This window comes from Dermacentor variabilis, chromosome 2 (assembly GCF_050947875.1).
Source record: "Dermacentor variabilis isolate Ectoservices chromosome 2, ASM5094787v1, whole genome shotgun sequence".
Taxonomy (NCBI): Eukaryota; Metazoa; Arthropoda; class Arachnida; order Ixodida; family Ixodidae; genus Dermacentor; species Dermacentor variabilis.
Genome location: NC_134569.1, coordinates 245,589,083 through 245,661,171, shown reverse-complemented (window position 1 = coordinate 245,661,171; position 72,089 = coordinate 245,589,083). Strand labels below are relative to the sequence as shown.

Here is a 72,089-nt window from a genome sequence, read left to right as displayed (position 1 = left end):
TCTTTCGCTACACAGGGTGTTATGGAGTCCTACGTCAAGTTAACGACCTCAATCACATCTCGCCGTTACAGTTTGATCCATCTTCAAGTCTGACGCCTGTTGACGACGTGCACGTTTCGCGGGTGAAGCCATACTTCGCTCGCAGTTCTTCGCCTAACATGCACCGAGACGGCGCTTCCGCACCCGGGGTCCTGTCACGGAAGGATAAAAGAAGCCAAGGGAAGAAGATCGCAAGACGCTGGCTGCTGCGTTTTGTTGCTGGTCAGCTATCTTAAACACATTGACTCTGCTTACATACAAATACAAACACAGTCTTTCTATACTCCCAACATCCCCGTAACAATATGTATAAATATGATACTGCCGCCGCTGGTTTGATCGTGTGGGAAAATGAAGTTGCTTGTCCTCGTTGGTAGGATTATAAGCTTGCTGGGTACGAAGACATGCAACTTAATTTTCCCACAATCTCCAACCAGAGGCGGCAGTACCATATTTGATGCGACTTCTGTTTCTACCTTTTAGTATTTCGATAGCTCAGTATCACGTTTTCCACGTACAAAGGGGCACAGAAAAACACCGGCCTGGCTGCATGGACCTCCTTCTTATTCGATTTCTGCGTTCTCCCGCGAGGTGCATGTAGGTGGACAGTTCACAATTCAGTGGTCAAACCTACGGTACTACACGATTTTGTAAGGGTTTGTGACGTCTAGTTGCTTGTAAAGGACAGCAAATTTTTTTGATATTTTGATTCCTCCTTGAATAAATGGCTACAGAAACCATTGCAATGTTTTAAACGAGGTTTATAGACGAGGAATTCAACGGTATGCTACATTCTGATTTCCTTGCGTGGTTCAAAGATTATAAATGAGCCTTAGACACAATCTTCATTTCGGACGACCTTCAGTCAGTAATGCCGATAAGGCTGTCGCAAGTGGTCGACAAAAACCAACGAGAGTGGTCGTTGCACAAGTGACAAAATTTCAGAAGTTCATGGCGTGACTTTTCTTGAGGCTCTCTAATTGTGCGGATTTTTAATGTGGATTTTGTCACGATGCGTATTGCAGCGAAGTTTCATATCCGTGTGCTCACAGCAGACAAAAAAGAAACAAACCAAGGACACATGTTTGATTTTCTGCCTCGATTTGAAACATCACACTCAACGAGGCCCACAATTTTTTGATGATTATCACAGGCTTCGAAAGCTGGTGCTATGGCTGTGACCCGGAAATAAGGCAAGTATAGACCAAAATCAATACTCTTTTTTTACATAGACCAAAAAAGCAATTTAACAGTGCACTCCTATGAAGACGATGACCTTCGTTTCTTTTCTGCATTTATAAAATTTTGCAGTATAATTTTGTTCTTTTGGACAGATAATCAGTGAGCAGTTTTACTTTGGGGATTTCGAGCGGTTAAGGAAGAATGATCGATGGAAACAAGAAAAATTGCGCAGAGCAGGAGAATGGTTTCTGCATAACGAAGCGCAACTCACACTGCTTTCGGTATAACGTGGAATTATGGGCCAGCATTACGAACGCAGGCTGTTCATCAGAGCGATCTCTATGTGATTCTTTAATTTTTACGCAGGTAAGGTCTACATAAGATGGAGATTTAACACTGTGCACGAGGTGAAGACAACTTCGCAAGGTCACTCAAAAGCAATAAGGTTGAGGAGCTCCAACTTTGCTTCACACAGTGTTATAAAGATTGGACAAGTGTATTTTCATCAAGGAAGATCGTTTTCAAGTGAGCTAAGTTATTTTTCTCCCAAACAAAAATCATTTGTTTTTTGACATCCGTTTTCACTGCGTTAGCGTGAGGAGTGTCAAGCGGTAAAAGTTCACCGACGATTACGATGCTCTGAATGTGAAATTTGAGCGCAACTCTACACGCGCTTTTATTTCGCGATATATTTGCTAGCGCGGACAATCTCTCGAGCGGCACGTTGCAAACAGAGCGAAGTTTGGCGCTACTGCCTCGCTGGAGATCGGAAGATCGAGGCTCGACGGGCGGGCACGATTCGCAGCCGCCGCCGCCGCCGCAGGCAGGCCTCCCCGACGGCGCGCGCCGGTCACCTCGGAGCATGGTCGCCGCGCTTCGTTTTTTCTTCTCACGCCAGATCCTCTTCCTCAGCTTTCTTCCGGGCGTCTTTCATCCTCCGCTGCGCTCCGTGTTCGCTCTTTCATCGTTCCATGTGTCGTTCGCTCTGATATTACGAGGACGACTATCTGCGCTCTAAAAAGTGCATCTGTAAAACGTTACAAGCTGACCGCAAGTTCACAAGGTCGAGAACTTAGAAGGGCGTGTATGTGCATTATATATTGACAAGTGCGCTTGTTTGTTTCTGCGGTGACGGCTTTTCTCCAGCTAACAAGTGTTAAACGTTATCGCTCGGCGCAGGCCGGGCCTGCAAATAGCGGGAGTTTCTCGAACGTTATCAATGACTCAATCTGTTTACGCTGTCACCGAGTACGTGCGACGCAAGTCGTGCTTCCTGGAAGGCACACGCGCAGCAGCCCTTGCGAGTCACGCGCGCGAGGGCCCCGCTTGCCTCGGCGATCGCCTGCGGTGCTCGCCGCTGTCCTGGCGCTTAACTCTGTTTACAGCGAAGCTGTGAGCCGCTCGTTGGTCGGGAGTTTTCGTGTCCGCGTGCTGGGTTTCAACCGGCATGCCGGGCATTCCTATCAGGACATGGCATCCCGAGGGCGGCGCACCAAATTCTCAAACAGATCCCGCAAAATACACCAACCATACCTCCCCGCATCCACTTACTCTGGACCCCTGGTCATACCTCGCTGCCGGGTAACGAAGGCGCACATACGGTTGCCCGAGAAATTTCCCTCCGGGCGACTCTGCGTGGTGAGGCGACTAGTTCAGAGTGGGGGGATCCCTTGCTCCGTTACAAAGATATACTCTGTGATTATACACGCATTCGTCGCACCCACGCCGCACCACCGCCGTCCTTCTCGCGGGAGGAAGCAGTGGCATTACGCCAGTTACAAACCGCAACTTTTCCAAATCTTGTCTCTCTCAATAAATTCTACCCACACTGTTATGCAGATCGTTGCCCTGGATGTGGCAGCTCGCCCACAATCTTCCACGTCACGACTGAGTGCACTGCAAACCTCTTTCCTCCCTTGCCAACTCTCCTTTACCCCCTACGCAACAAAGAGCTGTGGGACGATGCCCTCCGCGACGGACCTCCCGAGGTCCTCCGAGCTGTGATACAACGGGCTCGAAACATCGCCGGAATCATCTTAGGGACCCTGGACTGAGGGTTCCTCCCACATTGCTCTCGCCGTTCAAATATTAATAATAAAGATGTTTTACTCTCTCGCTCGCACAAAAACAAATGGCAGCTGGAAGGCGGTGCGTTTGAGTTTCCTCGTAACAGAATTACGCTTTTCGTATAATTGAATTACAATCCGATCTTATCAAGTCTACTGGTTGCCTGTGTGTCGTAAATTACACGTTTTCTCACGCATTTTGCTTTTAAACATTCATTTAGGTGAACAATGCACTTATGCTGGGCAAAGGGCCTAGAAGAATGACGATCCATGTTGCACGTCCGCACACTTGCGTGCGGGTGTGACGTACATTGCTTGAGGCGGAGGTGTGTAACGTCAGCAAAAGCTTCGCCCAGTAAAAAAAAATGTTTACTGATTCACAGTTTTCGCTACTGTGTTCTTTATCTTCACTACGTCGTCACAACATATATATTGTGAGAAACAGTTAGACCGCAGGCCTTTACGTTTTGGGGGCCAGCCCACCCACTATTACGGCCCCGAGCGGTGGTGGTGAGTATGCAGTGTCGGAACGGAATGAAAACAAAAACGAAAAGAAAAAGAAATTCACGGCCGATTACGATAGTCCCTAACACAAAATTTGAGCTCAGCTCTATACGTGTTTTCGTTTTCGTGGATGGCGCGGACAATTTGTCTCGTGCGGGAGATCGCGAGAGGCAGCCCGCCGGTGATGCGTGAGCGCGATGCAGAGCAGGTGCCAGACTCATCCCTGTCAAAAACGGTCGCGAGCCATGGCAATCGAAACAAGCGCGAACGAGACCAAACAAGGCAAAATGCACAAGCGCGGGCAAGAGCTGACGCGAGCAGAGGATAACAGGGTACGAGACCAAATGCGAGTACGCATCGAACGGCCGGGTGGGTCCCCATGCACCAGATTTCCGCGCGGCCGCTCTCATGGAGGAAGGAAAAATATAGGAGGGAGCATACCTCAACGCGACTAAAGCCAAACCTGGTGTCCTAACGTGCGATCGCACGTCAAAGTGCGCTGTTGGTTTTAAGTGTTCCTGCTCAGCAGACAGAGCCACGGTAGGGCAGCTGAACAAGCGCGCACTGAATAAAAGCTACTGGCACAGCTACTGGGAAAGAAACGTCTCATCAAATCTTGATTCTTGCTCCGTGATCTCAAAGCAAGAAGTCATGTGTTGGGCCAACACAGTGGCTTCGCGGAGCGTTCGCTTGCCAAGGCTGGCTGCGTGACGTAATGCTCCCTCCATGGCCGCTCTCATTGGTCCCCGCCGTTCGGAGCTCGCGTCCTCTTTAATCTCCCGCTCCGCGTTCGCGCTTTCATCTGTCGCTGTGTTCGTTCGCTCAGTTGCTGCGCCGACGCTCGCCGCGGTACTACCCAAAGCTGCGCTCTAAAACAATATTATTGACCGGAATGAAAATGTAACCGAAACGTTATTGATTATTTTCTTTCGGAGTGGAACCGAAACATTACTCATAGACTTTCGGTTCAAAGGCAAAGTAAGCAATCTGAAGCAACGGACGTCAGGCAACATCAGAATTAGAGCGTATCCCAGGCAGGGACATTGCGAGCGATAGCCGGTCCAGCGCTCCACCAAACTAAGCCTGCCGCTCGGTGCAGGTGGGCACCGCAGCAAAACCCAGGGCTTGCGCACTGAAGGACTTAGCGTTACGTTTTCTATGGGTAGAACGCCTTGCTAGCAAAGTTTTATGGTTCGTTTATGTTCCTTTAGGTTCCCTTTATCGGAACAGTGGTCTCTCATTTTGGCGACCACCATCAACGATGCGCTGGTTAATTAAAAAAATGAGATAACGTGAAAGTAGCTGCCCTCCCTAGTGGGAGGACAGCTACTTTTTACAAAACAAGGATGTATGCATATGGACATGTATGGCACCTATACTGAGCGATTTATTGTTATCGCACCTAAACAGAGCACTTGCCGCGGAACTACTAACAGAAAAGGTGCGCGAAGGTTTAGATCCGTCGACGATTTTTTACTCCTTTTAGAATGCATTATGCAACCCATCCTGTTTTAACCAAGAAGTCGCAAAAGTTCTGTTTATCGCACAAAAATGTCTAAGACACCTACAAATGACGCACGAATCACTCAGCCAGGAAATCATTCGATTCTTACACGTAAGCTTCATTTTCAATGATAATCATTTGTGATGGAGCTTGCATATAACTCCGAACATTTGAAACAAATTAGGAGGGAGACTATAAATCTGCCTCAAGAGTTCTTAGGGAAAAATCATGAACCCACTTAATGAATACCACTTTGAGCCAACAATGCAACCGTCTCTCAGAGGCACCCGAGACAGATGTTAATTTCTGTACCCGGAAACCTTCTCAATGCCATAAGTGCTACCGGTAGTATTGTATGCCCAGCCCACAAAGAAAAAAGGAAAGGCTAGGACAATTTCTTATATTCATAGGGCATCGAACAATTTAGAGATAGCTGAACGTGATGACGTAAAATTGTTGGTCTCTGCCCTCGATAAACTGGCAAAGTTATGAAAAATGACGGCCATAAGAAGCAGGGAAAATAAACTGTGCAACAAGCAACATCGCTTTTAAGTAGGCCAATCTGGACGTTGCAATAATGACAGGCTGCCCGAGCATGCGCATAATGCTAAATATGAGAGAGCTGGCTGGCTAGCCATTCACTGCAGAGATTTCGGATGCAAACCTCGGTTCGACCAGTGCACAATAATAGCAAGGAGCAAAAATGAATGACTGGTTTGGTAATATAAGGACATAACATCATTAAAATAGTAGATGGGTGCATCAGTGAGGCATCAATTGCGCTGCCAGCAAACGAGACTGCTTTCTTGAATGGATGCAGGCGTGCGTTACGATATTTCTCGAGACATTAGCGCTGTGTATTAGCTAATGAATAATAGGTTCGCGTTCTTCCCGAAATATATTTGTAAGTTTGCGCCTTGCTGTCCGATCGTCCTTTCTTGAGTGCGCGTCGCTAGTGCCCAACACTAAGAATTTCGGGTTCACCTCAAAGCATGTCGGCCGGACACAAAGAAACTGAATTTGCTGCTTGAAAAAATGGCTGGTTTATCCGTAGCACATAATATTTGGTTCATTTTTTTGGCACTATATTCTTGTGATATTATACGGTGTGATCATTTTTAATTTTTACAATATTTTTAAAAATCACCTGTGGTAGATAACAAAGTTCGTGTTCTCGAGCTGGATTATTTAAGGAGGTGGACATCACTAGCACGAGAAATCGAAACAAGTATTAAACTAATTAACGAAAATTGGCTGATTAACTTCTTAATTGGTTAAGTTAATGTACATATTGTAATATAGAAACCGTGTCCGGTGAGTCAGCAAGACATATCCACTTGAATTGAATTTCCAGGAAGCCACCAGTCTCGATATTTTAATTCACAAAATGTGAGACGAAATACCCGGGCGTTCCAGTTACGTTTGTGCTTCAATGCATAAAAGAACATTTTCTTAAAGAAAGAAAGTGAAACAGTAGAAAATTATTGCGGCCAATTTGATTGCAGATATCTCGAAACTAGAGTCATTGTTGAAATTCATTCCAAGGGAATACGCCTTCTAAACTCACCGATTACAGTTCTTGAAATATCCGAATGAACGAAAGAATATCTGAAAAAATAGAATATCTTTAAAGTGACTAATTAAGAAGCGACCCGCCGCCGTGGCTTAGCGGCTGTAGGCTAAGGACGCGGGACCAAATGTCGACCGCGGCGGCCTCACTTCGCGGGGTCGAAATTTAAAAAAAGAATGCCCCTGTCCCGTGCATTGGGGCCACGTCAAAGGTCCCCCGATGGCCAAAATGAATCCGGAGTCCCCCACTACGGCTTGCCTCATAATGGGCTCGTATTTGTGGCATGGAATACCCAAGAATTTATTCACAATTACGAAGCGTATCAGTGGACTGCGTGGTTTGACTATGTGTTCGGGGAAGGAATGTCCGCCTCTCTGACCAATCCCGCTCAAGCACTAGAATTATGTTATCTGCAGTATAACAGCCTATATTTAAAAAAACTCCGTAAAACATAAAAATGATCCCCCCGTTTACGAATGCCATAACAAACACAGTAAAAAATCTAACAATATGATTAACTTAAATAGCACAATTCCCCCAATAATAAACAGCTCTACTTATTGGTTTCTTCAGGAATGATACTACAAAGGCCCTGTGTAATCCTAGTCACGGCGGCCGCGCTTCGATGGGGGCAAAATGCGAAAACATCCGTGAACTGATATATATGTGCACGTTACCAGGTCTGGCCATTTTGAGCTGACAAGCCCAGAGCATATATTGCGCCATAACAATCGTCTCTGCAAACTGTTGCATGGCTACGCGCGGCTGTAAGATCTGAGGTTTCAAACCGAACGCTGATTTTCTTTCTCCTCGCGGCCACCGCACTCCAAGCCGGAGGATGACGTACACGTGCTAGTCCGCCTACGTACACGTGTTCGCGCTGTGACGTCGCTCGTGGCGGCACGTGACTTCGAGAATTATTCAAGGCAACACGTGTTATTTGTGTAATATGTTGCTAGAATAGACGAAGTAAAGCTTGCTAAAATTATATAGCACAAGAAACGAATGTCTGCGTGTTTTTGTTTTACTTCGCACTGCAGCAAGAGAGATGTGCTTCCGTTTCGTCTGCTTGTTCCCACGTCGTGAAGTTGTGCGCGCAGACACCGAAACTGTCATTTTCCACCGTGTTCCCGCGCAGGATCATGCTCTGTGATCCACTTGTGTCTGCCTCAGTATTCGTGTAGCACTGACTAATACCGCTAGCCAGGTGTCCTTGTGCACAGCGCAGAAAATCATGCGATGCGCGAAACAAGACAATAGAACAGCTCGCGCACTACGTCGTCAGCGGAAGTGCGCTGCGCCGCGAAAAAGGTAGGAAAAAAAAGTGAAGGCGGGGCCCGTTACGTAAGTGTCACGCGATCCTCGAGCTCCGGCATGAGAGAACGCAGGGAAGGAATTTAGCTTGCGAAGGCCAGACGGGGGCGAGTGGAGAGGGAGTCTCACTATGCAGTGGAGCCTGCCTGCTGAAATCGTGGGTTCGAGGCAGCGAAAATTTTTTATCTCACCTATTGATGAACCGACTTGAAAATTGTGGCAGACCGCTCCCTAGAGGTCGCGTAACAGCTTCTAGCGTATAACCAAAACTTGCTATGGGGCCTGGTGAGGTGCCGTTTAACGTTACGTCTAACATTCTCCGTTCCATCACTCTTTGCGCGGTCCTTGCTTTGGTGCTTCTTTCTCATCCTTAAGAAATTCTGGTGATTGCGGCTTTCGTTCCTCTCCGCACGCACCACCATCTGCACCAGCATGGTTTGTATTTCCCAACAATATGCTATTAGGTGAAGTCAAAGCGCGAACCAAAAATATTCCAATGGTGAGATTTATATTCTTCAAAATTTCTTCAATGACAAAACGCTGATTACTTCGATTAAATTTTTCGTGGCGAGAGTAGCTATGGTGCTTGCCAGTTACAATCGTTCTCCTGCGTATTTTTTCATGGACCATCTTTGTATGAACCAACGTCTAACCTTAGACCAAAATAAGATTTTATGCCAAATTCAGGCTTAAATTTTAGATTTTATGCGCAGCACAGAGGCGGAAGAAAAATTTAGGAGGTAGTACGCTTTTGTGATTTCCATGAAAATAATTGTACGTTTTCCTCTACGGTTATCTTTAGTGCAGATTTTCGCGAAACTCCATAATTTGCGCATCTTTACCTCTATCGTAAAGGTTAAACAGAAAAGCATTTTGTAAAACTGTCTTAGTATGAAACCAGAATGTTCAGACAACGACAGAATGCAAAGCTTAAGAAATGCACAAGACGATAGATTTTTGGCAAATGTTTGTTTCGCACCTGGTTTTCCACCGTTTAGAAAAAATTGAAACCCTCTCGGGCGCAAAAAAAATTGCGCTCGATATATTTTGAGAAAGTACTATGCACGTAGAGCATATATAAGTGAATTTTGAAATAACTTTTTGAAGGAAATCGATATTGGTTGAGTGTCAGGGTGAGGAGAGTTGGCGTGGGATGACACTATGTACAGATGATGAGTAAATGCACACTCAGCTCTCTCTCTCTCTCTCTCTCTCTCTCTCTCTATATATATATATATATATATATATATATATATATATATATATATATATATATATATATATATATATATATATATATATTTATATATATATATATTGTGAGCATTATTTCACCTCCATCTTCTTCATCTGTATATATTCATCATCATGTCTTTAGCGCGCTGCCTGCGAAATAAACCGTTGAAGCTTAACAGCTGTCTCGCAAGTGGTGGAGGCTGCTTTCGATCCCTTGGTTCTCTACGACTTCGAGTTTCCCTGGAGCTTCGTTCAGGCCGCCGCTTGCTCCGCCTTTCTGCCAGGATGCCCCAAGAAGGTCCTCCAGGAGCCTCCGGCGTCACCGTCTCTGCCCCACCGGCCGTTCCTTCATGGACCGTCAGCACGCGGCAGTGCGATCCCACCACGTTCGCTGGCCTTCGTAGTGACGACGTTGATAACTGGCTGTACAATTATGACCGCGTGAGTGAGTCTAACCGGTGGGATGATATGCACAAGCTTCCCAACGTCTCATTCTACCTCACTGACGTTGCCAGTACTTGGTTTCTCAAACACGATAGCACCTTGCCTGACTGGGCGGCATTCAAACACCAGCTTCGGCAGAGTTTTGGCGCTCCCAACGTCCACTCTGAAGTCGCTAAGAAAAGGCTTGATGGACGCACACAACTTCCCAGGGAAACATACACCTCTTATATTGAGGACGTCCTCGCCCTTTGTCGCCGTGTTGACGCCACCATGACGGAATCTGATCGCGTCCGTCATATGCTAAAGGGCATTGCCCAGGTCGCGTTCAATGCACTGGCGATGAAGAATCCAAATACCGTCACCGATGTGATCACGACTTGCCAACAGCTGGATGCACTGCAGGCGATCCGTTTACAATCAGTCACCGGTGACGCGCCTCCTTCGTCAGATGCCGACCTGCGTATGCTGATTCGGACTCTCATACGCGAAGAGCTCCAAGCATGCGGCCTGCTGAGTCCTCCCGTTCTCCAACCTCAGCCTTCAGTTCCTGGCCTGCGCGACATCATCAAAGAGGAGTTGTCCTCCATGACCTGCACTGCCGGCTGTGGCCTGCCTTCGCCATCCACCTCGTACGCTCAGGTTGCGGCTATGCAACCAGCGTTCGTTCAGCCAGCGCCTCCTGCTGCTGGTACTGCACCCAACAATCTGGCGACTCTACCACCCTGTCAGCCTGCCACAGCATTTTACACTACCCGGCCTACGTCCCGCCCCATTTGTTATTATTGTGGTATCCGTGGGCACATATCGCGTTTTTGCCGAACACGACAAGAGGACGAATGCCGTGGCTACGATATTTATGAGGGAGACCCGTTGATTCCTCCGAGTTCTTACCGGCGCCGGCTCTCCCCACGCTCACTTTCTGCACCTGCCGAAGCGCCTCGCAACTATCGTCCAGGGCGCCGCCACTCGCCCTCCCCTCTCCGACGCTCGACATCACCCCTGCAACCGGCCACCCGCACTCCTGACTACTGATCGGAAAACTAGATGTTGCAGTTTTTGGAGGGAAGGCTGCATGGCTCGCACAGACTAGAATTTCTCCAGCGTGCCCGGCCAATACTTTATTCGTGTGTGCAGAAGGTGCACCAGTCCTAGCATTGATTGATACGGGAGCAGCTATTTCTATTATTCACGCTGGCTTGTGCTCTCCTCTACGCAAAGTTACTACACCTTACACTGGAGCTCTTCTTCGTGGTGCAAATAATGTTCACTCAGCCATCGGCCCAATGCACCGTTAGAGTTTCGATCGACGGGATACGCCACTATATCCAGTTGTCAGTGTTGACTGCCAGTGCTCCCATGCTTATAATAGGGTGGGACTTTCTCTCTTCGGCGTCTGCTTTCATCTCGTGCCATCAACGCCTCGTTAACTTGACAGAGACTGACAATTCCGACGACGTGCACGATACGCGCCTTCGCTTACGAACTGCTGACGATTGTATGGTGCCCCCTAGTCGCGAACAACTCCTTGCAGTGAACTCTGACATCACCGATGGTGATGTTTCAGTTGTACCTTCTGCCCGTTGCTTATCCAAAGGGATCGCTCTGGCACCCAGCCTTGTTCGCTTCACCAACGGCACGGCCACTTTGGCTGTACTCAACACAACCAATGAGCCGGTCCTGCTTTCTAAAGGCGCCGTTCTCATGTGCGTCTTGGACACTCAGCCTGTCTCTGTGCTTACCTCAACTACTGCTGTTTCACAACCACCCACAGCTATGGATCCGGTCCCTGCTTCTGGTCTCGCTAGTGCCATCAGCTCCGATCTAACGCCACAGCAGACGGGGGAGTCACTGGCGTTGCTATCCAAGCATAAAGACTCCTTCGACGTCCACTCTCCTCTTCTGGGAGAGACTTCTGCGACGGCTCATCACATACACACAGATGGAACTTCCATCGTGCGCCGGCGGCCATATCGCGTTTCTTCCGCTGAACGCCAGATCATCGGTACCCACGTTGCCGACATGCTGAAACGTAGCATAATCCGCCCATCCTCAAGCCCTTGGTCGTCACCTGTCGTTTTGGTGCGTAAGAAAGACAGCTCAGTGCGATTTTGCGTAGACTACCGTGCCTTGAACAAAATAATCCGCAAAGATGTATATAAACTGCCCCGAATCGATGATGCGTTTGATTCATTACAAGGCGTGGAGTATTTCTACAGCCTTTATCTACGCTCCGGATACTGGCAGAACCCCATGCACGAAGCAGACAAAGAAAAAACTGCCTTTGCCCTTTCGGCCTGTGTAATGCTTCCGCCACGTTTGAGCGGATGATTGACACCGTACTACGGGGCCTTAACTGGAAGACTTGCTTATGCTACCGTGACGACATCATCATATTTTCGTCGATCTTCCATCAGCACTTGCGGCGCCTCGACGAAGTCCTGACATGCCTCCCAGCTACTGGCCTTCAGCTGAATAATACAAAAAAAAGTGCCACTTCGCCAGCAAAACCATCGAAGTGCTCGGACACCTTGTCAGCAAGGAGGGCCTATATATATATATATATATATATATATATATATATATATATATATATATATATATATATATATATATATATATATACAGGAATAACCGTCATTGTGGGAACATCCGTGTCGGGTATCTCCTGCAGAACGTCGTGTAATCAAAGAACAAGTCAACGGGGTACTTCGCCACAAGCTAATACGACATTGCAACTGTCCATGGGCATACGCTGTCGTCCTAGTTAGGAAGGTGGTTCTGTGCACTTTCCTGTGGACTACCGCGGCCTCACCAAGATCATTCGCAAGGACATTTAGCCTCGCCCGCGCCTAGACGACGCGATTGACAGTCTACAAGGGGCCGCGTTCTTTCCATCTCTAGATCAGCGGTCAGAGTAGTGGCAAGTACCCATTGCAGACGCCGATCGGCCGAAGACTGCTTTTGATGCACCCGACGGCTTATACGAATTTAACGTAATGCCTTTTAACTTTGTAAAGCGCCCGCAACGTTTGAGCGTAAGATGGACACAGTTCAGTGAGGCTTAAAGAGGCACACGTCCTTGTGCTATCTTGACGACGTTGCTGTTTTTGCTCCTGACCTCACCACGTGCTTTCAAAGGCTCTGGTCTGTTTTACGGTGTTCAACAAACGCAGGGCTACAACTAAACCTCAAGAAGTGCCGATTTGCTGGTCGGCAGCTGACAAGCCTAGGTTACGTCGTGTCCAAGGATGGAATTCTCCCCAATCCAGCCAAACTTTGGGCCGTCACCGAATTTCTTAAGCCAATGTACGGCAAGGCATTCCGCAGTTTCATCTGCTTGTGTTCCTACTTCAGACGCTTCGTTCGCAATTTCGGAGCAATCATATCGGCCCTGACGAAGCTACTTAGAAGCAACGGGCCCCTCACTTCGTGGTCGTCCGAGTGCGGCGAGGCCTTCACAAAGATCCGTCGTTTGCTAACGTCTCCGCCAATTTTGCGCCATTACGACCCGACAGCCCCAACCGAGGTGCACACAGATGCCAGCGGTATTGGCCTGGACGCTGTTCTTGCCCCAGTGCAAACAGGGCTTTCCTGAATATGCCGTGACTTATGCAAGTCGTACACTTACTGAAGCTGAGGTCAATTAAACTGCGACAGAAAAAGAACGCTTGGCGATCACTTGACCTCTCGTCCAGTGCAGGCCTTATTTGTGTGGCCGTCCATTTGATGTAGTCACGTACCACAATGAACTATGTTGACTGTTGTCCTTGAAAGATCCCTGAGGCCGTCTTGCCCGATGGGCACTTCGCCTGCAAGACTACGATATCCACGTGCTGTACCGCAGCGAACACCAGTGTTCTGACGCCGACGCCCTCCAGCGCCCTCCCTTGCCTGACGACAATGCCTGCTGCTCGCTATCCCGCTTCACCGTTTCTTCGGTCGACATTACCGCCATCGTGTCTGAACATCGCAGTACATGCCAATTGGATTACCTCTCTTAGAGACTTGCTTTCTTGTTCATCAGCACCACCAACCACTCGCACGCTGCGTTGCTAAGCTCACCCTCTGGCCATTTGCGACAACCTGCTTCACCGACTCAATTAAAACCCCGACGGGCGCCAGTGGTTATTAGCAGCACCTCACAGCCTCCGTTCCTACATATGCGCAGCTTTCCGCGCCTATCCACAGTGTGCACTCTCGGAAGCTTTCAAAGCTTATCTGCGCCTTCGACAGCGGTACAACCTACGAGGGATTACAGCGATGTTCAGAAGTTCATTTGCTCTTGTCCCAATTGTAAGCACTGCAAATCACCCCTCCTCTCGCCAGCCGGTGTTCAAACCTTCACCTTGCCCTACCCAGCAATTTGGGCGCGTTGGCGTCGATTTGTACGGGCCCTTTCCATTGACATCAGCTGGAAACCGCTGGGCTATTCTGAAGGTTGACCACCTCATGCGATACCCTGAAAGTGCCGCCCTCCCGGCTGCTACAGCATGCGATGTTGCCTTCTTCCCGCTTCATCGGTTTATCCTGTGTCATGGTCCACCGGAGGAACTTCTCAGCGATCAAGGACGTGTCTTCCTATCCGCAGTAGTTGAAGTCATTCTTAAAGAGTGTCACGCTGTTCATCGCACAACTACGGCATACCATCCTCAAACTATGGTCTCACAGAACGCCAGCCGTTTGCTCGGAAACATGCTTGCAATGCACGTCGCCTCCGACCACAAAAATTGGGACGTCAGTAGGCCATTCGTAACCTACGCGTACAACTCCACTGCTCGGACCATCGCCGGCTTTTCACCTTTTTTCTTACTGTACGGTAAGCGCCCGTGGAACACGATCGGCACGATTCTATCATACTGGCCGGATGCATCTGAATGCGCACCCATTTCTGCAACGGCAAGACATGCTGAAGAGTACCGCGATCTCGCACGGGCCTTTAACTCCAATGACCAAGAGCGCTAGACGAGCGCTCGTGGTGACATCACCTCTGCATCCACTTTCCTTCCTGGAGCACTTGTGTGGCTTTCCGTTCCTTCCGCTGCACCTGGGCTCTCTTCAAAAATACTGCCCAAGTATGAATGGCCATACCGTATCGGCGGGCGTACATCCCCCATTAACTACGCGATCAAACCCATTGAACCGTGTTTGCATATGGGCCGTCGTGGGCGAGGCATTGTCAACTTACTTCAAATGCCTCAAACCGTACTATAATCCACTCATAGTGAGGAGCTTTTAGGGCACCGGACGGCTCCCTTTTCGTTTCCGGGAAACGCCGTTTGTGCTGGGAGTCCGTGCCCTGCTCTAACGGTCAGTCCCACACGCTGGTGGCTAATGAACACCTTCAGAATATTGTATATATACAAATATATATATATATATATATGTATATATATATATATATATATATATATATATATATATATATATATATATATATATATATATATATATATATATATATAGTGAAGTAGACGCGCGTATTAAGCGGTTAATTGACGTTTCGGCCGCGGTCCGGCCTTCATCAGCTGATGAAGGTCAGTAAACGTCAATAAACTGCTTCATACGCGCGTCTACTTCACTGTGAATATGTACCCGGACCCAAAACTGGTATTTTTCTCATATATATATATATATATATATATATATATATATATATATATATATATATATATATATATATATATATATATATATATATATATATATATTGTATGACATTCTGTGTTTTTGCGCGATTTGATTAAGAGGCACGCCGTAGTGGGGAACTCTGGGATTATTTTTACCACCAGGCCATCTTTAACGTCCGCCATGTTGGCAGCGAAGCGTAACTTAGCCAGCAGGTTGACATGCTCCGTTATAGTCAGTCAGTCAGTCAGTCAGTCAGTCAGTTTTTATTTGCAGGAAAATCACATCATCCTGCGGGTGGCAGAGACTAAAGGCATGATTGCCTGACGAGGTCTCTGCCCCCGTAACAAAAGGAGCAGTCTACAGCAGTACAGCAGAGAGCTGGTAACAAAAGAGAGGCGGCGTTACAAATAGTACACGCACACAACCTACATCATACATTCTATACAATATGGGTGTACTTAAACACTACGGACAGTTTATTTTTTAAAAATCACATTGAAGATTCGCTCATATCACAAAAATACTTAAAAGGAAGTAAACAATTGAAACGGAAATTTACATTTGTCATTGTAACTTAACAATTTCAACCAAAAACAGAGTCGACGGAAAACAAAATGAGCCGCAGTTCACGTTTGAACGTTTTTCTGGGTAGGCAGAAATCAGAAGGAAATCAGTAGTCAGAAGGAAATAAAGAATTCACTAGAATTTTACTTTCACCACGCTACTGAATCTCGTTTAGATATTTTTGCCTAAAATTATAAATAATTCACAGGGCCCTAGCCCCAAAGCAACACTTTGGCTGTAGACAGGTGATAGTGGTGAGTTCTGGATCACTTTGTTCTTTATGTATTTCACATTGGGAATATAAATCAAGCAAACAGTCGTTCTCAGTTTTTATGGCGATGCAGCTACCTTGGTGTAGAATTCAACGAGCAAACTGTTGTATACATTATAAAGCAAATAAATTTAAATTTTCTACTATACCAGGCATAATAACGACAAATTAGACAACAGAGGAATTTCTTGGCATCAAGCGCCTGTCCACCATTGCGAAGTGTACTAGTTCTTTTTGTCATTAAAAAGTTGCACAGAAGCTTTCAATGAAGTCGCCTGTTGAATAGAAAAGCTTTGATTGGCGTGTTGGTACATGCTTGCCAATGAACGAGAATCTAGCAAACAGGCACTTACGCACAGGAGAAAAGAAGTAAACAGGATGATACGTGGCTTTACAACCTCTTTCGTCAAGAATCTGCCAATTTAAATGTAGCACGAGTGTTCCACCATTTGGGAGAGGAAAATATAGAAGACAGCATCAGACTGTTTTTATCTTGTCTGTTCACTGGTTCCGTATTCGGCCTTGGATCTGACCTAACACTTCATAAATTATTGTGAGCAAAAACATGCATGTAGTCAAAAGGCGTAAAGCAGTGGTAAGCACGTAAATTTTTGCGTGTGCTTGACAAGGGCTGCATAGGGCATATTTTGTTACGCCACAATTTTGAGCCCACCTTCCATCTCGGTGAAACCTTTGTTTCGTGGCTAGTGGCATCTTCACAGGTGTCAGCAGGCATGGCTTTCCTTGCTATCGGTGGTATCGCGGTCGCCGACTTCACGTCCAAAGCCTTCTTTTCCGGCATGGCAACGGCGGACAGTTGCTGTGACTGGTCCCCGGAGACGAAGCACCTGAGATCACCGCGGTTAAACATTAAATTCTGAGGTTTTACGTGCCATAACCGCGACCTGATATGAGGCACGCAGAAGCTTGGCACCGGGATTAGTTTTGTCCACCTGATGTTCTTTAACAGTTACCCAATGCACGGTACAAGAGTTCAGGGTACAAGAGCGCAAAGCAACAGCCGCTAAGTCACCTCGGCGGGCCATCAACAGTTGTACCATTAGGTTTAATTAAGAGCCACACAAGCTAGTGGGCCCTCTTCGTCACTGAAAGTAAAAAATGATGATGTGTGGTGTTTTATGGCGCAAGGGCCAAGTTTGGCCAAAGAGTGCAATGACAAGTGGTAATATTGACGATGTATTATGGAAGGTGTGACTTGGCTGTAAAGTGGCCCAAAAATAGTCGCTGCAAAGTGCGTAAAATCTACGTGCTATAAAATTATGGCGATGACTAATGAATACTATGAACATTAAAATCCATCGTAAAAGAATGATGCAAAATAGAAAATATATAAGATGGTAAAATTAATTGGAGCACTGCTGCCTCGCCAGAGCCCTTGAAACACAAGTGCCTAGAGGCATGTGCTATACCAAAGAGCTATCACAGCGGCATCCTCTGAAGAGAGGATCTGCTACGAACATGTGGGGCTAACAACATGCAGGACATCATCTTTCAGAAAACTTAGGACTGCGTTGGTGCTAAATAAAGGTTCTGGGCCGAGTAGCATTACGGGATGTAGGGGGATGTGCTGCCGGTATGCTAGAGAAAAGTGTTTCCTTCTCTCAGATTCGGCTGCCCGACACTCCAGGAGGACGTGGAGGACGGTCAGCCTCTCCCCGCATCTACCGCAGGTTGGAGGATCATTTTCAGTGAGTAAGAAGTTATGCGTGCCAAATGTGTGTCCTATTCTGAGGCGACAGAATAGGACATCTGTTCGCCGTGATTTGGTTACGGAGGGCCAAGAACATAAATGTGGCTTTATCACGTGCTGTTTGTTATTTACTCCTGCGTCCCACATACGTTGCCAGTGGTTTCGCTGTTTCCTTCTTAAGAAAGGCTTCAGGTCTGTGACAGGGACCGAAGCAGCAGGATTAACTGCATGCAATGAAATTGATGTGACCATCTGGTCCACTAGAACGTTACCCTCGGTGCCCCTATGTCCAGGCACCCAGCATATAATCACATGTTGGTTAGATATATATGCTTTACACAGGACGGAGTAGAGTTCATTAATTACCGGATTTTTGTGGTTACAGAAAGACATCAAGGCATTCACAACACTAAGGGAGTCCGTATATATAACTGATTTCTGGAGTTTTGATTTATTTATATGCTTTACGACCGACAGCAGTGCGTAGGCCTCAGCCGTATAGATACTAGTTTCCGGATGCAGTACATCGGCTTCCGAGAAGGATGGACCGACGGCTGCATAGGACACCCCGTCGTGTGATTTCGATGCGTCTGCGTAGAACTCCGTGCAGGAGTATTTGTGCTAGAGTTCCCGGAAATGCATTTGGATTTCAATCTCTCGAGCGTGCTTTGTAACTTGCATGAAAGATATATCGCATTCTATCAGCTGCCACTGCCAAGGAGGTAGCAGCTGGATGCATTGGGCGAAGCTCGAGGAGTGGAACATGCACTTCATGATTAAGCTCCCTTAAACGAGGCCGTGGGATCAAATCCGGACCGCGGCAGCTGCTTTCCGAGGCGGCCAAAATACGACACAATTCAGCACCACCCATCGCATGAATACCGTCGATGGTATTACGTCAGCAGCGAATCAATAGCACAGCGTATTGACCCCGTCGAAACGAATTATGTCTGAGGCGTGTACGTCAGCGGTACCTCTCTTTCGCGCTTCCATGATTTATTGGCATCGACAATGAAAGGACGCTGTGACAAATACAGTTCAATACAATACAATACAATCTTTATCGTGCATAAGGAAAACAAAGTACATATAGCAGGCCTACCAAAGCCTCAGAGGTCTTGACTGGCAGTGCCTGACAGTCAGGTCACAGAAAATTGAACAGGGTTAATAGCGGAGTTAGCTATTAGCGGGTCGGAGCAAAATGTTGAACAGTTATACAAAATGTTACATCAAACATCGACAATTCTAAGCTGTTTCTTAATCTCACGTCTTGTGTTTGCTTCTAACGAAGGCGTTGTCAGTTTATTAAATATGGCTGGAACATAGTATTCCCGCGTTCTCCTTCCGTACTTTCTCGCAGTCTTGGGGATGACGTAGGGTTCCTTCGGTCTTAAGGAGCGGACAGGCGTATATCGTGTTTTAAAATCATTATTCGAGAAGTGTTTAATTACAACACTTTCGATAATCAGAGAAGTGAAGTTTGGCAAATTCAACAACCTAAAGACGTCTGCATCTTGCTTTGGACACAAATCGTAAGCCACTGTTGACAGCAGTGAACGTAAAATTGAATTAATTCTTGAGCTCCACCTAAGAGTACAATGATTATACACAGTCTAGCCATAACGTAGTAAACAGTAGACTAAAGCATGCACAATAATTTTTTCGAACGAAGATTGGCATAAGACATCGCATATTGTATAATACACAGGAGACCGCGCGCAGCCTTTTTACAGATGTGGGATAATTGCGAGTTCCATAAAAGATCCCAGTCAAAAAGCAACCCAAGATACTTAACAGAAGATGCATTCTTAACAGGTTGACATGTACATCCAAAACAGTCTGATGTGTGTAAAAATAATGATGTCGTAGGCAGGATTTTTTTCATGGGGTTATGGAAACAGACAAGTCGCGTTTTAGAAGGGTTGATGCTTATTAAATTAGCCGCAAACCAGTCCATAGCTTTGGTTGCCTCATTCTGTAAGGAGCTGATTGCATCAGAGTAATTAGTTGCACAGGATACAAGCACAGTATCATCGGCATATTGATATATATATAATTACCTACTACATTGGACAAATCATTCACATAAATGTTAAAAAGCAGGGGGGCTTAATATTGAGCCCTGAGAGACTCCAGAATGAATACTGGTAAAAAACACTTAAACTATTTCCCACCTTTACACACTGTCGTCTGTCCTGCAGAAAGTTAGTTAATAAATTCAAGAAGGACCCACGAAGGCCTAGGAGAGACAGCTTCTGCAACAAAATCTTATGACAAACACTGTCAAATGCCTCCATAAAGAGGGCACATGCTACCCGGTTACGCTCTAGTGTCAAGTTTAAAAGATCAGAGATAGCTTCTAACAGTGTTTGTGTACCCTTCCCCTGTGCAAATCCATACTGATCTGATGATAATACACTATACTTACCTAGAAACTGTGTTACCGTAACAGCCACACGTTTTTCTAATATTTGAGCTATACAGGGAATTATCGAAATAGGTCTCTAATTTTCAATACTATTGCGTGCACCTTGCTTGTGAAGCGGAATTACAATTGCGGTTTTCATATCTGGAATCAACTGGAATCACACCACCATCCAAAACAAAGTTTAAAAGGGATAGCAATACATGTTTAATTGCGTCAAAATTTCTCTGAAGCTCACTGACAGAAATTTTGTCGAAGCCAGGTGATTTGTTCGTCTTAAGATTGAAGACAATGGATCTGAATTCTTCAAGCGATAGTATAGAAAGATATGCGGAATCTAGCAAGCTATCTGTTAAAGTACACACCGATGGTCGCCGTGTCCTCGATCCCGAGACACTTGAAAAGAACTGATTAAATAAGTTTGCCACAGTTTCGTCGTCTGCAGAAAAATAAGACGAAAGGCGCTGTTTAGGCGTTGAAATGTTGCCGCCTCTAAAGTTATTGATTAGGGACCATGTTTTCTTTATGTCAGATTGAGCTTCTTGAAATTTCTTTCTAAAATAAACACGCTTCGCAAGTCTGCTCATTGCATTCACCTTGTTTCTGGCACATTTATATCTTAAGCGCGTGTCGTTGCAGTTTGACGACCGCTTGGCCTTGGTCCACAACAAGCCTTTTTCCTTTATAGCAGCTAGGATTTCGCTGGTCATCCATTTCTGGCTCAGGTTACGTGGTCTGATTTTGACAACGCGTGTTGCCGCCTGCCTAAAAGCATCAAACGCAGCTACCAATTCGCGGTACATGTTTTCCGGTGACACAGTGCATAAAAATTATCCCAATCACTTTTCTGAACTAGTTTATCGAAAAGCCTTGGGTCAATTATACAAATTTGTTTGACAGAGTTAATAGCCTCCGATAACAAATGATTCACAGTCTGTTTCAGTGAACAGCAGACGAAGTAGTGGTCCGAAGCTTAACCTGTGCAATGGTAGATTTTACTTCCAGATTATGGGCTCTAACATTTACATGATCAATGCAGGATGAAACAAGACGTTGAGATAGGAATTCTTCGCGAGTTGCTGCATGGATTGTCATTTCAATTCCCCATTTAGATAGTGTATCTAAATAATCAGCAACTATTCCTACTGTTGGACGTAACGTATCTATATTAATGTCACCTGTGAGGCAAATACATTCATCGGTTCCTAAACGTGATAACGCGGAGTCGAGCTCAGCCAAAAAAAGACGCCGGTTACCACATGGGGGACGATATACAAAAAGCAAGGTCAATGAAAATCGAGGATTAGATAAGCGGAGAGTAACAGTTTCGGCATGGTCGAAAGGCAAGTGTAGTTCGGAGACTCACCAAGTGTTTTTTTACGAAGACAGCCACGCCTCCACCCTTCCGGACCGGACGAAAAAAGGAGAATGACTGAAAGTCCGGTAACGCGAACCTAGAAAACAGACCTGGCGAGATATTTATCCCGGTGAGTACGATGACATCAAAAAGCAGTGTAACAGAAGATAGAATGGCTACTAAATGGTCCCAGTGCCTACGAATGCTTCTGGTGTCTACGCGAGTAGCATAAAAAGCGTCGTTACCCGGATAACAAAAAAAAACCGCGAAACTTCTAAAAGGTCATTGCAAACGTTGAAAGTGCTACCCATGACTACATAAGCCTCTCAATGTCCAATTTTCTATTATTTCGAACGAGTGGAGCGCCGTCTGCTTTCCTTGCAAACAACTTGCCATTTGCCCTACAGTCCACCTTGCCACCTGCCCACCTTGCCATAGTCACCTTGACTGCCCACCTCGCCATAGTCACCTAGGGTGTTTGATTTATTCAAATATGCTATACGTACTTTTTTAATTATAGCAATTTGTATACACCTCCTTAATCTTTTTCTCTTGCTCAGTACTTCTTTATCTAGCTTGTTGCACTACGTATCGCGATAAGGTATGCAGTAGTATCAATCCCTTGCCTGCTTATTTCTACCAGTACTCTAAACGTCTTTTGCTTATCACTACTGCTGACCGGTTGATGCTTCCGTCGACTTTACTCCAAGCGCTTCTGTAAGCTTGCCGTTGCCTACGGATCTCACTAGGTGAATACCTTTGCCTTCCATTAGGATGTGTGGAGTGGTCTCCAGATTTTTGCTGCACCGTACACATTAACATGAACAGCCGGTTGCCATTATCCCTCAAGAGAAAAGTATATAATAGCTGTGTCTTACCAGTACTCACCTACGGGGCAGAAACCTGGAGGCTTACGAAAAGGGTTCTACTGAAATTGAGGACGACGCAACGAGCTATGGAAAGAAGAATGATAGGTGTAACGTTAAGGGATAAGAAAAGAGCAGATTGGGTGAGGGAACAAACGCGAGTTAATGACATCTTAGTTGAAATCAAGAAAAAGAAATGGGCATGGGCAGGACATGTAATGAGGAGGGAAGATAACCGATGGTCATTAAGGGTTACGGATTGGATCCCAAGGGAAGGGAAGCGTAGCAGGGGGCGGCAGAAAGTTAGGTGGCCGGATGAGATTAAGAAGTTTGCAGGCATGGCATGGCCACAATTAGTACATGACCGGGGTTGTTGGAGAAATATGGGAGAGGCCTTTGCCCTGCAGTGGGCGTAACCAGGCTGATGATGATGATGACACATGGCTCATCTTGTTGGGAATACTTGCTCCTGTATGCTTTTGTCCTTAGGCAATCAGCTCGATCCTCAAATAGCAAGGCACTGCCGTTTGTGTTATCGAACAGGTGTTCCCTTCTAATTTCTTTCTTTCAATTCTTATAAATTTCAGAGGTCTTTTTGTTTCCATTCTTGCCATCCAATTCAATGACTCTGTTTCTGTGACTTTCTCCTTTATTGCTGCTGGTTGTCAATTTTCTTCACCTCCTTCTCCACTCTGTGTCCCCGGTTTTCAGGATATGGCTTTAGCCGACTATTTCATTTTCATCATGTTCCTAAGACTTTTTTCAAAACTAATTTTGCTCTTCGCTCTCTGACTTCACGAGAGACCAACCCACATCAGCCTACACTGCCTTATTTGTGGTTTTTGCCATCGGTTTTCAAAGCCAACCCGCCTAGAGATCTCCAAATGAACGATCATATGCGCGAAATCCTCATTTGTTTTACTTTACGGGACATATTGTGTACATGAAGAGAATATGAAGAATGATAAGTAGGCAGCATTACAACGCTCCTGTACTACGTACGGCTCCCGCTCGCTGTTTTCGAAGGTGTGTGGTCGCTCATATCATCTCAATTCAGAGTGATGCAACTGTGCTTACATGCACAAAGTCAGCCTGTATTGATATTGTCACAATCCGCAAGCAGCAGGGGCTGATAAAACAGGGCAGGACACTTTAATTATATACAAGAAAAATTATATTATATACAATATACAAGAAAAACGTTTGGATACAGCAGTGACTGGGCTAAACGTATTATACAACTTTGACGCGCGTAAACACAAACTTAACTTTCTTTCTTTTTTACTTTATGCAGCCTTGATTCCACCTGCTACAAGCGAATAAGCCTCAGCGGGCGTTGCTTCGTGAATGTGTGAGGTGGCATCACAGCCGAAGCCTTGGGTCCCCTTATATGGCTAGATGAACGCTTCACTGCAGCAGAATACTGCACTGTATTTGGGCAGGTTGTCCTGGCCTTTGCTTTGGAAGGGCCTTTCAAGGATGGGCTGTTTCATTATCAGCATGACCTTTCTCCAATCAATACTTCACAATCCGTGGAGTCTTTGCTAGAGAACCTTGCCATCGTAAACTTTCGTGGTCAGCAAATGGAGAGGACATAAATTCATTTGAGAATGTCTGGCGAATTATGAAATCACGCTTGTCACGTCTGCAGCTCCATAAAATGAACAAGGACTCCATTCGGGCTGCTGTTCACACCGAGTGGGACAGGCTTCGCGGCACTGAGCTAGCCACAGACCTGTTTGCCTCTATGCCAAGGCGCATGGAATCCGTCATCCTGGCCGAAGAAGACTTCACCACATATTAATTAAGGCAAAGTACGTTTTTGTCGAGCAAATCTGCTTCGTGATTTCCTCAGACTTTGTGCCAGGCTAAGCTTTTGTTTCAGTTGATCTTTATATCTTTATTTTACCAATAAATTTGCTATGGTCTGGAATTCACGCTTCAGTTGTGATAAGCACACAAGCATCGCGACAGCGTGAAAGTGTTCCGCATTGTACTTGCCGGGCATATTGGCAAGGAAAGCTTATCATCTGCCAGTCATGTCTGGCACTCGGAACGCACACGTGCTGCGATAGCGCCAGCCGCAACCAGACTGGCGCCGACTGAAAGCAAAGATCCGCTAGCGACAGCCAAAGCATATGAGAGTTGGACAGGTATCCTCGCACTAGCGCTGACTGTGCCAAAAGCCATGCTTTCCGCGGTTCGCGTTTCTTTTCATCGCTATAGTACATTTTTGCGCTGTTATCATTACTGTACCGTCACCTTTCCTCGTTTTCAAATAAAACAGAAGCAGCACAGGAACAAAAATATAGCAGGATAGGGGGCACACCATCGCACAGCGCGATCAAACCGGATGTGCCCGCCTGCCAATGGTGATGACTGGACGGCGCGCACTAAACCTTCAGTTATGCTTTGGCCATGCGCTCCGCTGTCCGCGTTTCTTTCCATCGCCATAGTACGTGTGCAAGCACATTCATTCCTGTATTAAGAGCAAATGCCGATAAATAACTTGTCACACACCTGGCCCATTGCAACCTTTGCCGTGTCAAGCTTTCCCGTTTGATAGAATCGGCACAGATATATACAGGCGCCTTCCTTCGACCTGTGCAGGCAATCGGTGCATTATTCTGGCCGTCGAACATCTCACTCGATATGCTGAAACCGCCACTCATCCAACAGCTTCAGCTCGTGATGCTGCCTTGTTCATGTAGCGCAGCTTCGTTCTTTGCCACGGCGCGCCACGTGAGCAACTTAGCGCCCGATGCCGAGCTCGTGGATGACTGTCGCAAGTCATCCATGAGCTTCTCTGTGAGTGAAATAGTATTCATCGCACCGCCACAGGCTGTCATCCGCAAACTAGTGGTTTGACCGAGCACTTAAACGAACACTCGGTAATATGCTCTACATGTACACAGCCTCCGACTATTCTAGTTGGGACTTGGATCTTCCTTTCGTGACATATGCCTATAACACAGCCACAAAAAGCCTCCACTGAATTTCCGCCCTTCCTTTCTATTATACGGACGTGAGCCCTCTTCCACACTGGATGCTATACTTCGGTACCGCCCGAATGCAACCGAATGCAACCGAATACCGCCCGGCCTCAGCACTAGCTCAATGTACCGGAGAGTGCCGCCAACTAGCCTGCTAATTTACATTCGAGACACAAGGTCTTCAAAAGAACACCTTGACATGGCTAAACCTGCTCCTGCCTTGCCTGTTGGTTGGTTTGTGTCGCTTTCTAACAGCGAGATATCACGGTCCGTACCACATCGCTCATGCACGCCAACCGTGAACTACATCGTCGAGCCTGTGACAGCTCCAACCGACAGACGCTGCCGCGGTCGTGAAGCAGTGCACGTGAGCAGCTTAAATAATTAATGCGACCCTCTTTTGCTCGCATCGCATTTATTCACCAGCATGGCTCCTCTTTCCCGCCGGCGCCAAACAAGTGTGGAAGAGAGTCAGGAACTACTGAGAGAAGAGGAAGTCCGGCAGCCCAGAGAGCGAGAGATGGAGATCGACGCTCTTGAGTCAAGGCCGTTTTTGCGTAGCCCTGCTTGTAAATAAACCCCCTTACAATATACTTATATATATTGACACGTGTACTTGTCTTTACCGGGCGACACGTTTCACCGTCTAACAAATGTTATCGCACAGCGCAGGACGCGCTTGCATCTGTCGGAAGTTTCTGGAATGTTATCGATGGTTCCATTCGCTGTCTGTTGTCTATGAAACTTGTATAGTCTGGTTGCATGTATGCGCGACGCGAATGGCGTAGAACTTTGTGGAAGGCATGCGGTTCCCAGCGATTACTCTGGAACATTCGACGACTGATCTGTATAAGCCGACGCGCTTCACCCGCTGCTCAGATTTCGACGACCGCCGATCGTGTTCGCCGCTACCGTTGTTCTTTGAGTGTAGCCTGTTTGTAAGGGCACAACTTCGCCCAATAAAACGCTTGTTTCGTTAATCACAGTTCTGCTGCCTTATTAACCGTCACTACCACGTGACATCTGGTGGAGGTGCTAGTGCGCTCATGTACCGAACGGCCTCGCAAAGCCGCGAACCAAGCCCGAAGCCCGGGGAGAAAACCAACATCGCCCAAGACAAGTGTGCTAGCCGCAGACTGCAAGGACTGCCCCCAGAGCACGGATTTCTACCTGAGACGACAAAGAAGGTTGTGGTCAAAACAACCCCAATGGCTGTCCCAGCGTACCCCGTTATCCTACAACAACCTCGGGACCCACCGACCTTCCACGGAGCAGCACCTGAAGACCCGGAATCCTGGCTGGAGACCTACGAACGAATCGCGACTTTCAACAACTGGGACTCTGACGACAAGCTGCGGCATGTATACTTCGCCTTAGAAGACGCCCCCAGAACGTGGTTTGAGAACCGGGAGTCGGCTTTGACAACATAGGAGGTGTTCTGGAGCGGCTTCCTGCGCACCTTTACGAGCATCGTGCGCAAGGAAAGGGCAGAAGCCATGCTGGATGCCTGAGTGCTGCTACCTACCGAGAACGTTGCCATATTCACGGAAGAAATGAACCGTCTGTTCCGTCACGCCGACCCTGTTATGCTCGAGGAGAAGAAAGTCCGCCTTCTCATGCGGGGTGTAAAGGAAAAATTTTCGGCGCAATGATACGAAGCCCACTGAAGAGCGTAGGAGAGTTCCTTCGCGAAGCCACCAGCATCGAGAAGACACTCGAAATGCGGAACCGGCAATTCAACCACCGCACGGCCTCTACCAATTACGCAGGAATTCAATCGCTGACCACCGACGATCTGCGTGAGACTATCAGAGCGGTACTACGGGAAAAGCTGCAGAGGTTGTACCCCAGGTCGCAGCCTCAAGTAGCCTCAATCGCCGAAATCGTCAAAGATGAGCTTGAGCGATCGCTTAGAGTTCCTGAGCTGCAGCCAGAATCACCGCAGCCCCAGCCGGAAGCGATGACCTAGGCCGCCGTCGCCCGCCGTCAAGGCCCCCCTCCACAACCACGCCAGGGCACTATACCGCCGCAATTCGGTAGTCCATCGCCGCCACCGCCAGCCCGCCCGCCCGTCGCCCAGCGCCGCTGCGCGAGGAACACGGACATTTGGCGTGCTCCTGACCACCGCCCGCTCTGTTAGCAATGCACAGAAGCGGGTCACGTCTACCGCCGATGCCCATACCGGGAGGTGCGACTGCGAGGGTTCGCCGTGAACGCGCCGAGACCACAGCTTGGTGAACGACTTCGCGATTTTGCCGACTACCTCGCCACCACTCAGCGGAGCCCTCGAAGACCGTCCCGTTCGCCGACACCAGGCCGCTACCTGTCGCCGCAGCGCCGACCATTCACTGGCCCAGCCCGGGGCCGGTCTGCGAGCCCATATCCGGAAAACTAAAAGCAGCAACCGATGGAGGTGCGGTTGCTGTTCGTCGAACTAACGAAGATCCTCCGTCGCCGACGAAGACGCCAAATACCTCGACGACATAACGACACGCCGCCGTCGCGATGAAGACTCGAAGCAGAGAATACGCCGACGAAAGATGACCTGACGATGCCACGTATCAGCCACAGGCCAAAACAACAGCCGCAGCCGTGATCCGGCGCCAAGACCTAACTGTAACGCAAGACAAAGAACCGCCGACCTCGACGTGCTTCTCGACGGCCACGCAGGCACCGCCTTAATACACTCAGGAGCCGATTACTCCGTCACGAGTGGACCCATCGCCGCCTAGTTGAAGAATGTTATGACTGCATGGGAAGGCCCTCAAATTCGGACCGCTGGAGGACACCTTATCACGCCGACTGGAATCTGCACATCAAGAATTACCGTTCATGACCGGACTTATCCTACCACCTTCGTTATCCTCCAACAGTGTTCACGAGACGTCATTCTCTGCATGGACTTCCTGAACCAACATGGTGCAATCATCGACCTGAAGTCGAAGTCGATAACACTGTCGGAAGAACGAGCGATACCGCCGGAGAGCTCTCGTAGTCACAATGGCTTAAGCGTGCTCGAAGTCAAGTCAGCATCCCGTCTCGCTCCAGCATTGTCATTTTCGTCGGCGCCAAAATACCTACAGACGTAGAAGGCATCATCGACAGTGAACAACGTCGACTATTAGACCGTGAAATTTGCGTCGCAAGAGGGATCGCTCGACTGCACCGAGGGAAAACTGAAGTGTTGCTGACAAACTTCAGCCAGGAGTTCAAGCACATCAACAAGTGTACGACGATGGCGTACATCGAGGAAATTCTGGAAACCAGTAAAGCGTTTGCCCTCTCGGATTCCACCGCATCTACAACGACGACAATTGTTCCCGAACCAGGCTAAGACATTAATCCAAGTCTCCTCATAATTAAGCAGCAACAGCTCAGAAGTCTGCTCCGACGATACAAAGGCTGCCTTTCGACGTCATCAAGGATTCGACCAACACCAGTCGGAAAGCATCGCATAATCGCAGAGGAGTACGCTCGACCACTCCGCTAGAGCCCTTATCGAGTTTCACCGCCAGAACGTGAAGCTAATATGAGAACAAGTCGACGAAATGCTGCGCGACGACAGCATCCTGCCGTCGAAAATCCCGTGGGCTTCCCCTGTTGTCTTGGTGAAGAAAAAGGACGAAACCTAACGTTGCTGCGTCGATTATCGTCGACTGAACAAGATCACAAAGAAAAATGTATACTCCCTTCCACGGATACACGACTCAATTGGTTGGCTCTACAACGCAAAATACTTCTCGTCGATGGACCTCAAGTCTGGCTACTGGCAAATAGAAGTTGACGAGAGGGATCGCGAAAAGACCGCCTTCATCACGCCAGACGGCCTCTACGAATTCAAGGTCATGCCATTTGGACTGTGCTCGGCGCTTGCAGCGTTACAGCGTGTCATGTACACGTTGTTAGCAGGATTTAAGTGGCAGACCTGTCTTGTTTACTTGGATGTCGTCGTCGTCTTCGTCGGAAATTTCGACGATCACCTTAAGCGGCTTGCGACAGTACTAGAGGCCATCAACTCATCAAGGCGCACTCTGAAGCCAGAAGAGCGCCGCTTCGCTTACGATGACCTTCTGTTCATGGGCCATGTCATCAACAAATCTAGAGTCCGCCCAGACCCACAAAAGCCAGGCGCCATCGCAAAGTTCCAACAACCCATCGACAAGAAGACAGTGCGTAGATTCCTTTGCATGTGTGCCTACTACAAGCGCTTTGTCAAGGACTTTTCACGCATCGCTGAGCTGCTGACACAGCTAACTAAATCAGACGTCGAGTACAAGTGGGAAACGCCGCAGGCCGACGCATTTCAAGAACTCAAACGACGCATGCAGTCGCCGCCCGTACTTGCGCACTTCGAGGAGGACGCCGATACTGCAATCCACACTGACGTCAGTAGCCTAGGCCTCGGTGCTGTCCTAGTCCAGAGAAAAGGTGGATATGAACACGTAATAGCTTACGCTAGACGGTCGTTGTCAAAAGCGGAAGGCAATTATTCTATAACCGAAAAGGAAAGCCTCGCCATCGTTTGGGCTACAGCGAAATGTCGCCCTTACCTATATGGCAGGCCATTCAAAGTCGTCAGCGACCGTCATGTGTTGTGTTAGCCAATTTAAAGGATCCTTCAGGACAGCTGGCGCGGCAAAGCCTAAGACTGCAAGAATATGATATCACTGTAACCTATAAGTCCGGACGAAAACACTCTGATGCCGGTTGCCTATCACGCGCCCCCATTGACTCGCCGGCGCAAGATGACGAAGATGACGGCGCCTTTCTTGGCATTTTAAGCGCGGAAGACTTCGCTGAACAGCAGCGAGCAGACCCGGAGTTGCAAAACCTCGTCGAGTATTTGGAACGGCACACCCACGTTGTCCCTAGGGCATTTAGCGAGGATTGTCTTCGTTCTCACTTCAAAGCAACCTACTCGTCAAGAACTTCTCACCAGTGCGCGCCAACTACTTTGTTGCCGCGTCAGGACTCCGTCCAGAGGCATTGCACGCCCTCCAAGACGATCCGACCACTGGATACCTCGGAATTTCCTGGACACTATCGAGGATACAGGAAAGGTATTATTGGCCGCGTCTGACCGCCGACGTCGCCCGTTATGTCAGAACAGGCCGAGACTGTCAGCGACGCAACACACCACCGACAAGGCCAGCGCGATCACTACAGCCAATCGACCCTCCTTGCCGACCATTCCAGCAGATCGGCATGGACTTGTTGGGACCCTTTCCGACGTCAACAACCGGAAATAGCGGATCGTTGTGGCGACGGACTACCTCACCCGCTTCGCTGAAACTAAAGCACTGCCGAAAGGTAGCGCAGCAGAGGTGGCGAATTTCTTTGTCGAAAACATCCTGCTGCGACACGGCGACCCAGAAGTCCTCATCACCGACAGAGGAACGGCCTTTATAGCGGAGGTCACCCAAGCCATTCTGCCATACAGTCAGACAAGGCACAGGAGGAGAACGGCCTACCACCCACAGACGAATGGTCTTACGGAGCGCCTGTATAAGACACTCGCCGACATGCTAGCAATAGAAGACCACAAGAACACAAGACCTGGGATGCCGTCCTGCCGTACGTAACATTCGCTTACAACATGGCGATGTAACAAGCCACATATCACGCCGTTTAAGCTGGTTTACGGCAGAAGGCCGACGACGACGCTCGACGCCATGCTGCCGCATGTCAGTGACGAGAAAAATCTTGACGTCGCTACCTATCTCCAGCGCGCCGAAGAAGCTCGACAGCTCGACGGATCAAGAACCAGCAACGTGCCGACAGCCGACACTACAGCCTCCGACGACGCTTAGACGAGTACCAGACCGGCGACCGTGTTTGGGTATGGACCCCGATACGCCGACGAGGACTGAGTGAGAAACTATTGCGGCGCTATTTCGGACCCTACAAGGCCATCCGACGTATTGGCGCGCTGGACTATGAGGTCGTGCCAGACGGCATTTCGAATTCACAGCGGCGGCGCGCACTATCGGAACTGCTCCACGCGGTGCGTCTTAAACCCTTTTACGGACGCTGACAAACTTCCTTATTTTGTTTTCTTTGCTACGAGTGCTTTTCTTTATTACTTTCGTTTGTTTGCAGCATCGGTGTGATGCTTTTTAAAAGGTGGGTATTGACACGTGTACTCAGTGTCTTTATAGGGCGACACGTTTCACCGCCGAACAAATGTTATCGCACAGGGCAGGACGCGCTTGCATGTGTCGGAAGTTTCTGGAATGTTATCGATGGTTACATCCGCTGTCTGTTGTCGCCGAACCTTGTGTAGTTTGATTGCATGTAAGCGCGACCCGAATGGCGTAGAACATTGTGGAAGGCATGGGGGTCCCAGCGATTACTCTGGAATATTCAATGACTGATCTATAAAAGCCGACGCACTGACCAGATTTCGATGACCGCCGATGGTGTTCGCCGTTACCGCTGTTCTTTGAGTGCAGCCTGTTTTTGAAGGCACAAGTTCGCCCATTAAAACACTCGTTTCGTTAATCACAGTTTTGCTGCCTTCCTAATTGTCACTATCACTTGACTATATATATATATATATATATATATATATATATATTCCCAGCAGACAATGAAACCAATGAAAGCATCACGAAAATCAGCTGTGGTTGAAATTTTCATGTGGAATATTGCAAAGAAGAGGGAACTAGAAGTGCACCAGAAGAGAACTTGCGCCGATGGGAGTCGAACCCACAACCTCCGTATTATTAGAGTTAGAGTAAACTCTGTATTTTCATTCATTCGTACCTCAAAACCGTGACATGACGCCAACGCCGTGAGTGCTTCTCGAGTGTCTCTGGAATTCCTATTGCAACAAAACGTACACGACAAAACTTACATCCAGAAAATATAAGAGCTACAACAATGTTTGTTGATAAATGCGAGCACGGAAATTTTGAACATTCAGCTGCCTGGTCCATTTCGATGGATGAAGAGTGGAAAAAGTATATGATCATTCAGACGCCACTTTAGCAGGCGGGAGGTTTATGTAAAACATGCCGCAGTTTGGCCCGAAAGACGAAGCACCGACTGCGATAGCAAATTATTACACATGTGCGTGAAGTAAGGATAGTAGTTTCATGGGTCATCAACTTCTAAGCATTCGCTTGCTAATTAAAGTAAGAAGCGTCGTGTCATGCGCGCACAAGCGAAAATGAACACAGTTCACTTGATGACCGCAGCGAACGAATTGCTCTATGTGCTGCATGAATCTCGCTTCAATGCGAACTGAGCGGCGAGAACACAGAGCACACGAAGCCATCAGCCCTTGGCGCGCCCAGACTCTGTACCACTGTACCTACAGCAGACCGTTTTCAATATTCGGTTGTTGCTAGCCACGCTATACGCAGGTGTGGACGGAGTAGAACGGCCTGCCTCCCTGCTCCTAGTGCATTGAGCGCGGGGCAAGCTGGGGCGCTTACATCAAGATGGCGCAAAATCGAGCCACCATCATCGGCTCCTCCTCGCACGCATTCGCTCTCACCCACAGCACATGGTGCGCGGCGGTGATGTTAATGCACCTTGGACTTTATACGGATCATCGCAGCGACGGCGACGCCTACGAAAGATGGAGACCCGCAGTGTTCATATAATTGATGTCGCAGTAACAATTATCCAGCCCCTGGCGCTTACCTGCAGCAGTCGAGAGACTTGGGCATGATGCCACACGCGAAGAGTTTCTCCCAGAGGGCGGAGCTGGCGACGGTAGTGAGCAGATTCAAGGACATGCAGAGTGTCCGGTGCGGAAATTTCTGCATGCCCAGCTGCTCGTCATACAACGGGAGCTTCACCACCACCGGCACGGTCATGGACGGCTCGCCGCACAGCGCCCTTGACACAACGCCTACCACTACGCCTGCGAGCAATGGTCGGATGTTCAAGTAACGGTCATGTGCATTTACGTTAAGCGATAAACATAGCATAGCTCATGTTTTATGTGTAGACGGTATCAAATAGAATATCAGTGAGATATTTTATATATTTACCACTTCCGTGGTTGCTGTTGATTTCTCTAGCTTAAACGAAGAGCCTTCATATTCTTGCAGTGCTGGTGTTCGACTCATTCGTTTTGTTTCCATTCCATGTCTTCTGGCAGAGAGCACATAATTTAAAATGTATGCTGGTCTCGGCGAGCTTCACAAGAACTACCAGAATTACAAGTTTTAATGTAACCAGTAGTTGTAACCACGATGACCCATGTCATCGTGGTTACAACTAGTCATCGTGACTCATAGGGTATTGCATAGACGTCTGAGGTTTCTGCGTGGAGCATCACGCCGCGCTGAAGATCTCATAACCGATGATGACGACTGCTTTACGAATGCACCATTTAGAAAATTTCTAGCGACATCTACCGCCAGAATAGGGAAACTGACGTGTCACCAAGTTGTTGGACAACAATTGTTTTAGGCAGTACCTGCGCTAACTGAGATCGAGAAAGCTTTGTGAGCTTAAAGGTTACCTTTTGCGTTTTGCTTTGCTAAAGTTACGCGAATTCAGTCATCGATGATTGAGGAAGGATGCAGTCATCCCGTTTTTAAAAAGAAGTCTGCGCACATTTAACGGTGCCGTAAGTTGAGCTAGAACCACTGCCATAAATCGGTAAGTCAGCTGCCCTGCTAACCTCTTTTCAACCAGATATCCTTCGCACAGACTACATTTTTCCGTGTAAGTAGTTGTGGACTTCATAAAACCACGAGAAAGCCGCCACTTTATCGGCTTCATAGAGCTGGATTGAAAAACAATAAACTGTTCTCAGGGAAATGTATATGTTACTTACATAGAAATTACAACCACGGTCCTTCAATGCTATTGAAGGACCCCGATACAAATCTCGAATGCATATCACATTTATTCATTCAATATATTTGTATGGCCCAGCAGAAAAGCAGCAAGAATGGTGGTAAGCACATCGTTTATTATCGCTATAGTTGCAGATGTAGTATCGAGTATGCTCACTGCTCCCGTATTTTTACGCAGACTAAGTACTAAGGCTTATGTGATGTAGCTCATCAATACTAAAATCAGAAAAACAGAGTAATTGGGGGTGAGGAGTTATGGAGTCGCCATCTGTCAGAACCGGCTCCCTTGCGTAGTATGAGTGATCACGCGGCGCGCTCCTCTTTGGTTTCGCTTACGGCGCTCAATAATAACACCACGCGGTAGCCCTCCTGGAGATTCATGCAGGTACTCTCAAAGCGAGGGAAGTTTTTGACTGTCGGTATAATAATCTCGGGAAAAGTTAAAGCACAGAATCGTTTACAGACTCGTTCACCGAACACGTGCAGCGAACGATCCTACGCGCGGTGGCCACGATGAAGTCTCCCGAACCGGCTTCTTGCGTGAACGGTAGACAAACGCTGAAAGTAAACTCTGTGAAATATGTTCTTATAGTAGGCTGTCTGTATAACCAAATCGGGCATAACAGAATGAAGCCTCAATCGCACGGGTTAGCAGCAACCGACGGCGCGTCTGCGTGCATGTCCGCGCACAATGTTTTGCTTTCTCTGTGAGCGCGTCTTCGCACCGTCCGTGAGCTTTATGCCGCAGCATATGAGCATTTCACACTACACTAGCAACTATTGCTGCGGGTACGCTATCAGAACTGTTCAAAAATAATTTCGTTATAGAGATTTCGACCGCTACGGGTACTGTGATGTGCCGTCGCGAGGATTCAATCTTTTTTTGTCTTCTATATTCTTGGACATTTCAATATTATTTCTCAAGTTGCGTCGCACTGTATGTTTATCAGTCTTCGCAGCGCGCGATTTCCCTCTGCTTCTTTCTTGTAATCCAATGCATTATTTCTTAACACAAACATGACCATATGCCATGCCTATCTTTAATGTGCGTCTTACCGCTCCCTTTCCGTTCCAGTGAACTTGCCAGTATCTAGCACCAATAAATTCATCGACCAAACCGTCCTGTCATTAGCCGGGCAGTGGGCGCGGGCGAGCGTCTCAGTGCGCGTTTTCTGCTACTCACCTAACATCGCGCAGTCCCGGCGCCGTAGCAGAATTCTTTCTCGCGTGCGTGCTTACTGCATACCCGAGTTGTAGCCGATGGCTGTCTGCCAGTTCTAAGTTTCGCCAGCCAAGCTTCACGCAGCTCCTTGCCCTTCGGCTACATGTGAATGAGGCTGACACCGGGCTCCGTTGCGTACGTTCGGCACTGCGGCACCGAGCAGTAGCCTACCACACTGCACGCCTCGAAAGGCAACCACTACCTATTATAGTAATTTCAGATGTCAAGTTGGCACCCAAGGCGGTAAAGCCTCGCCACTTAATCAGAACCACGGCGCAGGTGGAACTTTAAACTTTCGTTTTCAGCTCGCTTCGGCGCTTCCGAAGCAGTCGACGCGGCCGCTGTGTCCACGTGATCCCTCATGCCACGTCACGCCGACGGCGGCGCCAGCTTTTCCAGTGGTGGAGCTCGCCGCCAATAGGGTAGGCAATGTTGCGAAATCTGGCAATTTTTTTTATTCATGCGAATGCCTGCAGCTCCACAAGGGCATTGTAGCAGGGGCAGTGGCGTAGCTAGGTCGTCTGGCACCCGGGGCCCATAGGTCTTCTGTCACCCCCCCTCCCCGGGTGTAGCCGGCGGAAAGAGGGGTGTCTTCAGACGTATATGACACCCCCCCCCCACTCACTGGCCCCTTGCACCCGGGGCCCACGGCCCCCCGGCCCCCCCTGTTGCTACGCCACTGAGCAGGGGGCACTACAGGTATACATTGGTACAGAAAGAACTGACTCCGGAAAGAGAATATACATACACAGAAAGCTAGTACCTGGCTAGACCTGTGTTTTACGCATTCTAGTGGGACGTTCTACAAGCGGTGACAGAATTTGAGCCGACATTTTAGAAGAGAAATGGATTCATTACATGCCAATTAAAATCCGCTGATGGTAACACTGAAACGCCTGGAAACTTCACAAATCGTTTACTGCAACAAACAAGGTTTTTCAAAAAAATTGCTGCTTTACTTAAACAGATGATAAGTCAAGCAAGCATATTTCTTAATAGAAGATGTACACAACATCTTTTAAATGCAAAGTCATAGTTGAATTGAATTCTGAGGTTTTATATGCCACAACTACGATTTGGTTATGACGTACGCCATTGTGGGGGACAACTGATTGATTTTGACAACTTGAGTATGTTTAACGTGCCCTCAATGCAGAGGACACGGTTGTTTTGCAATGCGCCACCATCAAAATGCGGCCGTCGCGGTCACAATTTGTCCCGCGAACTCGTGCGCTTAGCAGTGCAATAACATAGCCGCTAAGCCACCGCGGAGGTTACGAAGTTGTGGGAGAGGATAAATAACATCGCTGTACCAATTATTTTTTGGTTGCGAGGCACTGAAACAATCTTTTGGCCTTGTGTAAAGAGTGGTTGTTCAGATGTTGGAGCTATAGTCGCACAACCCTTTGTTCCGGTAAGCTTTATTAGTCAATGTAAGAATGCTTTGTTTGTGAACCCCATGCTATTTATCTAAATAACGACAAAAGCCGCTAAGCACGGGGACCGGACACAGTACGGCAAGTTACTTCCAAACTGTGTTCTTTTTTTTGTGTGTGTGTCTGTGAAAACCGTACCTGCTTCGTTTATTTGTACTGCGTCTTCACGTTTTATATTGAGCCTTTCAGCGCCTCCCCGTTTGGTCCACGTACACGTGACTGCATATCAGCGCGATGCTGGAGACTAGCGCTGGTCTCAATGTTTGCCTTAAGCGGACAGGGTTTGTTACGTCTCAATTCGGCGATGAGCATTCCCCAGACGTTTTCCATGAGGCAGTCCTTTCATCAGCGCGCGCCTAGGCGACGCCGAGGCCTGAAACAGACTGCGACGCACAAACAAAGGAGCTCACTTAGTGGCGATGATTACAGCGACGATTACTCTACCTGACCCTGACAAGCTGAAGTAATTGATGAAAAGGGCCAAGGTCGAAGGCTACCGCGGGAACAGCGTTGACCTAGGATTTACAGCTTGCTGCACGCTTGCGCCATATGCCGTGGTGAAGATGCAACATAGGAGGCGCAACAATATCCCTACCATTATGGGAGGGATATAGCGACCGATTCGGCAATTGCGATTTGTCGAGATACACTCATCAGAATCCCTAGTTTTGTCTCCTAGGGAAGATGAAGATATTAAAAGCAGATACCTTTGGTGCAGTGAGCTGTGCTGACGTGTCCTGGTGTGAACTCAGACGTTTAGTGTGCTCTTATATGTAGTGGGCTTCCGTATATGGAGCCAGTGTGAATGATGTAAAACACTTTCTCCTTCATTCCTACTATTGGACGTACGAAGGGATTAGGAAAGTATTTGCCAGTATTTCTTAGCCAAATTACGGCTGTAAATGCGAAGTCAACATATCCATTCCCATAGGCCTTCCTTGGACAAGCTCGGCCTTATCTGCCGTTAGCTCCGCGGCACGGCGCTTCTGTAAGTTGTTGAAGATGGCCGTTATGCTTCAAACGTCCACGGAGTACCAGCAACGACGTGTGATTTATTTTCTACGGAGCAAGGGACGAACGCCCATCGAAGTCGACATGGAAATACAGCCCACGTGTGGGCAAAGGTGTCTCCTTTTGAGAAGTGTGAGGTGGTGTGTTGTGAGTGCGCAAAAAGGAGCCATGGAGACTTGTCTGACAATGAGCATTTGGGGAGACCGCGTGCGTCGCTGACTAACGGAAAGGGCATCTGAACTTTAGTGCTGCGATGGGACATATCTACGCAACGGTGTGGGGAATATATAGAAAAACAGTGTAAGGTAGATAGTATAGCACGTATATTGGTAACAAGCTGCATATACTTTATTTTGGCTTTGTGATTTCTGGTCCTTTATGATTATGAATTTCTGATTCTTTCTGATTATTTTGACTTTCTGATTCTTCCTCGTACTCACCTATGCGCCTAAAGATGAGTGTGAGGCTGCTTCTGACAGTATCAGTCAAAGCAGAGTGGATGCGAAAGCATAGCCGGGTTTGCTTCATGCTGCCTATGTGAAGGTATCGCCGACATGGCGTGAAACCAGGCTGCTATCTTGTACGCGTTCAAAAAGCCGACGTTCACTCGCCGTGGTTGCTCAGTGGCTATGGTGTTGGGCTGCTGAGCACAAAGTCGCGGGATCGAATCCCGGCCACGGCGGCCGCATTTCGATCGGGGCGAAATGCGAAAACACCCGTGTACTTAGATTTAGGTGCACGTTTAAGAACCCCAGGTGGTCAAAATTTGCGGAGTCCCCCACTACGTCGTGCCTCATAATCAGTAAGTGGTTTTGGTGCGTAAAACCCCACAATTTAAAAGCCGACATTTGATTTCGCCTCGCGCGATTGTCCAGGCTGTACCGATATCGTGGCCTAGGGCAATCTAGCCCAATCGCGTGAGGCGAAATCGAGCGTCGGCTTTTCGAACGTTTACAAGATAGCGGCCATATCTTTGGTCAGCGATTCTCAAAATGAAAAAAAAATAATCTTATTCAAATTAGCTTTTTTCCGATTGCGGCACCTTTCGTGTGAGCACTATCCATTGGCGAATGCAATTATATACTAAAGGGTAGAATTTGATTACAACAAAGTGCTAATTTCATTCGCTTTGTTATGGCGATGTTTAACTGTACGTACCTCCCGTGAAAGGAGACTCGCCTGCTCACACTGCGCCACGCCCGCCCATGTAGGAATAAACTTAATTTTGGTTAGCTGCAATTCTTATCGTTGTAGTAGCCGTCATATGTCCACCCATATATATTTTTTCGGCTGCCCAAAAACCTCAAAGAAAAGCTGTATTTTGTTTGTGTGCGTTCAGTTCTCAAATAACCATGTGTTTGCTAGGATCCCCATACAAATGAGTTAGCTGACATGCTTGAAAAGGCTCACAATATGGCAGTTTGATTTGTATTAGGAATCGTAGTAAGAGGATTTGTATTACTGAAAGTAAGGGCGAACTGCAGTGGCAGAATTTAAAAGACTGTAGAAAATGACTTGAACTTATTTCACAGCATATACTATTCCAAACTTGTAAAGATAGAGGCATTGACACGTGTACTTGTTTAGACCTCAAGGCCACAGCGACACGTCTCTGTGGGCCACCGCTCGACCCTTCCCCGAGAGTGGTCGGCGTTGTGTCTTTCGACGGTCCTTCAGGCAGCAGGCTCCTCTCCCAAGCTCATCACCCCTGAGGAAGCCAAGTGCCAGGCCGGGGCACGCTTGTTCCCAGTGCGGTGAACCGGTGGGTGACCGGCGACAGCGAGATTCGAACCCGCGACTTCCCGCAGTCGAGGCGGGCACTTTACGACTGGGTCAAGAGCTCCAGGAGTTGTACTCAGCATCTCCACCAGCTGTCACGTGGTAGTGACGGTGAAGAAAACAGCAAAACCACCACGTGACATCTGGTGGAAGTGCTGGGTACAACTACTGCAGCTCTGCCCGCACGACCACTCTGATATACGCAGCCGCGTCATGCGCTGTGCGATAACACTTTTTAGGCGCTGACAAGCGGTCCCCCGGAAAAGATAAACAAGTACACGTGTCAATATTAGGCTATCATCATACCTCACAAGAAAGAGATAACAGTAAGAAAATTTATTAATTTAAACTGATAGGTGGTGCCTAACGTTGAGTTTTTTCGTTGGACCATGAGAAACTCGATGAGTTATTCAGCCTGCAAATTTTTGCATGGTGTCCAATGATAATTCCCTCTCCGCTTCGTGTGCTTGATTTCAGTGTAAGTTACATCACGCAGAATGTATACTCCCGACTAGAATGCCAGTACAGGCGAAAAATAATTAATCGCAAAGGAAATATTTTGGAGGGAGAAAAATGGCAGGTGCAATAAAATATGCATAAATGTTGCGTCGGTGTCACTGTCAAACCAGAAATTTTTTATATCGAGTGAGTGAGTAAAGTAACTAAACGTGCGTGCATGCCAAACTATGACTTTCTTGTGCATTTTGATTCTGACATAGCTACCAAAATAATTTTTGTCTTTCTTTCGTCTTGTTCTTTTTCTGCTAAGATGTGCTTTCTCCTTGGTTTACTTTCCTTCGGGTTTTCATAGCTATGAGATGTGCACATCTCGCCAAGAATGTCATCTGGAAGTTAGTGATTGCTCGTATTTCTAGTTCCCTTTCATTTGTTCAATTTGTGTGCTAAAGTCAATAGAGCACTGATCAGCATAACAGATTATCAAAACAAATTTAATCAGAACATGACATTCCTTTTTCTTATAGTTACCCTATTTCAACTGCAGAACCGACATTTTTTGGCATGTAGGCTTAAATAGAAATGATCTTCTTGTGATTTTTAGTTTAGAACGGGTTAGTAGCACTAAGGAAACAAAGCGAGTCCACATAGAAAAATGGCTTGACGCACCGTGCACTGACTGATAACTGATCGGATTTTACAGTAGACAAACAATTAAATATGCAGGGACCCTTTGTCAATGGCATGAAACAACATAAACTGGCAGGGGGTAGTCAAACACAAATGTGGCCTGGTCGTAGGCTTCCAAACAATCATGCCATTTTCTCGGTAACTTCAGAAAACAGATGCTGCACTGACACAGTTCTCTTTTATTTTTGTTATTTGGTGGGATTCGATTACCTTCTGGTTTACTGGTTGCTTTTTTTGCTAACACATGGCACTTGTGAAATTCAGGCCGGCATCTGCGCTGCTTATGATGCATGTGCCTTAATGGTCACGTTATAGGGGTGGTCGATTGTGAAGGCTCTCATTCAAATATAGACTTGTCTAGTCTATATATGCTTTTCTTCATGCCAAGGGAATAAAATATACCATGTCTGTGCTAGAATGAACCAACTGAGAGTGCCGTTTCTTACTGTATAGAAATCTATGCTTAGTTGCGTCAGCATTTCTTCATAATCTCAACAACTTATTCGGCGCAGTTATATCAACTGCAACATTCATACACTGGCTTATCCACTTAAGTATAAAGAAAGAAGGTGAAAAAAAATGTGCAACCTGCACTAGTGGGGCGAAGCTGAAGTCAACAGTAGAGCTTGTGATCACGTAGCTTTCACTTGGCTTGCCTATGGTGTTTGTAGGTTCTGCGAGGTTATGCTAGGTTTTGCTCAGTTGTTGGTTGGTTTGTTTAAGTTGTTTCTAGGTTTCGCGAGGTTATGGTAGGCTTGTTAACTTGTTTCTAGGTTTTGCGACCTTGCGATAGGTTTTGCTAAGTTGTTGTCTCGGCAGGCTTGACGCTGGAAGTTTTCGAGCAATCGCAGGCCGGTATCGCTTTCCCGGTGACTCCAAGCGTTCAGACGCCGACTCTCGATCCTCTACTTGTAGTCGCCTCTTCTCAGACGCCGCTTCGGCGCGGTGTTCCGGATCAGCCCGGTGGCGACGCATCGCTTCTCGCTGGGCAGTATACAGCGCTCTTCCTGGTAAGCCACTTCTTGGGCGTGCGGATTTTCTTCAGTCTTCATGGCAGCATCACATACGCACTGAGTAGAGGAGGTGAGAGGTGTGTCGTCGCGCTGGCTGTGACGTCACGACTCTGCCCTACGCGCGTGGGGTGAGGAAGTTACGTGGCTCTGTGCTTTCGCAGGTGGTTGCTAGGCGACGTGAGGCTGAATTTTCTGGTAACCCTTCACGGTGGAACTAAAAGCTTAAACAGCTCCGCTGTTCAAAGTGAAGCATTGCAGTGGGTTCAACTTATAACTCTTCATTCTTGCTACCTTCTTGGCCTGGCAGCTATTCTGCGCTTTTGGAAAATCATATGCACAAAAGCCCCTTTGACGAAACAGGTAGATGTCTGCGAGGCTTTGCGAGCACCACTATAACGTGACTAAAGCAGTGGTTGGCCATTTGGTAACACCGATTATGGTGTTGTGACGCCAACAAGTAAACAAAGAAAGATATATACACATATGACATAATAACCGGCTCTCTCCTCAACCTTTAAACACGCGTGGAGACATGATGTGATGTTCGCTGTTAAAATAAAGTTTCGTGCAGTGCAACTGATGGATGACTGACGCATTTGTCAATCATTTTAAATGTCGAAAGCCACAATTATCTCGCATTTTGTCTGGTCATGATGCCTGGCTACAAGGAGAGTTTTGTGGAACTCAGGACTGCAGCAACATTTATTGCCGTGTTTCACTACGTGTGAGGCAAGATTGTTTCACACAGATGACTGATGCTTCCAGCAATCGCGCATTAATACAGTTTTTAATCACGACATTATGAGGATGGCAGACTGCACACAACACTTGTTGCCTTGTTCCCCGGATGCATATTATGCGTCAAGCCACAACCAACCTTTCTTTCATTTTTTGGCTAATGCCTTTTGTTGTCACAGCACAAAACCCTCCTAACACAGGTCTGTGAAAATATTATTTTCTTAACTAAATTAGGCATGAAAATGGAATATAATAAATGAGCTGACTGAAGTAAAACGATGGTCGCAGTTGTTTCATACACTTTTGTGATTTTCAACGGTAATAGTTCAGCTGCTCCCTACGGGTTCAAAAACGTTTTTCTTGTATGAAGCATTAGATAGATTTGTTCGGATGTGAGAAAAAAGGCCAAAGCCCGCTGAACAAATCGGTTCGGTTGTGGCGTGTGCCACAATTCGCAGGCGGTGCACTGTGCAACGGAGGTTGTATACAGTCAGCCATTGCCATCTCGTCGTGCTGACATTGCGCAGAGAGAATTTTTGTTTTTTCTGCGCCATGCAAGTTGGCACAACTGTACGAACACGTAACAAATAATTAAGTAAGGAAATACGGTACGAAGATACATGAGTATCACTGTATCCCATGGGCTACTACTGTCGTGTAAAGAATTATTTAGGCTGCTGTTGTGTTTACTTGGGATGGCCTGGCCAGTGCCTGAGTAACAGGCTGACTTTAGTTCTTTTAAATCAGGAGAAGCGTCAGAAGGTAGAAGAATGCGGTAGTTCTAGGCCGTGGAAAAAACAAAATTAGAACGTGAGCTTCTGGAAGTGATGTTAATTGAAAGTTATGGATATGATATGTGCGTTAGCGCGGCCTGGTGACACTTATAAGTAAATCTCGATTCAAGTGTAGCCACGGCCAAGTTGGTTCTTCTACATCTGTTATGTATTTATGACTCTTGTGCTGGTCGTTCGCAGTTAACACCTTACCCAAGCATCCCAAGTAATAGGCTTCATGAAGATGTTGTGCACGCATTGTTATCAATTTTTGCCGTAACCTTCTTTTTTGCACCTGCTCTGTTTGTCGCTTGTTCCTAATGTCTTGGGCGCATGCGCGCATTGTCCTCCTGGAACGAAATTTTCCAATGAACGTTTATAGTTGCCAGTAGTGCATGTCCTGTCTGTCTCGCCTCACCTTGTCCCGTCTATTGTACTTCACCGTACTCTCATAGGAGTAATAACAGCAATAAACTGACCCGAGCAATAATCGAAGCCCACAAAATTATCGAATTGAAGGAGAAATGTTTCAGTGTAGCGCCTGCTTCGTTAACTGATAAGGAAATGGCAGGCTTGTCTGCAAACTGATGACCAGGGGCATTTTACATGCACATACTTTAATGTGTATAATTGCTTCTTGCCTCTTAGGATTTCTGTCGCTTTTAGGAGGCGTTCCAGAGTATTAATTGTTCGTATGTTGTAAATTTAAATCAATTTTCGGCCAGCACTACGTGTCGTTATTCTATAAGCCCTTAGTTTGTCAGCTACTTGGCTCTCTTCCATGCAGGTATAAATCAACATGTAGCCATTTCTTTATTTTAAGAGTATGAGGAGAATACTCTTAATTTGTAGTGCATTAGAAAAAGCTTCCCATGTTTACGAAGAAGTCCTGCTGAACAAAAGCAATGTGTTAAATCAAGAAATGGCACTCCACATCTATACGGAGCTTGGTTCCCCTGTTACATGCTTATCTGCTAGTCTGTAGTCTACATGCTAGTCTGTAGGCTGAATTTCTGTTTCTTCCCTATTGAATTCTCAAGAAAGGCACTTGCCATTCGCTGAAAACAAATCTTTGTACTACGATACACAGCCATGCACAAAGCACTAGAGCTCAATAATATAGCTTTAAGGAAATACAGCTTCCGTGTGCAGCAATAGGCTGCATACGACGAAGGTAAACAGAAAGATGGAAACATTAGTCATCAAGGGTTGTACGACAAAGCACGCCTCAAGTTGGAGCCATCTTTACAAGCGAACTAAATGGCTCCAGCATGATACATGCCTTGTTCAACCTGACAAGTCCCCTTGCCAAAACATATGCTTTTGACTGAGACATACATCCTCCGTTCGACCACTCTCCACCAACAATACACCAATACAAGTGGCAACCCATGGCGAGGTAAAGGATTCACATTCGAAAAAAGGCAATGTGATGTGTACCCTGCAAGGCAGTGTGAACAGTATTTTGTTCACTTGAATGAAATGCAGATTTGCTTTCCAGTTATATGTATTTTGATCCCCATATTATAACGGGAAAACGTTGTTCCTCAGACCGAATATTGTCACGTAGTGATGATTGAAGTGCAAGTGAAGTGGAATTAAAGACAATCTCAAATGCCCTCAGCGACGGTGTGTAATACAGCAACAAAACTGTGAATGACGAAGCTAACTCTTTATTGGACGAACTTCTGCGCACAGAAGCAAGTTACATTGAAAGCACAGCGATAGCGGCGAACACGGTCGGTTATCGTCGAAATCTGATCTGCGGGTCAAGCACGTCGGCTTTTATGCATGAGTCATCGAATGTACCAGAGTAATCGCTGGTGCCCGCGTGTCCTCCAGAAAGTGCTACACAGTTCGCGTCGCTCATATAGTCAGATTACACAAGCTTCGGTGACAACGGACAACGGATTGAAGAATCGATAACATTGGTGAAACGATACATGCAGGCGCGTCCTGCACTGAGCGATATCGTTTAACATTTGTTAGCCTGCGAAAAGCGGTCACCAGAAAAAGATAAACAAGTACACTTGTAAACACTAATTTGAAGCTCACGCAGTATCGCTCCTTTATGCCGGTTCAAACTGCCTTGCTTGCTACACTACCAATCCTTTATGCAACTGCGTTGTAGTGTTTTCAGTATGCATTCCGTTTCAAAAACTAGGCTTTCTGCTCAGAAAGTGTGCTGCTGATTCGCAGGTGAGCGAAAACAAGTATTCTATATATGGATGGTGACTGCAAAAGTGATGGTATTCTTAAATAAGAGCGATATGCTGCTTGAAGTGCAAAAATAGAATCTCAAAGGATCTCAGCTCGAGGATGGGAGGCCAATGAGAGGTGGTCTAGAAGTTTATCTCTGAGAGCAAGGCACTATAGAACACGAGAAAGCGTTACTTATTTCGTCTAAAGTTGCTGCTATTTGATATGCTCAGGGAAGGTACGCATCCGTGGCTTCTTTTGTAGCATTTTACATCGGTGGCTTAATACTTTGCACTGGCTACAATGGAAAATCACTGCTTGCACGTTAAGTAACTGAACAAAGCAGCCATGCTAAAGTGGCTGTGCAAAACGCAATTCATCTTCTATTACAAGCTAAATATATATGGGGCACCCTGTTTGTAACTTTCACAACTCTAGTCATAAAACGGCCAATGATCAAATCCCTGCCTCAACGGCCGTATTTCCGTGCGAGTGAAACGCAAAAACACCCGTCTACTTTTATTTAGGCGCACATAAAACAACCCCCGGTTGTCCAAAATAATCCGGCGCAGTTTTGCAGAGTTACGAGTCCGGAATTGCCATGAATCCGGAATCATTCGACATTTGCACGACCCCGGAATAGAATCGGCATGGAATGGCGACAACTCTTGAAAAAGTGGAGTGGTAAAAGAATTAAGCACCTTTTGCCCAGAATGTAATGCGAACAGAATTACGTTTTTTTTTTCGAAAACTGAGCGCTTTTTCGTCTATGCGCTGCTTTTTGTCAAAATATGCCGAAGAACCAACCAGCTCACGTTCAAACATTAGTAAGTCAGCGATTCGAATTTTGGAATAAAGCAGTGTTTTTAAAACGGTTTGGCTGATTACAAGGACGGTACATTTATAAGCAACGCGCATGCTACAATTCTGTCCTATAGACTGAGTTGCTCCGAAGTTTGCCTCGATCCTTCGCGTTACCGTGGCTACGTGCTGTCTGGGTATCCGTCGTGCGGAACTACTGCGGTGTCATACTCGCACTGGTTAGCCACCTGGTTAGCTCAGATGGTAGAGCGGTTGCCCCGGAAAGGCGCTGGTCCCGGGTTCGAGTCCCGGACCAAGACGAATTTTTATTCAACTGCGAGTCTTTTCTTTCGAGGAACCCGTATGGGTTTCACGTGTGACAATTGCTACGAACGGGTGGATGTCTGAATTTCTCTTTATTGATACTGAAATATCACCAGCCATTTGAACATGCTGACCATGCAAATACTATAGGTAGCGGGAAAACTGCCCCTATGGGAATTAGTAGGCTGGCTTTACTGCACGAGTTATATCATCAAGCTGCTATTTATTGACCTTGGTAACGTGTTTTCCGTATTTTTGGAGTTCTTAACATATCTGATGACACCAGCATTATGGTGCTTTCATCGGTAACTCGCTAAAACTACCAGATACCTTTCCTACTTTGAGGAATCACAGGCATGGGATGGAACTGCCCGGGCATTCCCGGAATGGGAATGGGCTGAGATTTTTCATTCCGAGGAACTGAAAGGAATTGAATTGTGGCAAGTTCTCATTCCCCTGAATGGAATTGGAATGGAATTCCAATTCCGCAACACTAAATTCCAGGTTCGCTCAGTACGGCGTGCCCCATAATCAGATAGTGAGTTTGACTCGTAAAGTACTATAATTTATTTTTAATAGCTTGCTCGGGAATGCACCGCAATAACTAGGTCGAATTATTTAGCTCGTTTGTGTTATGAGTCCCAGTTTCATATATTTTTTCATTTAGCACTTCGGCATTTATCATCATATGTTTGTGCAAGTCTATGGAAAATACCACTGATCGGGCTCATGAAAGCCAGTGTTAATTTTACGTGACTTAGTCTCGCAGGCTCATATAAAGTGTGTGCAAAAATGTTGATTGTCTGTACAAAGTAACAGTTCAAGCACCTGGTTCTATATTTACACTTCAATATGAAACAAGATAAGATTTCTTAAATTTGCATTTCTTTCTTGCGAAAATTTCATTGGGTTAGGACCTGTAGAATAGTACTGACCAGCATGTTTACAATGTACTGTTTTTTTTTTCATCCAGATAGTTCTTTACTGATGCAATTTTTTTTGCCAGAAAGTGAACATATTTAATGAATTTGTTATATTTGTGTCTATAATAAATTTTCTTCCCTTCCAGGATGTGTGTCTCTTGTAATTTTCTTTCAGCTAATAGCAGCTGCGCTCCAAGGAATCTGCTGGCCTCGAAGGCACTGCCGATAGCTAGTATTTTCGCGTGGACGACTGCATGACAGCACAAGGTTTGCAAAGAGGGGCTCTGTGATCTGTGAAAAGAAAATATGTTGAGGAAGTGCGGCGACAAGTTCATTCGCTATTGGACCATGTGTGCTCGTGGCTATGTCAATTCTGCGATGGCCCTGCGCCGTCAAACGGGCCACGTGTGGCGAGCACGAGGCGAAATGCTTCGTGGCGGGACGCCACGCCTAAGCAGTGGCCGACGGAACACCGCCGGCCAAAGTGTGGGACGCCGGCGTTCGCTCCGAGCAGGCGCAACGCCTGCTCGGGTGGGAGCTCCAAGGACGGCCGAGGTCAGTTTAGTCTTGAGCGCCGGCGTCCGACATTCCGACCTGCGGTGTTCCGCCTGTTTTACCAGCGCCACCAAATGTTTTGCTTTGTGCTTGCGCATATAAACTAAAATGCGTTTATTCCTTCATTAACTCGTTCATTAATACCAAAGGACTCCCTAAATAGCGCCTGAATTTCTTCGCAATTGCTCCCATTTCGAAATAATACAACTCCCATTGTGGCCTGCATAACCTCCCCGTCAAATGGCGGTAACGTGGCCATATTACGGAACTCCCGTTGTATGCCGAAGGAATGCCCACCTAAATGGGAAGTTTTATCGTATGGTCAATCAATGGGACCAAAAGCATGTACAGATGAGAATGCACTAGAGGGCAAGCGAAAAACGCCCATCTGGGTGTTTTTCTGTTTCGTGTGTAGTGTCACGACAGCAACCGTGGTCAAGGTATCGTGCTTGCCAAACTTAACGAGAGCGGTGAAGAACACCCCGTGCAGTACCTCAAAGGAAAAATGACACCGCGAGAACAGGCGTTCAGCACCTCTGAGAAAGGGTGTTGCTGCACAGTATGGGCCATTCAAAAGCTCGGATGCTGTATACAAGGTACGAAATTTACTGCGGAGAGCGACCGTTGCCGTCTTGCCTGGCTGAAGCAAGTGTCGGAAAAAAGTGCGAGACTGCTAAGATGGAGTCTCATTTTGCAGGAATACAACTGTGAGGCCAAATATAGGAAAGACAGCCAGAATAATACAGAGGGTCTCAGCCCTGATTTTAAGCAACGAACGCAGGACACCTTTTGTAAAAAAAATGTTCTGTACGTATCGCAGTCGATGTTAATAAGATAGGGCAAGTCATTTTTGTCTTGCCGAGGGTTAACCACGAAAAAATAAAGGAAACAAAGTGCTAAACCTTTATAAAGCGAAGCGGGGATCATAGCCTCCGATGGGCGTGTCACTCGGCCACACCGACCAGAGTGTTTGTGTGCATTGCCAGGTGTCTCATCAGCCATGTAGAACAATTCCAAAAATGGTTACTGAACATCGACGCCTCGGACAACATGACAGATGATCAGCCTCAGGTCAAATCAACCGGGAGCGGAGGAGTAGGTCTCAATGCGGCGATGAGCATTCCTCAGACGTTTTCCACGGGCTGTCCTTTCATCAAAGCGCGCCCAGTGGACGCTGGGGCCCAAAATGGACGGTGACGCGCAAACAGAGGAGCTCATTTACAGGTGACGTTTAAAGCGAAGATCACTCTGGCTGACCCTGACAAGCTGAACTTATTGATGAAAGTGGTCAACGTGGAAGGCGACCGGGGGAACAGCGTCAACCTCGGATTCCCAGATTATTACGCGCTTTCGCCATATGCGGGGGCGAAGGTGCAACGTAGGAAGCGGGACGGTGCGACATAATGGGAGAGATAATGCGACCAATTAGTCGATTGTGATTGGCCGAGATACAGTTATCAGATTCGCTAGTCTAGTCTCCAAGGGAAGATGACGGCATTAAAAGCGGATACCTTTGGTGCAGCGAGGTTGGCTGACGTTTCCTGATGTTAACTGAGACGTTTAATACGCTTCTAGATGGAGTAGGCTTCCGCATTTGGAGCAAGTGTAAATAATGTAAAATAAACCGCTTTCCTTCGTTCCTACCGCGGGACGTACTCATCAATGCACCTAAAGGATTAATGGACCAAACGCCACTTCGAGCCGCAGCAGACTACAGTACAGCAGAGCTTAAATTGTACATTGACCGATTCTGTTAATCATCCTGATGATGCCTATTTGGTCTTGTGGCACGTAAATTCAAAGAAAATAATTTTGTTTCAATATACACGCCAGTATGACTTCGTCTTACCCGAGATGAGCCCGTACGTGTTGGTGGTGCGCTGCCTGTAGAAGAGGCACATCAGCTGCGGGAAGAGCATCACGTACACGACGTCCGCCGACAGGCTCCACAGTGCGTACACAGACTGCACGCTGAGCGCCATAATGGTAGCCGCCACTCCCACGACGCACACCATGGCACGAACCACGACGGCCATCTCGTTGCCGCTCGCCTGCGTCAGGGCTTCACGGTTCGTGCGCCGACTTGCCGCGAGAAAACCCGCGACTGTAACCGGTAACTAAACAGTGAAGGCACGGACGTGACGTCTTCTCACCTAGCCCGATATAGAGGGCATTCTTCTGGCTGCACTAGCTTAAAGAAAGAAATTGCCTGTGGCAAACGTAACAATTCTAATCCTCCTTATAGAGTACTCAATAAGACCGCAATTACTTCTACAAGAAATCTAAATCCTTATTTGAATATTTACGTAATTATGCTAATTCACTTTTTAATTCATTAATTTACGGTACATACTTCAGTGTATGAATTGTAGTAAGTGTGTTCAAGGCATATTGACTTAGAAAAACTTTTAAGCAACGCACTCGTTTCTAGATATCCGTCGTCAAGCTTGAGGTATAAATGAAGTTTCATTTTACTTACCTTTTAAAAGAAAAACGCTGATTTATGCAGTGCAGCAGAAAAGTAACTCGAACGCGAATGCATTTTGTCAGGTACTTTGAAAATAATCGTATGCAGCTTTTCTGGACACGAGGGTTTAGTTCGTGGCCCTTAAACTTTCAAACTTCCCGCGGTGACGCCCGATGACGTCAATAAAATAAAATAATTAAAACTATCCCTGCGCATTGAACTTCGCCACAACGCTTGTCCCGCCGGCGTTATCAGTGTTCTTGATAAAGGGTTGCCGGTCGTCGCCCGGCAATGACTTATCATCCTAAGAGCGTTTAGTCGCGACGACCGATGATTGATTCTGGGCTTTTGATACGGTTCTTTTATTCCTTCCACTTTTTTCTTCTTGATGCTACAGAGTGCACAAGCTAGGGTAACCGTCAGAAGCACTCCGTGGCGGCCTTTCTTAAGTCGGGACACATCCTTAACATCCGAATAGGATGTTAAGGATGCGTATAGGATGTGCACAGCTTATAGGAGAGACGCCGTCGTGGAAGGCTTTTGATTTTGACCTATCGATTTCGTTAAGTTGTCCCCAATTATTTCCCTAGCGGCTATGCTATCCGCACTCATGGGCTACCGTAGCAGCTGCAAATCGAGATGTGCTTAACACATATACAAGGATATGTTGGTTTGCCACCTTGACGCAATAGCCACGACACAAGAATTGAGCAAACTGTCTCTGTCGTCGTCCGTTAGCGCGCTATGGCCGAAGCTGCTCGCAATATTAAGTCACATTTACTAGCTACCAGGCCAGGAACACCCTTGGGTATGACATATACAGTACTTGCAGTTAGTTCCCAATGTAGTCTCCTGTCACGGTTACACATGCTTGAAGATAGACCGCTATTTAAAATTATTGTGCAGTAATACATGCGGGATTTGTCTGTTCTCCATATTGTCTATCATGTTGCCGTTCCGCCTCTACCCTATAGCCACAATCAATACAACCAGGTATCGAACGCGATAAAGGCTTCCCACATACTCATATACCTCGCGCACAACTCCTGACACTTACTTGTAATCAAGAGTTGTGCGACTGCCAAGGACATCCTTAACGAATGTGACATAATACATTATGCGGTTTTACGTGCCAAAACCACGATCTCATTATGAGGCGTGCCGTAGTGGGGGATTCCGGAATAATTTTGACCGCCTGGGATTCTTTAAGATGCCCCTAACCCTAAGTACACTGGTGTTTTCGCATTTGACACCCATCGAAATACGACTGCCGTGGCTGGGATTCAATCCCGCGACCTCGTGATTAGCAGCCGAAACCAATAAAAACTAAGCAACTACGGAGGGGAAGGAATGTTGGCAGTTTGAGGAAGGTGACAGATGGTACATGAGACAAATTATTCCCATCCTCATGGCGTGAGAATCGGCACCAGCCGTTGAAGAATGACACCGTGGAGTGCACTGTATCTAATCTGATGGAGTCCGCGCCCAATATTTCAGACCCGAATCACACTGTAACAACTGACGAACAGGCATCTCGCTTATACATGCAGTCGCCTGACAGCTGATGGGCGGTGGCTCAACCACAGGACCTACGTACGTGACCTCTCTTCAATACATTCCGACATTCTCGCCCTATTTCGCACCATCGCATTTCGGCTGAACTGCTTCGACAGCCAATTTATTTGTGGCAAAATTTGGCCACCATGTCAACGGTATGGTTTCTTATGTTTAGGACATCTTCTATATTTAGGCTAATGCTGTACTGAGATTTCCAGCGGTTTAACTTTTCCCGAAATGCCCGCATTTTTGTCCAGCCTCTGTTTAGTTGTGGAAGATTTTTCAGAGACCTTGAAACCATAGCACGGCCCCTTGACCACGCTGGTCAAAAAAGTCGTTTTATTTTCCTGCAGTCCTGTGCAAGATTCTGCCTTCTTGCCGTTCGTCAAGTCTAGAAGTTCTGCGCTTAATTAACAAAGCTACATTAATGAAATAATCAGTAAATGATCTTATGTGGCTAAAGATATTTAGCAGTTTGGATCCTGTCCTCGACATTATCTAGCCGAGTGAAGGAATTTCGAATAAACATGCTTCTGTAAGAGCCATGCGAACAAACATTTTCCTATTAAAAGCTCTTGGAAAGCGTAACTGACGCAGAAAGAGAACATCTGTAAAGCCGCCGAAAGAACAGCGCTTCAAGACGGGACACAAAGAAGGAAACACACACACTGCACTAGCAACTTGAAGTGCTGCGCTTTCATGATAATGAAGCAACTAGCCCGTCAGTCAATCCTTTCAAACCTGTAAAGTCAACCTGACTGCACCAAGCCTTTGGTGATGCTGTCATCAATACTATGGTCGCGTCAACATTTTCCTTGTGGTAAGTCTGCTTCGATTTTTATTCACGGTGTTTTTTCGAAGGCAAGTAGTTTAAATTTTACTGTCAATATAGCAGTGAAAATGTGCCGCCGAAAGCTTGCTTGGTCGAGGAAGCGATGCATGACGCAATGATAGTACAAATTTAGTGCGCCGCTGGCATCAAAACAATGCGCTGCCGTAGAGGGAAGGGAGATAACGAAAATGAATAACTTGGTAGCTGCTCACGGAGCCGTGCCAATGGTGACGGTGCCATCGTGACGGAATCTGGGGCCGCAATATTAACGGCTGAAGCTTTGTTTTTTCTTTAATTCTTCTACTTTTTTTACAGCGAAGCCGTTGAGAGGCAGCTTTATCTCGGGCCCAGCTCCGACGCGGCCTACTCAAATAGATGTAAAACGCAGAAACACTTTGCTGAGATAACCGCTGGACCGATTTTAATGAAATTTGTTGAATTCGATAGAGAAAGGTAAATTCTAGTGACTGTTTCAAGCTGAATTTTTGCTTATGGCCTGAATGTTATTTAAAAAATTGTCAGAAATCTGAAAGTGCGAAAAAAATAGACGCACGATGTTTACAAATTAATAGCTCCGCAATTACAACAGCTATGGCGGTTCTGTAAGCGGCACCGGTAAGATCATTCAAAACGGACAAATTCGATACGTCGGTTTATATATTACGTGAATTTGTTACGTTGTGTACAAGGGTCCTGCAAAAACTGTATTTCCGTATTACTAAATTTTTTGAGATTCATGTGTATTATATCAATTTTGTCCGCTTTAGATGTGCTGTTAGATGCAATGCACATTGTGATAACATTTTCAATTGCCGACAGACAGAGTTGTAAACTTGATGGTTTCATTTTCTGAAAATTCGCGATTTTTGCCAATTTTCTATTAACAAATGATGACCTAAATCAAAAATTCCAAACCAACGCTCACTAGATTTTAAGTTTTTCTTTTAAGTGCGACAAAGATTGCCAAGTTTGCTGCAGTAGTTGCGCCGAAAAACGAATTCTCCTTTTCAATGTATTTACACAGCAGCCACGGAGTTAAGCTTCCTCTTAAGGACTATTTTCCCCACTATTGGGTCAGCGTGTCGAATAAAATCCCGAAGATAGTGCAATGCCGGACGGACCCGCGGCGGAGGTGACGCAGGCGGTAAGCATTCTTCATACATGGTCCGATCCCGAAGATAGTGCAATACCCGGCCGACCCGCGGCGGAGGTGCAGTCCGCCATTAAGTGGCCCACATACACAGCTTCCCTGTCATCCTTCTTCACAGACTGGAAGGGAACCGCGTTTTTTTTTTTGCATCCATTTTGCTTTTATAAAGCGATGGTGCTATAAATGCTGTGTCATTAACGTTGTTTATAATGTAAATAAATATGACGTCGAAATTCGCAACCTAGCCACAGCACCATCTTGCATCTATTCAAAATATCCATTCAAAATATCCTACGTGAGCAGGCCGTATACATTTGGCTCCATTGGCGTGGTTTGGAAGTGAAGCGTTTCGCGGTAACGTTACCGCTGCCACACGGAATTCTGTGCATACACAGTAGACAGTTTTAGTTACACATAGGAGAACAACTTCCGGTTCGGATGCGAGCGCACGTCTTTTCCTGATGCTCCGTTTCTTTTCGACAGTTACGTGCGCTGTTCGCGTCTCACCATCTTCTGTCGCACATCCTCTTCATCGGTGTCGCTTCGGCCACACGTCGAGACAAGCCTCGGAAAGGTGCGTTGCTTTCTCACCGTTTTACGGCCGCTTCTACGCGCCAGCGGGCGGCCTTGCTAAGCCTAATGCATTGCCACGACTGCGTTGATGACCGAGCCCGGGTCATCGAAGCTACCTCCATCTGACGGCCATGAACAATGCGACGGACAATCAGCTTTGATGACGTCAACCCAAGACTGGGGCCAGATAGCTGCTACGCCACGTCCCGAAGGCGTTCCGGAAGCGTCTACCACAGAACGCTCTGCTGGGATGCATGAAGAACGCTGTGGGCATGCTACCGCTGAGCAACAACATAGACGCGAACGCCAAAGACGAAAGAACAATAGGGAACCGAACGAACGCAGCCGCAGGCGCCACCGTCGTGATAGAGACCGCTCTACCAGTCTGTCAACGACGGCCAGTGCGGTATCGAAACGAACGCGGCACGACTCTTTCACGTCATCGACCTACGAAGACGCGTCCGCCCCTTCCAGTGACGAAGACGACATGCGAACACAAGCACCACCGACATCCTCAAGCCTACAGTCTGATGTGACAACGCCACGTCAAGCAGAGACTGCATTGCACGCGTCTCAAGAACTGTTTTCTCACGCAAACTCAACTGGGAAGCTAGAGACAATTCGAGACGCCAGAGCCCTCTCCCAGGACGCGTTTGAAGATTGCGATGACGAAGGAGCGTGAAAAGTGCAACGCCGCAAGCACAACCAAACGCGGTCCGAGAAGGGAACACTGCCAGAAACTTTTGTGCTAGTCGTGCAACCACAGGTAAACGTGGCGCTCACGACTGTACCAGGCAAGGACCTCCACCACAACTTCGTGATGGCCACACCCGCTGCCGTCAACACCAAGCCTTTGAAGTGCACGTTTCAACCAGCATCTAACACCATAAGATTGCTCGTTCACGACAAGAGGCAAGCAGACGGGCTTCTCAAGCTTTCACACCTAGACGTGAACCACGGACAGATACCAGTACAAGTGTATCAGGCACCTGGACGAGAGATGTGCCGAGGTGTTATATACAATGTTGACTGCAATGAAAGAAAGGCTGAACTCCGGGCAGCCTTGACCTGTGAGCACTGACGTATCCTTGACGCGTGCCCAATGGGAAAGCGTGGGGCATGTCTACTGACTTTTGAAAGACGCCACCCCCCCTAGCAGAGTCGTGTATTACGGCCGCATCACCCGAGTTTCAATTTACGAACTTAAAAGCATCGTGTGTAATCGTTGTCATCGCTGTGGTCACAAAAAAGATGTCTGCCTGCACGAAGGGGTATGTCCTATATGCGGCAAGACACACGAAGGTAGCACTACTGGCAATGAATGCAAACAGACGACGCCCAGATGCCGCAACTATCAAGAAGAAGGTCACACGGCGACTGACCCGAAGTGTCCAGCTAAACTGAAGTCTGATGCAAAAATTGCTAAGAAACTCCGCTCAAGGTCCCGCTCTCGTCGTAGAAGGCACGGCGCACACCGATCGAGAAGCCGCACTAGAACTGTCCAGTGCCATGACGTCAAATCGACGCAGCAGCTGCTTCAGCGTGAAAAAATCTCAACGCCGCCACGTAGCATAAAGGAAGCAGTGAACTAGATTGTTTCAAAGAACTGCGCACAACCAACAACGGGAGGAAACAACTGCAACCTCAACTACGCACCAGCGCTCAAGCGAACTCAACCAATTGGAGACAAACCGGCGAACTCTTCACCTTATACCACACCCATGCTACCTTCACCATCGCAGCTGGTTGATACATCGAAAGACAGTGTAGAAGCTGAGATTGTAGAACTCGCACGACAGAACGCCGAACTGCGGCGGAAACTAGAACTAAAAAAGGCATGCAGCACTGCTCGAACGTGTTCGTGCCAAGCGACAGCAGCAGCCATGCAATCTGCAGGAGCTCACCAAAATGCAAGAAACAACCTCTACTACCACACAGCAGACAGACCTGGCTCTGCTGGTACAACAACTTTTGCACCCTCACCTCCATGCGCAGGAGAAGCACTTCCAACGACAATATGGCTTGCTCCAACAGCTCTTCGCCTCGCGTCAATAGCCACCCGACTTCACGTGCAGCCCTCGATAGTCCCACTCCACACGTCTTACAGTGGAACTGCCGAGGGCTCGGCACCTGTGCGACACAACTGAACCTCTTGTTTGACTGTGTCGGACGCCCCCTTGCGCTTTTACTTCAAGAAACTAATGGCACAGATCGGACACTACGACAGTTCAGTGGTTATTACCAACCGTCAATAGAGCATAGAAAGAGGAAACGACACCGAAAGCCGCGGCACAATGGTATCGCCAGTGCAGCCGAAGAATTTGTAATACGGGGACATGCGGCTGTCTTTGTCCGCACAGACATTCCGCAAACGCAGATTGACACTTCTCAGTACTCGACTGCCGTGCAGGAGGTGGTGGTTGTCCGTTGCACGATTGCAAAGCGAAATGCAGTGCTGGTATCGGCATACATGCGCCCAGAAGTTAGCTCCGGTGCACGCGGTTCATTCACGTGGATTCGCGCTTTGCGGAGACGTTACCCAAACGACGACTTCCTGATAGGTGGCGATTTCAACGCCAAGCATCCGCAGTGGGGCTATGACTATCACACGCCCCGTGGAACGGCACTCGCAGATGCCACTGAGTGCTCGCAAATGACACCGCATAGTGGACAACGTAACACGACCCCAGACCTGACGTTATCCACACCAGCCTACGTGAAAGACTGGCGATGCGATCCGGACGCCTGGGGCAGCAACCACCGTCCACTGTGGATTACTTTGAACTTGGACGAAAGCGTGCGGCCGAGCACACTGTGCGCACGATCAGATGGGATGCCTACATTGAAATTGAAATTGATTTTATTCATTATAGATTACAGGTTGTAAAAACAAATAATATACAGAAGGAGGTCCCATAGTCAGTGACTGTATCGGGACCTCCTGTTATTTATAAAAATGCGCTTTCTAAAGCAACGAATTGAACTACATTAAAATCATATATAAGCAAACATGGAAGAAAGTAAGTACTGGAGAATGCAAAACAAGATTACGAGTTAGTTACAAGAAATCTAACGAAGGAAATTATACAATTGCAAGGAGCAAATGCAGTAAAACCAAATGAGCTAAACGAATTGAACAGTAAAGGTAATTTTACCCAAACGTGCAAGACACACACACACAAAAAAAGAATTTCAAATATACATGACCATAAATGCAACAGTAGAAACAACAACAAAACAACTTTGAAATACACATGACTATTAATAAAAAAGAAAGGTATCAGAATAGCAGAATATTTGAAGTAATAAGGGTGAAGAAAAAGAGAAAAAAAAAGAAGAAAAAAAGAAGTTAACGTTAAATATTTTCTGTTAGAAGAAAGTTCTTGAGGTGTTTTTTAAATACGGATGTTGAACGCGAAGTTTTGACACAAAGTGGTATGGAATTCCAAAATGAAAAGGCAGCAAAATGAACTGATTGTTTGCCATAGTTGGTGCGCACTTGAGGTAAAATTAGATTATTGTGCAAAGCAAATCTAGTGACATTAGTGTTGATCAGGCAGGTTTTAGGAATTATACATGCAGGAACTTCATTATTCAATAACTTAAAAATAAATATACCCAGATTATACATCACAGTTTTTTTGACAGACAGAATGTTATTACGGTGTAGCAATGGGAGAGCGCTAGTATTATAGGGACTAGAGGTGACTATTCTAATTGCTTGGTTTTGCAAAGTTTGAAGTGAACTGAGGTGAGTATTGTATGCATTTCCCCAACATATTAACGAGTAGTTAATGTGTGAGTGTATAAAAGCGTAATATAGTGACACAAGTGTAGAACAGTTAAAAAATTGGCGGGCTCTAATTAATAACCGAATGCCGTAAGCAACTTTCTTTTTGATATTCGAGATATGATGATGAAACTTGAGGTTAGAATCTAGTTCTACCCCTAAGAATGAGCAATGAGTGCTAGAAGGGATTAAATGGGAACCAAGAATCAGCAATGGAACTGAACAAAATGGTTTCTGGGGGGAATTAAATACAATAAACTTGGTTTTCGAGGGATTAATAACTAGATTATTATCTATACACCAGTTTGTAACCTTAGCCAAGTCATTATTTAGTTTAGTAACTAAGGACGAAATATTTTTATCGTAGTTAATTATGGTTGTGTCGTCGGCGTACAACACACATTGTGAGGATGTTAAACAGTCAGGCAGATCGTTAATGTAAATTAAATATAATAAAGGTCCCAGAATAGAACCCTGCCGTACCCCTAGGTTAGTAACCTTGGCTTCCGAAAAAACATTAGAAATTTTAACTATGTTATGTCTATCCTGCAGGTAGGTTCGTAGTAACATTAGCGCTGGCCCAGTTTTGCCTAGAGCTTCCAACATTAAAAACAAGATGTGATGGTTAATAGTGTCAAAAGCTTTCGTAAAATCAATAAGAACTGAACCAGCAAAAAACCCTTTATCAATAGCTTCTTTTAAGCGATCCGTTAGGAAGATAAGTGCAAGGTCGGTTGAATAGCCAGGACGAAAACCATACTGAGAATTGGAAAGAATATTAAATTTAGACAGGTAATTGGTTAATCGAGTAACAGTCAACTTTTCAATCACTTTACTAAAGAATGGAAGTATACATATTGGGCGGTAATTTGTTAGTAAAGAACGATCGCCTCTCTTAAAAACTGGAATTACCTTTGCTCGTTTCAGGCCAGATGGAAAAATGCCGGTCCTGAATATTAAATTGATAATAAAACATAAAACATCACATATGAGATGAGCAATTAGTTTTATGTTACTAGGATGAATATTATCAAGACCGGCACTGGTTACTTTCAGCTTGCGAATGAAGAGCATTTGCGGAGCAACCCAAGGCTTCATCCTTACGGGAGCGAGCGTCACGCGCCCTGCGCAAGGCCACTACTGAGTCTAAGGTGAGAGCTGATGCTCCGGCTCCGGACATACATATGCTGAACCTTTGGGATGCGCGCAAGCGAGTACAGTTGTACGAAGTCAATGGCCGACGACATCGCGACCGTGTGCGACTTCGACGTCGCACTGCCATCGCTAGAAGATACGCCAAGCGCCTGTACCGGGAACGTTGGAGCCAGTACTGCTCATGATTCAACGAAAGAACTGGCCTCCACAAGGTGTGGTACACGTTCAAGGCTATGACAGGTCAGCGTAAAACACGCAGCGCTATTTCAAACGTCTTGCTCAAAACTAGCCAGTCAGTCAGCCAACTCCAAGATGATGCCGCGAATATGTTTTTTCCCCAACCGTCGACGCCCCCGAACGTCGACATTTACCGGAAAACGCCGCCAGTTACCGATGAGGGCATCCAGGCCCCATTCTCACTCTTCCAGCTCGAACAGGCACTTTCTTCCATCAACGCGCGCAGCGCGCCAGGCTATGACGGCGTGACGTGGGAGGCTCTGAGGAATCTGGAAGAATACGCTAAAAAGCAACTTCTCGAGGAGATAAACGAAGTGTGGATCAACGGTGAAATCCCGGCAGGATGGAAGCATTCGATAGTCACACCCATACCGAAACCAAACGAACAGCCAGATGTACTGTCGAACATGCGCCCTGTATCTCTCACACTTACTACGTGTAAGCTGGCGGATCGAATGGCCTTGACACGCATATCTCACTTTCTAGAAACAGAGGGCCGCTTTCATCCAGCACAGACAGGGTTTAGACCAAACCATGGCACTCATGACAGGCTCCTACTTGTGAGGGAGAGTGTACTGCGTCGAAAGACAGTCGGTCGCGCAAAGCGACACCCGAGCGTCCTGGTGGCGGTGGACCTCCGTAAAGCTTTTGACACTGTGACGCATGAGGCAATCATCGAGGCAGCTGAGCGGCACGGAATCACGGGCCGCCTGCTCAACTTTGTGCTTTCCTTCCTTCAAGATCGCAGTTTTTCCATACGGGTAGACGGAGACGTCGGGAAGGTTTACCCGAACATAGTGGGAGTCCCACAAGGCTCCATACTATCACCCCTCCTCTTTAATTTGAATATGATAGGCCTAGCTGAGCGAGTGGAGGCTATTTCCGAACTGGGCTTCATAATTTATGGAGATGATATCACGTTATGGACTGCATCACGTCCAATTGATGAGCAGCAGGAGACCCTGCAGGCGGCACTTGACGTTATTGACCACTACCTGCCACAAACTGGCATGCGGCGATCTCCAGAGAAGACAACCTATGTGGTGATCCGAGGTTCAACGCAGGACGAAGCAGCCCTCACGCTCACTCTCGCAGGCAAAACGCTGCAGCGAGCGGAAAAATCAGTGCGTGTTCTCGGGATACCTATTGACCGCACAGGCACAGCGGATGCGTGGCTCGCAGACCTTCCTCGGACATGGCACAACACTCTGCACCTCATAAAACGAATCTGTTTCCGCATGGGCGGTGCTGATACCGACGTATGCCGAAAGCTTGTTAGTGCTTTGCTGACATCCCGAGCGATATACGGAGCGCGCTGTTATGACTTGCTTGCTCTGCAGTGGACACAGCTAGAGGTACTCCACAGATCAGCTATCCGTGTTATCACAGGGCTCCCGAAATACACACGTGTCGAGGAGCTACATCGCTATGCGAAGTTGCCTACCCTCCGTGACACCATCGAAGCATCGAAGGCAGGACACGAGGAATGCCTGAAGCACACCAGACAAGGCAGGACTCTACTGGCCTACATGGGAAAGGATATATCAACTTTGCTACAACTGCCATCCGACATCTCACCGTGGGGTGACATTGCTGTCGTCGGCACTACACCAACGCCCCGAAACATGGGCGCCCAAGATGCGCACCGCCGGGCAGCATTCGCTACGCGTCATGTGCAAACATAGGCAGACGCACCGCCAAGCCATGAACAAGTGTACACTGACGCAGCTTTCGACCCACGCACCAGCCGCCTAACACGTAGTGGGTTCTTGTGATACACATTCTACCTTTACAACTTCTGATGCTGACGACCAAACGGAACTTGAACTCCGCGCAATAGTCTGGGCATTAGATAGAGTTTCAAGCACCACGCAAGGAAAACGCATCGATATATACACCGACTCTCAGTATGCGCTGCATGCCTGCAAGTCGCGCCACACAGCATCATCGGAAGTACTCCTCGTCAAGCAGGCCTTCAGGCGTGCGGAGGCCCACGGGGTCGCTGCAACACTTCATTGTATCCCTAGTCACCAGGGCATCGAGGGAAATGAGAGAGCCCATGAGGCGGTGCGCGCCCTTCTTTCCAACCGCGTCGTTTCCCGGGATCCTTCAGAAACCCTCACAACCAGCACAAGCAACACGACAAATGGAGCCCCGTATGACCCAGACAGAGCTCTGAGAGCAGCAGCCAACCGACGCAAGAGGTAACTCCGTGCGAGTGTGCCCTCAGACCCAGACCCGCTTCCAGCAGGTCTTCCCAGGTCGGGGCAGGTGCTGCTGCATAGGCTCCGTTCCGGCTTCGTCCTCACACCGGATGTGCTGGAGCGGTGGCGGCAGTACCGGCCCACGCCGGGAAAGACGCCCTCCATCTCCGTCTCTCAACTCCCTTCCATCGCAGGAACCCGGCCCTCCCACAGCCTCCGCGGACCAAGACGCTTTCCAGGCGCCACACAGGTGCCCTGACTGCGACATGGCCACGCGGCCATCCGCAGCCCATCTGTTTTGGGAGTGCCAGCGACACGCTCAGCAGCGGGACCACCACCTGAGGGCGGTGCGAGTGTCGTCCTACGAGGAGTGGATTAGACCGGCAACTGGCTCGATGAAATTCCGACAGGGTCATTCTAGACTCGCTCTTGGCTTTCACCAAGGACGCGCAGCATCTAGGACGGCTCTGAATACGCCTCCCCCCTCCTCTTCCTATTCCCCGTTATAGGCCTTCGCGCCATCCCTTAATAAATACATTTTGTCATCATCAGTTACACGTACACGGAGGCTTTGCGTACGTAGAGCTTCTACGTGTAAGCAGTGCAAATGCGTAGAACGTAGCGGCCGCGCGCTGATCTAACAGACGTACGTGAGGTTCAATTCCTTGCGTGCGTTTCTTGTGCACGTTGACAGCTTCGCGCGGGAGTTTCGCGAAATCACGAACAAGAGATAGCGGGCCGGGCGCGCAGACGGCTTGCCTCGAAACGCGGTGACAGGATTGAATTGGCTACCGCAGTGTTCATATCTCTCGATAGATGGAGCTACGTGGTCTCTCTTGGCGCGCGTCGCGTACGTGTAGCTAAAAGCCTATCAGATAGCGTGCATGTAAGGTGCTTAGGCTTTTCACGTTTGCGTATGTTAAGTCTCCACGTGCGTGTAACTAAAGCTGTCTAATATTTCCATATAAGCATTGCTTTCCTTTCAACGCGAAAGCACTAAGGAGCCCGCGCCACAGAAATTCCCGCGTCCAGCGTTGCAGGTAGCCTTTGCAAAAAAAAAAAAAAAATCAAAGCAAATTTCGAATCACGCATGGCCAACCCTCTTCTCTACCATCAAAGTGGCTCACACCTTGTGTTTCATTCTTTACAAAGTTATTCCTAGGAATTCAGAGATTGGTAGCCCACAAACAAACGTAAAGGAAAAAAAACACCGACAGCGCATGTCCTTTATGTTAGCTCTTCTCCGACTGAAACATTAAAAGTGCGACACAATAACAGGAGATCGACGCACACAAGAAGCCCACGCACGTTTCTGCCAGCAAGCTCGCCTTCGTGCATACCGTTCACAGCCAGCGTCAGCTGTCGGGAAGCTTGAAATGCAGTAAGAGTCGGAACGCTATCGCTTTCCACTTAAAGGCGAAGCTTAAGCGTCCTCCAAATGCTGTGTTATGCAAAGAGTTTTAAAGTTCTGGAGATGCGCAAGTCTAGTGGTGTTTTGCGGTAACGTTCCCGGCTGCAACACGAAATTCTGTGGATACACAACGGTTCCATATGAGCATCCCTTTCATTTTGTGGTATGCAAATAGTTTTAAAGAAGGTTTTCAAGTGGAGATGATGTCCCGGAAATGAAGCCAGGTCACTGTCATCTTATGGCACGAAGAGATGTCAGGGAACAGTGGAATGCAGGAAACGTCGTCTTTTCACCTCTTTCATGTTTCAGATGACTAATTTCGCAGTTGATATATTATGAAATGAATACCTTTGTTTACTGGTTTTAGGAGGAGAAATTCTGTGGGACATTTTGTTAGAGTTCTTGATATCAATACTCAGTCAAATATAACATTTTAGCTGGAAATAGTGAGCTTACATTTACCTATTACCCGGGCGTTTGCATTCGAAAAACAAGCACTTTTGTTGTGAGCGGACTGCAGCCTGCGCGGCAATCTTTAAACGGTGAAGTCAGGGCAAGCGCTGTCTGCACCTCTGCTGGTAAGCAGTAGCGAGCAATGCCACTCCAGTATATTTTTGAGCATGACATGCTTTTGGCTCCCGTTGTCGGCGACTTTCAAGTGACCTTGAGCCAAAAGCCGGAGACATTACCCGGGCACTCAAATGAGAACATGCTTGTCAGTTGCGAATAAAACGAGATCATCCGAGCAACCAGTCAAGACCGCATTACATGCGTTAATTCCCGAAGGAGTTACAGAAAATATTGCTTCCGAGCCCTTCCATATGTTTGTAACTTCCACTATACGCTGAAGCTTTATTTGTCATTTCCAATAGCGGACGTTCAAAAGGCAGATACAGGGACACACGTTTGTCATTTTTTGCGCAGAGACAGAGTTGTCGGTGCTCTTTTGAACGCTAGCGGTCTGTGAGGTCCGCGGTACGTCCGGCGCACCGGCAGTGCTGCTGGCGTCTGGCAGCGTCGAAGCCGGTAGCGTCGGCGCACAGCGGATGGCTGTCTGACCGAGGCGAGATTTGCAATAAGGTTCTGCTTGTCACAGGAAAACACTGCGTCCATATGGAGCAGTACGGCGTGGTGCGATGCGGTGTTATGGGGTGTGCCGTTGCGAGCATGCACTACACACATTTTAAGATTGTGGCTAGTGCCATCCGCAATCTTCTTTGCCGGTAGACATTTCCTACTTACATCTAGTCCATCTAGTAGCTCTACTCCTCGAGGTCAATTTCAGCGCGCGTTTAACCTTCAGCCGCGGGCACGCATGTGTGAACGTGTGACGTCATGCCAGGTGAACCGCTGCGGAGAGGCGTCGCAGCTGTGCTCACTCGAGCATCGTCGCTCAGTTTCGGGTGACTAAACGCAAGAATTCAAAGGGCTAACTATATTCGCCTGCGCCCTGCCATCTGCTCGCCGCCTGCGTAGTTGAGATGGTAGAGCGGCTGCCCCGGAAAGCGGTGGTCCCCGGTTCGAGTTTCGGACGAATTTTTCTTAAACTGCGAGGCCTTTCCTTCAAGGAACCCATACGGGTTTCCTTTGTAGCACTTAGCCGTGTTTGGGTGGATTTCTCATTTTCCCTTTATTAACTACTTCTCTCCCGCTTGCGGGTTTCCGCAGAACATCGCCAGCGTCTACAGTTCGGCCGATGGTTCGACGCAATGGTGCAGCCAACGTAACCGGACGATGCCAACGCAGTTCGACGCCTTAACGGCTGCTTCGGCGCTTGGTCGCCCAGTCTTGCCATGGACGAAGCACGCGCCGGTGCGAGCGCGGCAACTGTTCGCTGCAGGCGCCAGGCTGTCTGAACACCGCGCCGATGTAGCTCGCCGGCAATAAGATCTGAAAACTATGTCCTAACAATGCTTAGCCAAGCTATCGCTCGTATAACTAGGGTCGAGCCCCGCCGATGTTTTGAAACCTCTTTCGTTATATGTAATTTTTCAACCTGCTTGTCAATGTGCTATAAGGCCGAAGTTATGCATGTGCTCGCACTCACCCGTGATTGCGCTACTGTAGTTTGTGAAGCAGGGTAGTGCGGAGTGCCTGAACGCAGAAATGATTAAACAACTTTTGAAGATGTGCCCCAATGAGAACCGATACAACAAACAGAAGCTATATAAGCGACTTCTTGCGCTTGTGACAAATATACGAAGCATCTGTCGAAACGTCTGACGCTACTTGCGCGTTATCACCGACTCCGTGTTCATACGATCGCACTGGGTTCCCACGCAGGCAGTGTTGCTGAACTACGCCACCAGCTTTGACTGCTGCAGCCGTACAATTTCCTAGGTTACCTCGAACGTGAAGGAGGTAAAATGTGACGTCAGAAGCAATAATTACGGACAAATGGGAAAAAACTACATCGCAATGAAGTCGTTGTCTACTACAGAGAGGTATACGCAACGAAGTTTTATTTTATAACAATCGGTATTTAGGTTCCGAAGCCAATGGCTCCCACGCAAGCTGCCGAGGCAGCATCACGGCGTCAACATTTACCCCCGTTAAGCACTACTGCACAGCCGTCGTCACACCATCAACACAATGCCGTCACTGTTCCCAGTTGTACGAAGCTTCCACGACGGAATGAGGACGACGGCGTGACCACGAAGGCTTGTCGACAATACAATCACTGAGACAAAATGACGGTCACATTGTGACGATGGCGCAATGATTACGTGTGGAAGATGGCAGCGTGATAGTGAGGATATGACAACGAAGTCGCTGTGACACAGTGAAAATGGTGGAAGAATAACGATGACACGACAGCGACGGAAGGAGGAGAGAGGGAGTACAAGAAATGAAAGGCAAAGAGCATAACCAGACTAAGCGTCCGGTTGGCTACTGTGCGCAGAAGGGTGACGCAAAGGAAATAAAAGAGGAGAAAACAGGAAAAGATTACAGAACAGCGAAGGAATAAATGACAGAGTCTTGAAGGCGATGAAATGATCACGACGCAATGATGACAACGACATGACAATGATGGCGTGTTAGTGTTGCAGCCAAGAGCGAATCCATTACGGGATATCTGGATGTTCTGACCCTATTCGCCCCCCCCCCCTAAGATTTTTTTGCGCAGTTCCCATGTGCGGCATGGCTTCCCCCCTCTATCTTCTACTCCTGTACACAAAGTAGTGTGAGCCATCACTCCAAGATGGCAGCGCCATCCCGCAGCCGTGTATGAGCTATTCGGCGCTAACTCATGAATAGCAGCCAGCAGGCGGCAGCCACGGTTTGGAAATCCCGGTACTGTTCGCAAAGAAAGATGTGGAAAGAAAATTGTGGCAGACCCCATCTCGTGATGACTGTCGATGGTGATGCTTTCGTATTGAATCAATATAGCGAAACAACGTACTGCCACCGTCGAAACGAGTTGAGTGTGAAGCGTGTACTGCAGGGCGGGAAAGAAAGAGGGCAGGGCGCCCTCTTTCATGCTTTCTTAAGAACACTCGGCGCCATCTAGAGCCGCCGCCATGAAGCCTGCGTATGGCCTCCGAAATGCATGGCGTGCCGGTGCACGCGAACGCTGAGAAACGCGTCTAGGGGTGAGCGAATAATCTAAACTTTGGAATAAAGAATCTAATAATCTCCCAATTGAATCGGTCTTCGAATCGAAAATTTACTATTAGAAAATGCGAATGAATTCTTTGCGAATATGCAAAAACATCAACTGTGCCTAAGTAAATATGAAATTGGAGAAAAGTATGGCAAATCCCCCACCCCCCGCGTGCATAGTACACCCATAAAACAAGACAACTTGCCTAGTAGAACGCGCTACTTGTCTTAGGTAGCCGTTTTTATAGGCTATACAGGCATCATTCGCACTTACTGAAGAGTCCTGTGCATGTGAACAAACTGCTTGTTTGCGCTTAATCCTCCATTTGTGCTTTTAATAAGTAACGCTTACTTAACGTGCTATGCAATAACTGAAACTTGTCAACTTTAAGACTACCACACTGCAAACAATAGCTGTATATTTAAAAAAAATTACAGACCATTTGAACCAAAAAGAAATTTTCTGTGATTGCTCCATGACAGAAAGTTTAAAAATATAAGAACAAACGTTTTCTGTTCACCTTGACATTTGGCCTCTAAATTGAATCAAAGCTAAAATGAGGCGCTCCAAAATATTGTAAGTGCATAAAAAACTGGGAATTAACATAAAATATCATTTTTACAACTTTTCTTCTTTTCATATACTGCACCACGTTTCTGCTTAAATCATGCAAGACACATCGTCTACGGTACTGCTTTGATGCTCTGTGTCATAATCAAGATGGTTGCCGTTCCAGTCAACGCATGGTTGAAATGCTGAGTCTCTTCTTTTGCTAATCCTAACTGGTATGGTATGGTATGAAGAACTTTATTGAGGTCCTGAGGGATCAGTCTGGGACTGATGCGGGCCGCTCCCACGTCGGTACAGAGAGGCCGAGCCCCTCTGCCATCACACGGGCCCTCTGGACAGCCCTGAGTTGGTCCGCTAGCACTTCACTGTGCAGCATTCGCTGCCACCACTGTTCACCTCGAGAACCATCACCGGCCAACGCCAAGCAGCGCCACAGCATGTGTTGTAAATCGAGCAAACCCCCACACTTACTACAATAGACTGAAACCCCGCAGTCCGGATTAATTTTATTCATGATGACCGGGTTAGGGTACGTCCGTGTCTGCAGAAGCCTTAATGTAACCGCCTGCGGCCTACTTAATTTAGGATGTGGCAACGGGAATGCCCTGCGCCCTAAGTAATAGTGCTTGGTGATTTCGTTGTAGGTTAACAGTTGGTCCCTGTACTCAGGAGCGGGAGATCCAGCCCCTTCAGGGAGTACACGGCACACTAATCCTCGTGCCTCCCTGTGCGCCACCTCGTTGAGGTTACGCGGGGCTCCCTCCACTGTCCCCATGTGCGCCGGGAACCAAGTAACGGTATGCGAAGTGATATCCCTACCCTGCAGCAGCCTGTTAGCCGGTTCCGCAACAAGTCCTCTCGAGAAGGCTGTAATCGCAGATCGCGAGTCGCTAAACACCAAAACTCTTCTAGAATCAAGTAGTGCTAGAGCAATAGCCACCTGTTCAGCAACCCCCGGGTCTTTGGTATAAATGGAAGCAGCATTTCTAACGCTCCCTTTGCCATCTATTACCACCACCGAATAAGCATTTTTACCATTAATCCATGCGGCGTCAACAAACGCAGACTTCTCCTCCTGATCCTTTGCCTCTCGCAACAAAGCCCTAGCTCTCGCGACCCGCCTCCCTACATTGTGCAGGGGGTGCACATTCCGCGGAAATGGACGAACCATGATATTTGCCCTAAGGTTCACGTTCAACTCGTGTAGAGGCGCCCTATCGTGCGACACAGCTACCGATTCTTCAATTGACTGTAATATATACCTACCCGCTGGTGTACCTAGCAACCGCTCCCTCTGTGCGGTACGTTGAGCCTCAGCAATTTCATCTAAAGTATTATGCAAACCCAGTCGTAACAACATATCGTTTGACGTAGTCATAGGCAGACCAAGCGCAGCCTTGATGGCTTTTCTGATTAATGCTTCCAATTTATTTTTCTCCCCCCTATTCCAATTTAGCATAGCTGCCACATACGAGAAATGACACATAATAAATGCGTGAACTAAGCGCATCGCACCTTCTTCTCCTAAACCCCTATGCCTATTAGAGATCCGTCTTATAAGTCTTATGGCCTCCTCCGTTTTCTTGGTAATACGCTGAATGGTTCTAATGTTCGATCCGTTCGCTTCAAGTACAAAACCCAGGACCCTGATTGCTTCAACTTTGGGTATCACCGACCCTTCCCTAGTATGAATTCTAATGCAAGGCTCAACTTCCGGTACCCAACCCCTCGGCCTACGACCTAGCTTCTTAGATTTGAAGATCAACAACTCCGACTTTTTAGTGGAGCACCTGAGCCCCATGAGACCCAGGTACTCCTCCGTAAGCGTTACCACCTGCTGCAGCCTAGCCTCAAGCTCTCCATCACTACCACCGACACTCCATATAGTAATGTCATCCGCGTAGATAGAATAGCCAATATCCTGGACAGTGTCCAGTCTATTAGCCAACTTCGACATCGCCAGATTGAATAACATAGGCGAGAGTACGGATCCCTGCGGAGTACCACAGCAACCCAATTTAACGACTTCCGATTTTATCTCCCCAAACCTGAGACATGTCTGTCTATCCGTAAGGAAAGCCTTGACAAAATTGAAAAGCCGCTGCCCCATATTCAAGTCCGATAGCACCCGTAGAATGAAAGAATGTCGGATTTTATCGAAAGCTTTTTCCACATCAAGTCCAATTAGTGCCTTAGTATCCCTTGTTCGCCGGTCAAGGATCTGATGCTTAATCCTGATCATAGCATCCTGAGTCGAGAGGCCGGGCCGAAATCCTATCATCGAATGCGGAAAGACCCCATTGCCCTCAACATAACGCGTTAGCCTATTTAAAATGGCATGCTCAGCGACTTTGCCCAAACACGACGTCAGGGAAATAGGTCTGAGATTTTCAAGCCCTATGGCCTTGCCCGGTTTGGGTATCAGAACAGTAGTTGCCAGTTTCCACTCTTCTGGGAAAGAGCCTTCCTTCCATAGGCAATTGATCTACCGCGTAAGGAACTCAATTGACCCATCGTCTAAATTCCGTAGCATTTTATTCGTAATGCCATCCGGCCCTGATGCCGATCGACCATTAAGATTCTGCAGCGCCATCCTGATATCACTTTCAGTAAGTTCCGCGTCCATAGCTGCATTTTCGTCTCCACTATATTCCAAAACCACATCAGGTGTATCGTGCCAGGTCTCCAAAGGAAGGTATCTCTGAGCCAAATCCTTTAGCAACTCCTGCTCCGTGGAGTCCCGACACGCCTGATAGACCAGCTTACCTATCACAGTCCTCTGATTAGACTTAGTGTTTGTCTCATCTAGTAAATGTCTGAGCAAACTCCATGCGCCTCCCCTCTTAATGCGACCATCAATAGAATTGCACACTTCATCCCATTGCTGCTTGCACAGTACCCGACAATGGTCTTCAATTTCCTGATTAACCACTGCTATACGCTTTCTAAGCCTTCTATTTAATCTCTGACCCTTCCATCTCGCTAACATCGACTGCTTTGCTTCCAACAAATGTGCCAGGCGACTATCCATGTGTTCCGTGTCAATATCGGTCTGAACCTCTTTAGTGGACGCCTCAACGTCACTTTTAAGCTGACTAGTCCACTGTTCCAAGGTCAACTCATTTCCTTCATCATCGATTCTCTGCGCTCTTCTTTTCCTAAATGCATCCCAGTCAACCATCCTGAATGTGCGCTCCTTTTTATTAGCCACTGCCAAAGTAATCATAAGTATGTAATGATCGCTACCAAAATCTTTATTAGAATTGGACCAGGACGAATCCACCACCCCCCGAACAAAAGTGAGATCAGGTGTCGAATCTCTACATGTCGACGTGCCACATCTGGTGGGATACGAGGGGTCTATAATCAGAGTTAAATTCAAGTCTAGTGCCTGCTGCCATAGTCTCTCCCCCTTAATAGTGCTATAAACATACTTCCACACATGATATGGTGCATTGAAGTCCCCTCCAATAAGCAACGGTGCATCCTTAGCCAGATTGGTTGCCTTGGTCAAGAGAGATTTGAAACTCTGCTTCGTGTCCCGGGGGCTACTGTACAGGTTAAGCAGGTAAACGCTCCTCTGACATGACCTTTGCCGACCTAAGATTACTTCCACCATAATATATTCAATCTTGCAATCTGCCATGTGAAGATCATGTCTAATGTATGCCAACCTCCTATTAATGAGAGTAGAGAGTCCTCTGCCCTGTTCATTATCCTTAACTTCCGCTTTGAAATTCGTTAAGGTCACGTTAGACGTCAGTGTTTCCTGTAACATGATAACTTGAGGCTTGACACCATGCGTTCTAACAAACTGCTGCAGAGACGCCTTCTTATGATTGAACCCCCTACAATTCCACTGACAAATACTAAATGAACTATTTAATAGAGCCATCTTGACCACGGAAATTTGGTGAACTATTTTTGAGCTCAAGTCCACTCGGCGACTTACCCTGCTGGGCTAGCGGCCGAGTGCACTCCCGCTCCATAACAGGGACCACTGTCTCGTTTAGATATATTTCAATTTTGCCTAATCTCTGATCCGTGATATTTTCCCGTTCTTCTATCCGCTCCAGTCTACTAATGATCTGATTTACACTTTCTTGCAATGTCGCCATCATTGCTT

The 72,089-nt window shown here is 47.2% G+C and overlaps 1 protein-coding gene across 1 annotated transcript; it reads right to left on the bottom strand.

Moving 5' to 3' along the window:
- Positions 1-33,320: 33,320 nt before the first annotated feature.
- On the bottom strand, positions 33,321-50,449 carry LOC142570748 (high-affinity choline transporter 1-like). Its single transcript, XM_075679091.1, has 2 exons — positions 50,263-50,449; positions 33,321-33,547 (listed from the first exon to the last, which is right to left on the bottom strand). Exons 1-2 carry the CDS (start codon positions 50,447-50,449, stop codon positions 33,321-33,323), a joined length of 414 nt encoding a protein of 137 aa, XP_075535206.1.
- Positions 50,450-72,089: the final 21,640 nt, after the last annotated feature.

What these genes read in the sequence shown, in the direction of transcription:
- LOC142570748 (XM_075679091.1), bottom strand. Translation starts at nt 50,449, where the DNA reads ATGGCCGTCGTGGTTCGTGCCATGGTGTGCGTCGTGGGAGTGGCGGCT. An exon ending in CACGTACGGGCTCATCTCGG is followed by an intron (nt 33,548 to 50,262) that starts GTAAGACGAAGT and finishes CATTGCTCGCAG; the next exon opens with GCGTAGTGGTAGGCGTTGTG.